The 60948-nt window shown below is 39.1% G+C and overlaps 5 protein-coding genes across 9 annotated transcripts in view; 3 read left to right on the forward strand and 2 right to left on the reverse strand.

Annotated features, from left to right (window-relative positions):
* hmbsa (hydroxymethylbilane synthase a) overlaps positions 1-2380 on the forward strand; it is a 10967-nt gene extending 8587 nt beyond the window's left edge. For all 3 annotated transcript variants that reach the window (XM_060862521.1, XM_060862522.1, XM_060862523.1), the window contains exons 12-14: positions 282-335; positions 536-622; positions 883-2380. In XM_060862521.1, coding sequence (XP_060718504.1) covers positions 282-335; positions 536-622; positions 883-1053 — 312 coding nt within the window. In that variant the 3' untranslated portion in view covers positions 1054-2380. The remainder of the gene's footprint in view (positions 1-281; positions 336-535; positions 623-882) is intronic.
* A 220-nt stretch (positions 2381-2600) lies between these two features.
* LOC132840781 (histone H2AX) lies at positions 2601-3290 on the reverse strand. Its single transcript, XM_060862759.1, has one exon. It carries the CDS (start codon positions 3180-3182, stop codon positions 2754-2756), a length of 429 nt encoding a protein of 142 aa, XP_060718742.1. The 5' UTR covers positions 3183-3290; the 3' UTR covers positions 2601-2753.
* A 2021-nt stretch (positions 3291-5311) lies between these two features.
* c2cd2l (c2cd2 like) lies at positions 5312-40616 on the reverse strand. Its single transcript, XM_060863100.1, has 15 exons — positions 40434-40616; positions 37120-37522; positions 18880-18975; positions 16807-16926; positions 14112-14225; positions 13007-13114; positions 12728-12830; positions 12344-12476; positions 11845-11909; positions 11555-11676; positions 9676-9847; positions 9039-9146; positions 8767-8897; positions 7463-7700; positions 5312-7194 (listed from the first exon to the last, which is right to left on the reverse strand). Exons 2-15 carry the CDS (start codon positions 37465-37467, stop codon positions 6941-6943), a joined length of 2112 nt encoding a protein of 703 aa, XP_060719083.1. The 5' UTR covers positions 37468-37522; positions 40434-40616; the 3' UTR covers positions 5312-6940.
* A 1387-nt stretch (positions 40617-42003) lies between these two features.
* On the forward strand, positions 42004-47102 carry dpagt1 (dolichyl-phosphate (UDP-N-acetylglucosamine) N-acetylglucosaminephosphotransferase 1 (GlcNAc-1-P transferase)). Its single transcript, XM_060863335.1, has 10 exons — positions 42004-42335; positions 42427-42613; positions 43071-43191; positions 43361-43574; positions 43723-43869; positions 44927-45011; positions 45176-45364; positions 45670-45757; positions 45875-46030; positions 46807-47102. The coding sequence occupies exons 2-10, from the start codon at positions 42459-42461 to the stop codon at positions 46870-46872; spliced, it is 1221 nt and encodes a 406-aa protein (XP_060719318.1). The 5' UTR covers positions 42004-42335; positions 42427-42458; the 3' UTR covers positions 46873-47102.
* A 1590-nt stretch (positions 47103-48692) lies between these two features.
* Positions 48693-57149, forward strand: hinfp (histone H4 transcription factor). Of its 3 annotated transcripts, none has more exons than XM_060863517.1 (10): positions 48693-48834; positions 49476-49680; positions 50490-50719; positions 51948-52047; positions 52622-52774; positions 52966-53043; positions 53542-53662; positions 55336-55474; positions 55732-55856; positions 55938-57149. In XM_060863517.1, exons 2-10 carry the CDS (start codon positions 49512-49514, stop codon positions 56308-56310), a joined length of 1488 nt encoding a protein of 495 aa, XP_060719500.1. In that variant the 5' UTR covers positions 48693-48834; positions 49476-49511; the 3' UTR covers positions 56311-57149. The 3 variants fall into 3 exon arrangements, with proteins under 3 accessions (XP_060719500.1, XP_060719499.1, XP_060719501.1); XM_060863516.1 differs by having other exon boundaries at positions 48707-48834; positions 49473-49680; XM_060863518.1 differs by lacking the exon at positions 48693-48834 and adding an exon at positions 49116-49268 and having other exon boundaries at positions 49473-49680.
* Positions 57150-60948: the final 3799 nt, after the last annotated feature.

Raw genomic sequence — 60948 nt, forward strand, 5'->3', positions numbered from 1 at the left:
GGGGCATGAATTCACAGACATGTCGTGTTTTAGCATTGAGAATTATAATAGTAAAAAACAGTTTAAAACACAATACAACTGCCTTGATTCACATGCTGTACTATTTTAGCTGTGCGATATCTGGTTGAGGTAGTGGCTGTTTGCACAGACAAGTCAAGTAAAATTTAATTGGAAGACTCAGTCCTCAGTTCTCGGTACACTACAAATTCAGTGTACAGGGATAAAGCTTAAAAAGTATAGGACTATCTTTTTAAATGTCTTTCACTCTGCCTTGCATTTAGGAGGGAGGCTGCAGTGTTCCTGTTGCTGTCTACACAGAAGTAAAGAATTCTGTGGTAAATATTTCACACACAAACACACACACACTAATTAACTATTTCTTTATGAGAATAAACAAACCGAGTTAGAACTAGTACTTACACTTACAGAGAATAGGCCCCTTCAGTTCAGTGTTTCAGTTCAGTGACCTGGTTGTGTTTCTCAGCGTGTGTATGTGCACACAACTGGGGTAAAGCGACCTGTTTTCTGCTTGTAGCTCTATTTGACAGGTGCAGTTTACAGTCTGGATGGTGCTGACTGTTTGAAGGACACCATGCAAACCAATATCGAATTAGATAACATGGTAAGTGCACAAGGTCTTTTATTTTATTTTCATCCTATTGGCCGGCAGTTCAAAGATCCAAGCTGTAGTAAGTTGGGAAAAAAAAGCACTTAATATCAATTGTAAAAACACTTCCAATTAAGAAAAAAAAACAAACCCTGGTGATAATTTAAAATATTTACTGAATACAGAGACACACAACCTGCTTAGAAGCTGAAAAGATAAAACGGGGAGAAAAAAAAAGATTATCCATGATTTTTATCTTGTGTTTTCTTTTTCAGGTGCATCACAGCGCAGAGGAGCGCGCTCATGTCGGAGTCACGGCCAACAGCATATCGCTGACTGCTCTGGACGCTGCAGAGAAACTGGGTGTTGATCTCGCCAACCTGCTGCTCAGTAAAGGAGCCAAGGACATCCTTACCATGGCCAGACAGCTTAACGATGTCCGATAACAGCTTTGTTCAGCTGCAAGCCAACTGCTCTACATGATACACTTAACACTGCCAACATCATAAATGCATACACACATGTTTGAAGTGAAGGGCATAACAGTATGATTATATACCTCTGTTGTCATCACAACACGTTTTCCAGCACTGAATGCACTGAAGTGATGATATTTCTTTTCAGTGCTTTAGAATGAAAACAAACCATATACATGCTCATGATTTCTTGAGTTCCATGTCAAATAACTTTCTCAGGTGACCTCAAAAAAAAGCTTCATTTGCTAGTCAAGGCTTCTGAAACAGGGTTTTACATACAACATTGAGTGTAGCTGGTGTTCAGTAGGTCTGAGTTCTCTGTATCATTATTCTATACTTAAACTGCAGAATATATAAAGAAATTTTATAGTTTTAGTAGGTTATACATTTTTATTATTTAGTCATTAAGCAGTTTGGAGCGTTGTATGTTTTCTTATATTCCATTTATTTCTATGAACCTATACTTTCTACACTCATTGCAGTAATACTTCTTTCATAGTAGCTGACTTGGGCTTCTTTGTATTCGTTGTTGCCTCTTAAAAACCTTGGTACAGATCAAAGGTGCCCAAATTTTCAGCAGCGATCATTAATAAGGTTGAAAGAACAAATCCTTTAAATGTGAACAGATGAACACAACAGTTGTGGTTGCAGTTGTAACTATTTTGAATGGAACAAGCTGCTAAATACAGTAAGCTGTTTAAGCATGTAGAAATGCTAGCAGAAAGAAAACCTATAAATGACCATTACTGGTCCTACAAATTGTATTTACTAAAATAACAGTAAGAATATGAACATCTTATATGTATTGATTCATTTTGTGACACACAAGTCAGCTGGAAACAACTTTCTGACTTTGAAAGATATCCCAACAGATTGGTCTGTGTTTTGGCAACTAGTAGCTCAGTATATGATGTTTATTGATTATTAGTACTACAGTATGTATATTAACCCCCAAACAGACTCAATCATTTGTGCCTTAGTTATCCATAAAAATGGATGAACAATGCAGCAATTTTGATTTATATCGTTGCCTACAGTTGTAAAATGTGGACAGCAAGCATTTCATGTTTATTTTAAACCAAGTAAGATGACTTTCCCCGATCTGGTCCTTTAATACAGGGCTGAAATGGGTTCAGGAAGTAAACATGACTGTAGAAAAGCTGCAGGATGAGACTCAGTTTAATACTGAATCATTTATGGGTTTGGTCTGATGCCACTAATCCCTTTATAGTGCCTTAATGTGATCATACAATCTGTAAAATGCATACGAAACTGAAATTAAAGATGTTTTTGTCCACTTCACGTTATTATTTTTTTCCCCCACACTGAAGGATTTCTAACGACACCGAAGCTAATGATTGCTAAGCAACTGTTTGGATGCTAAACGCTAGCTAACATTTTAACTTTAGCAGTGTAATAAAACTCATTTAGTGAAGGGTAAAATCCTGAATATGTTACAACAGACTTAAAAACCTTGTGGCTATAATTTACCATTTAACAGACGATACAAAATAAAGTCAAGTTTAAAGCATTTATTCAGAATCGTATAAAAGCACAGACACATCAGGACAACACGAACAATGGAAATTGCTCTTTTCAGTTAAATTGGGCGGCCCTTAAAAGGGCCTTTGGGTTTTTTGATGTTAATCAACACGAGTCCGAGTCATGGTTTAATATTCTTGGGACTGAGAAGCGCTTTTCTTTCCCGCCTTGCCGGAGCTTGGCGCGGCCTGGCCGGTCTTTTTGGGCAGCAGCACCGCCTGGATGTTGGGCAACACGCCGCCCTGAGCGATAGTCACTCCGCCAAGCAGTTTGTTCAACTCTTCGTCGTTACGGACAGCAAGCTGCAGATGCCGAGGGATGATTCGGGTCTTCTTATTGTCCCTGGCTGCGTTACCAGCCAACTCCAGAATTTCAGCGGTCAAATACTCGAGGACGGCGGCCAGATACACAGGAGCACCAGCACCAACTCTCTCAGCGTAGTTTCCTTTACGAAGGAGACGGTGCACACGACCGACGGGGAACTGAAGACCAGCGCGGGAGCTGCGAGTCTTGGCCTTAGCGCGGGCTTTTCCTCCGGTTTTGCCTCTTCCAGACATGTTCGTTAACGCGATCCACTTCTTCTTCCAGAAAAAGAAAAATCAATGTGAAGATTTAGCGTTTGTTGCTGCAGTATTTAAGGACAGGCCGACAGTGGTCGCTTCGACCCGCCTCCCAGTTTTCATTGGTCACGCCGCTTGAACAAAGGATTCCATTTGCTATCGCAGCGAATGCGGCATAGGGTGCCAATTCTGATTGGTGTTAATCGTGCCGTGCATAAACAGCGTAAGATGAGAGACCAATCATAGCCCTGCTGATTCACGCTAACGCTCATTGGGTGGTCGGGTCTGTCTCCGCTACCATTTGTTCTTATTCCTGTCCATCACTTTTAGGCGGAAAATTCAAACCAATTAAACCCACTCCCTCTGAATTTTAAGTGACTGAATTTAGGTGGAATGTGAATACAGGCGTCGATAGAATGTTTTAAGGAGAATTTTTTAGATTAGTCTTAAATATGTTCGATCTGTAATTTATAAGGGATTTAAAAGATCTCATTGTACACGTACACGAAAAAATAAACCCAGAGGGAAGCCAACAAATCTATCTTTATTAATTTTTGTTTATTAAGTTTTTTTTTTGCAAAACTCTTAACAGTCTTGTCAAATATCCCAATCTAACCATAAAACTTATAAAACTTATCACACTTATTCTCATGGTGATGTTCATATCTTTATATCTGAAATAAAATTATTATCTGAGGAAATACAAACTTTTTCTGTTGAATTACATTTTTTTGCACCCTGACATTCATTTAGATCATTTAGCAGACTCACTTATTCAGAGTGACTTACATTTTTATTTCAATTTATACAACTGAGCAATTGAGGGTTACAGGGTTCCTACAGGTTTCTTCAAGTTAAATTCAAGTCTTTTTAAGACCTTTTTAAGACCATTTATATAAAAAAATAATACCTATTTCACGTCCCTACCAGCAAAGGAAAACAAAATCCTTGAACTTGTGTTCATTTATTTTTCAAATGTGGAATGGGTAAAAGATAAGCCAAGCAGTGTGAAAAATAAAAACATTTCAGTAAGCCACAAGAAAGTTTGCCGAACAATGTTAAGTTGTTTTTTAACATGAGCTAGCTACTTATTCCATGCTGGGAATATGGGGAACTGAGAGACCCCTGAACAATAAACATCGAAAATCAGAACTCAACAATAAATTAAATTAAATTAAGAAACACAGTTGGTGTGGACCCAAAAGCTGTGCACAGATCCATTCTAGTTGCGGCCATAGCTGGAGGGTCTGCAGCGCTAGCAGCAAGCTGGCTAACATTAGTTGGTTGAAACACGCAGGCGATGGAAGGAGTTTGTTTTTGTCCATTGAGAGCGGTTATGTGCTTGGACGACTTGGCATGAGACTCTAATGCATTCATTCCCTTTGTACCTAGCTGAATCCTTTTTTTTTTGCATATGGTGCAAAAGGCCTCAAAAACGTTGTTGTCCACTGGTTTTAACCAATGACGAAAAGAGTTTTTATCCAGCCACGCTTCATTAAATTTACATTTCCCCATAACCTCAGAATGAAATTGGTAGCTAGCTAACGTAAAAACAAACTTTAAAAATATAACTGCGTGCGTCAGTCAACTGTTCCTGTGGAATGCTGAGATTTTCATTGATTTCTCGCGCTTCTCCTTTGCTTGTTGTGTTGTGTTGTAGTCTATGGCTGTGGTGTTGTAGCACGTGATCTTCCTTTACTAAAGGCATCGTGTGTTCGCAGTATTTTGTACGGTGACCCGGGGCTGCGTTGCGTTCTCAATTATTGGTTCCGCCACTCTTTTATACTACGTCATTTAATCAAAAATAATCGTGGTTGACAAATTAAACTTTTGAGGAAAATTACAATATGGAGAAGTTACATACAGCACAATTTTTAAGACCCAGACATCAAAATTCAAGACTTTTTAAAGACTTGTTAAGGTATTATTTCCAAATTAATAAATTCAATGCTTTTAAGACTTTTTAAGACCCCGCGGGAACCCTGGGTTAAGGGTCTCGCTCAGGGGCCGAGGGATTCGAATCCATGTCCTTCAATCATCCCCGCATACAGGTGAGTAAAATGCAGTGTTGCATTTAAAGATAAGCCCAGTCAGGGTTACGGGAAAATAACTCAAAAAGGAATGCATTTTCAAAAAAATAATTTATTCAGAATAAATTAAACATTGGTAATATAAAGCTCCAACTATCAGAGGGGACTTTCATCTCTTTTATTTAAGAAAAAACAACAGCCTCCTACGGTAGTGTAAGTTTGTGATTTTTAAACATTTTTGAATTCACACCTTCAGCAGAGACGATACTGGAAAAGAAAACCGCACAGCCTGGCGTTATACAAACAAATTCAAAACATTTCTGACATTTAAACGATTTTATGAGAACTCTTTCATGAACGAGGCCATGCAACGGAACGTGTGGGTGTGAAGTCAAAGAGCATAAAGAAAGAACAAGATCTAATTCACTTTACTAAGTCTGACAAATTATACCTATAGCTAAATTTTCCTTCTTTTTTTTTTTGTCTGGTGCAAGTAAGAATTAAACCGTCCCTGTAAAAGGGTGTCGACTGAGTTGCAAAGCTAATTTAAATGACAATTTTGAAACCGGCTTCTCGCCACAACTGAAAACCTATTTACACTTTAAAGCAATCTCATTTAATCAGCACTATTTACACATATTTAGGCCAGGTTCTCTCAGTTATCCAAGCAAGGAAGGGGGTTGGGGGTTATTGCAGGGAAGGAAGAAAAGAAAAGAAAAGAAAAGAAAAAGAAAAAGAAAAATTAAAAAAAAAAATTTAAATTAGGAGCGTGTTCTAGGGGTGGTATGAAAAAGAGAAATTATTTGCACAAACCATTAACAATGTCCCCTGAGGTTTTTTCATATGCACGAACCCTGAAATATTTTTCAACTTAATGTAAATATAAGTAATTGTAATTTAAGAATAAACATAGATCACTTCACTTAGTTTATCTCCATCACCTGTCCTAACTTAACAAGCAAAAATTTCCCATAAACATTTTTTTTGTTCACAAATAAATATTAAAAATCAAGACTGTGCTACAATAAAAGGCAAATAAGTAGCACTATATGAAAAAACAGCTTAATATCTGATCTAAATTGCCATTAACTACAGCAAAACAACTAAGCACACAGTACAAGCTCCATCATATGTAATATATGATGAAATATATGAGAATCTCCCAGTTTGAAAAGAAGTAATAATTTAGTGTTATGAACTTACAAAACACAAAGTGATAAAACATCATGAGATGCTCCCCGGCACTGTAAACAATCTGAGAAAGTCCCAAAGTGCAGCCGATGGAAATTAAAATAAATAATAAAAATACATAGCAACATAAAGTTGGAGGCTTTGATGAGGATTGAGTCACATCGCCCCCTTGTGCTGAACATATGAAACAGCATTTCACTCTTCTACTGGTGTTCTTCCTTATTATTGAGAAAAGCAGCCATTTAAAGTATTTTATTAAATAACCCATTTAGACAATCAAAAGTCTTTCAGAAATTCACAAACCCTTTGTTTGCCCCATATATGAGATTTCAGCCTGAGCCATCGGTCCTCATCGGTTGGGTCAAGCACAAAGGGTCAAAATGCAGCCTTTTGTGTCTCATAAAAAGGCTTTGAGATAAACAAACACCACTAATCCTAATCAAGGACTTATTTTCTTAATTAACTTATTTTTTATTAAATCTTCTAAACGTCTTCTGACTGGCGCCTGCACCATGTCTTTCCGCTTTCTGTGTTTCAGTTGTCGAGCCCACTGGCTCCTCCGTTTGTAGAACTGTTTTTGCCTTTGCTTTTAGATGAGCGGAAGGAGAAGCGTTTGATGAGGCGGCGGGAGAAGCTTCCGGATTTCTTGCGCCCGCTGGAGGAACAGGAAGCCGTGGACGGGTCATTGTCCAGGTTAGTGACGTCCTCGTGAGACTGGCTGAAACTCGAGTTCTTCTGTCTGTGTCTCTTGCGGAACAAGAGCTTTGTGCCGCTCCGGAGGAAGCCCACTGCACATTGTCACACAATCAAAGTTAGAAAAAACGTATAGTGCTATTTACACTGTATGTGTCTGCAGATAGGTATATTACACTAAGATCCTTAAGACAGAGGTTCTCAAAGTGGAGATGGGGGATGCTCAGAGGTCCATGAAGCTTAACCATCTGGGCTGCGATTTTGTACATATAGATAGGATATTGGCTTTTTGTACTGGGTGAGTCCTAACAAGCATTAGATTTGCTGTTCTCCATTGTTTTATGTGTTCCTGTCAAAGCTTACCTTTATGATCTTTGAGGCTGCGCGTCTCGAGTGCTCCAGTCGAGCCCGTCTCTGACTCTACGTCATCCACAGACGGCCGTTCGGATGCATCTGACGGTGTGGTTTCATCTGCGTCCTGGTGTGCTGTAGCTCCGTGGTGGTTGGGGGCCCCTGAGGGAGAATTCTCCCTCTGCAAAGCAGCGTCCATGGATGCAGCATAGCCCACTGACAGCGCAGAGTCATCTTCTGTAATCGGAACCTGAAGAACGAAAGGAAAATCAATGTGACAAATCTTTTCGTTTACTCCAGTTGTAGTGTTTGAGCCGTGGCATGTTTGGTGCCTGATGTCTCTGTCCTTAGTATCTAACAAGCAGTGAAAGTCTACTTCACTCCAAATCTTATACATACATATTTATATAAGATTTACATTACTTGTTAGCTTTCTCTTATTGCCCTAGTACTCTAGAGAAGCAAACATCAATGCTAACCAGGAAATCTTTTGTTTTGTGCAGATTTGAAAAAAAAGAAATCACTATACTGGACACAAGATTTTTTTTTTTTGTGTGTTTGTAATTTCCCAACTCGGGTACAGATACAGGTAAGGGGAAAAATTCTGCAATGTGCTGAGATGTTTGACATAAATGTAGATGTAAATATCAAGAAAGTAAAGCTGAAATACTGATCTATCCTGCTCGTCGTTTTATCACAAACCAAAATGTCTTCTGTGTATAGCAAAAACAAAAAAAATCTACATTGCAGTTTAGGACTGTAGTTATCAAAGGTTTCATTTGTTATTTGATTTGATTAGTTTCCCCTCACAGACTCAACAGATGTTGCTCATATCTGTTACTACTTTTTTACATGACTCACAGGATCGTCATTTTTAAACACAATGCACAATGTCAGGGAGCAGAAATGTATAGACTCGATCCAAAAACAAAAGAGATCCCCAGCTGGGATCTCTCATGGTCATGTACTGACTAAACATTTACCTCACCATGATTTAGCCTAAATGCATTACTGTGTATTACAGCGGCTATGATGCAGTACAGTAGCTCGCCGGTATTACAAAATGCCATTGATTTTCCATGTTTAAATGGAAAGTAACTGGATAAATACTTTAGTAATGAGCTATGACTGGATAAAAAGAATGGATCTGCCATATGCTTGTGTCTGATATTTTCTTAAGTTTGGTTAAATAAGGAAATATGTCACAATCGCCCTTGCAATGTCCTATATGAGAAAAATTGCTAAAAGTAATCAAATTAATGAGTCGAGGAAAAAGTAAGACGATCTTTTTATTTCTTCCTATAATGTCATCTGACCTTTGACACTCCAGAGATGATGAGGGTGCTGCGTTTAGTGGGCGTCTTCTTCATGGTCTTACTGGCCGACTCGGTCAGCTGACGGATTGCTGTCTCTGCTACAGGATCCAGCCCATTTGAAATGGGGCTTGCTAGGGGGTAGTAACAGAATGCGTGCGCACACACACACAGACGCACACACTTATCAGATCATCATGGCTTATTTTAAAAATTGCTATTTAGACTGCAGAGCTTTATAAGCCTTAATAAGCAAAAGTTAATGCAGAACTGACTGCTGGCTGTGGGGCTGACGCTGGTTCGGCCCTGGATGCTCTCCGTCAACACTGTCGGTCTTTTCTCTGTAACCTCAACCTTAGATGGAGACTTGGAAGGAGAATCTCCTATTCGCATCCCCCAGACAGACAAAAGACAAAGGTAAAGAAGTTATAAAAACAATAGAAGTAAGAAGTACAGGATGTGACATTAAAGGAAAATAATCAAATGACATGTAGTGTGAGGCAGAGTGTAGTGTATTAGTCCTCTAGAACAACACTTTGGCAGGAACTACAGTTTTTGTAATTACCAGACATTTGTGAATCAGTTTAGATGTTGTGGAACATCCATGAAACAAGTTCCTGTCATCGCTTTTTACAGTTACAGCAGTGCTGCTGTGTATGGAATAACACACTCCAGTGCCATGCTGTTATATGAAATTAATACACACAGGGGGTGTTATGTTGCAACCAAGTGCAACTACAAACCGCTCCATCTCCCTCTCCACCTCTCCCTCCCCCCTTCCCCCTCTCCCCAGAGGTCTTTTCAACACTATGAAAAGTAACCCTACAAATTTTTCAGCTACTCTGTGTGCTGCTCAATTACTATATCTATTACCATAATGTGTAATCTCCTTACAGACTCTGATGAACATACCTAGTTTGCGGTCCAGCTTCGGCCGTGACTGGATGGTGGTGACGGTAGTGACGATAGTGCCGTCAGGCATGATCGTACGGTCCACATCCACTTTTTTGGACGGCGTGAGTGAGGAGCGGAGCGGTGTGGCATTATGACATCCACGCACGTCATTCAGCTCCACGTACAGGATCTATGAGGAAAGAAAACACAGATGAACAAAAATGAACAAAATATTTGTGTATATGAATTAGTTATTACAGTGATGCCTCGAGATACGAGTGCTTTGACATACGAATTTTTTGAGATACGAGCTGTGATTCGACCATATTTTTGGCTTGAGATAAGAGTACATTTTTGATACACGAGCATCCGAGCCGCCGCCACGGAAACAAAGATCCTCAACAACCACGTGTGCTGTTTCCCCCGCCTCAGCTTCCCATGTCTCACTCGGTTAAAACCGCCTTTCCACTGCACAGGACAAACGACGGCTGATAATCCGGAAGTCATTCATTTCATATGGAGAGTCGCAAAGGCGCTGCGTGAGGTGCCGACCATCTGCGGATCTGTAATTTTCGGATCCGTTTTGAGCGTTGGATCCGCTAAAAAATTTGAACTTGTGCGACTACACCGCATCTGATATGCCGACCAGACAGGTTTTTATTAAAATGACCGGCAGATGTTAGTGAGGAAAGAGTGACCAAAAAGGCAAAAACAAGTGAAGAGAAAAGCGATGAAGAAAATTAAGCAAAAGTAATGTAAAGAAAACAGAAATTGTAGCAATTATGTTCAGTTAAGTTAAGAGAATTTCAGTTCTGTCAGGACCACTTTGTCAAATGAGAATTTATTAGATGATCGCATACAGTTAGTGTTGGCGGTATGGTTCTATTCTGGACAAAAATCCACGTGCCCGTCTGTGCACATGCGTGGTCAGAGCTGGGAGAGCAGCGACTAGAAAATAGAATAAACCCCCTGTATAACAGAACCACTAATCATGCATAGTATTAGATACGCTCGCTTACGCGTTTTGGAAAGTAATAAATGAATGAATGGATAAATAAATAATGAAATAATTACAGAGAGAGGGAGAGAGAGAGAAAAATATGTGGAGATTTATGACGTAAACTGGTACAACGAACACAGGTTCCGGCATGGTGGAGTCGGGGTTGGAGGAGGGAGTTTAGATCACGGTAGCAGCGAAGATCTAGAGCGGCTCTATGAATTGGAATATAAGTGGTCGGGTAATATGGATGTCGTAACCGGATTGGTGCGCGTCGTGGACAGCTGATTAACAGCCGATGCACGCTTGACGACGTGGCCTGCCAGAACTAACGCGATGCTTGATTTAAGTTCGTTAATTTTAGTGAAGTTTAGTTAAGTTACATTTAAGTGTAAAGTAGCATTAAGAGTGTACAGTAGCGAGTAAGTGAACGAAAGCGAAAGTGTACGTAGGAGACAAAATTCCTCATGTTTACTCCTCCGTCGACCTCCGTGCGCATCTTCCGTAAAGTAAAACCAGTTTATTTTTTTAACATTCTCTTTTACTACTGTATGTTTTTATACAATATTTGTCATTTATATATACACAGGTACTGTATATTTTTCATATTCAAAACACAAACAAAACAACTGGAGTGGAATTTTGCGAGCTGGAACGGATTAATAAGAATTCAATTCATTTAAATGGGGAAAATTGTTTTGAGATACAAGCAATTTGAGATACGAGCAAGGTCACGGAACGAATTAAACTCGTATCTCGAGGCATTACTGTAGTTAATTGCTTGTGGATATACAGTATATAATATAAGACACACTCCTGTTAAAGTATTCTGAAGCAATGGTTTATTATAATAGTGTGAAACTATGAAGGATGTATAGTGCATTTCAACACACTTCTTACCTCCAAGGTGACTGTTGCCGTCGGTGTCAGACCGTGACCTGGTGTAATGGAAAGCTTTTGTTGTCCACTAGGACTCCTCTTAGGGATATCCAGGGATAAGCATGCGTGGCCTGGCAAGAATTCTATCAAGCGGGACATAAAAAAGTATTGTTTGCAAGTGTAAGGGGTAGCTGTCATGACTCTTAATAATACAGTTTTGTTTAGTCAAAAATGTCCACATTTGGCTATTTGAGGACTGATTGGATGTGTCTGAGGAATGATGTGATGTGTAAAATTGAGGACTGACTTACGCTCTCCTTTGCTATTGCGCTCCACTAGTCTAACTTTGAGTTCTTTGGTTTCTGGCTGCAAATCCCTACAGAAGAAAAAAAAATGTGCTGGAATAAGATCCTATAACATACAACAGTTAATGGATGATTTTTCTACCTTTTAAAACATGGCTTAAAACACTATCTATATTAGGATACTTAATGAAAAAGACTCAATGGCAAACGCACTGTAACACAGAAGGTGCAATTAAATGTTGTCTGTACTGTATTTCACATTGTCATTAGATCTGCAAAGTGATTTTGGGGTAAAAGCTGCGGGTTTGTTCGTTGTGCATTCTCAAATATCTTCTGGAACTAAAAAACATAAAGATAGATCTTGCTTCTATATTGTATAAAATTAACTAATTGTGCACTGTTAAATCTGGTACTTGTGTTCTGGTTGATGTGACATTCTTAAATTTGTCCGTGGAGATTAATAAAGTACTTGCTGTCTCTACTTTACAAAAGCAAATGCACTCACAGTGTAACATCCTCTCCCCAGTCCAGCGTGGTTCTGGGGTTGGAGGAAGGTGTGAGGAAGCGGGTTCTCTTCTCCAGCCCTGGGATGTCCAGGTTCAGTACGCAGCACAGCTCCCCAACATGATCCTGCGGACCTGAGCACACACGTTATCATTACCCCATACCCGCTATCAAGCGCAAACCTAGCTGTGTTCATAAAAATAATATGGATTTGTTTGCAGTAAATGCGTGTGTCGATTTCTTTTCCCAAACAAACAGACAATTCTTAATTTTTTATTTACTTGTGAATCTTTCGAGAAAAATTATATTCTATAATACTGCAACACTGAACTATGGAAAATGAGCCAATGTGCTCATATGAATATAGGCAGGAAGAAAGTGGTACCTTTTTTGATCCTGGAGGCTTTGAGCTGGCGTACAAGAAGGCGTTTGATAACGTTACTTTGCTGTGGAGAGTTTTGACACCCTTCTTGTTTTTCTCGTGGAAACTGTGAACAAGGGCAAAGGTTACCGTTAACGACAAACGAATGTAAATTGTTTTTATTTTCTTGTCTTTTCAATGAAACAGACAGACACCCTTCTTTAAATGTGAGACAAACAAAGAAATGAACCACAAACGGGATGTGCGTGGTGTGTGTGTGTATGTGTGTGTGAGAGCTCTTACAGCAGGACTGGAGACACATGCTCTCAGGTTGAGGATCATTGCAGGCTGTGTGGCGTATAGTGTATCCTCCACCAGCTTTGATATCATATCCAAGTCGACCTCTGAGTCCTTTACACAGTTCCAGACCAGTATTAATACACAACTCACATATATCAGCCCTAGAGCAACTACAAGATGGTGAAATACTTGAAAGGAAAAAGACATTTTGATGCAAAAATATATTTTCTCCCACAGACATGATACTTTCAGATTATAGGTTGTGGTTTGTGCAAAGTTCCAAGCATCACTATTATATTACTTGCATCAATGTATGTAGGAGAGCCAATAGTCTCAGTTTAATAGGGAAAAAACCCTTCATACTACCAACATCTGTCTCTTATCCTTTGTACACAGTAAAATAAACCAACACTACAGTAGTGTTACAAATGTTAATGTATCAGGTATTTGTGCAGTTTGGGTGCAGTTTGTGCAGTTAATGTATCAGGTATTTGTGCAGATAGGGTTGCCAGATGTGTTAAAATATTAGCCTAGAAACAGACTGCAGTATTTAAAATATACCATGTCCACAAACTGCTTAACTATACAACCACTAATAAAGGAAAATAAATATAATAGTCTATAATCATACTATAGATTTTAGCAAAATTGTAAAAATAGCTATGAAAATAAGTAGGACCCTTCACAGATTGATGACATTACACATTTATAATCATAATGCAGGTTATCGTGACGTTCAACCAAAAACAGTGTGACTTGTCAACCTTTAAAGCATTAAATTGATTATTTTATTATAACAGCATGCTTCACCGTGTTATTAAGTTGACTATGCTTAGCATTCTGCACCCCCTAGTGGCTGACAGTGTGTATTTCTTTCATGAACTCTTCTCAAGTGCGCCTTCACCTCCAATCATGTTGTTTATGCTAGTGCTAAAGGGCTGTGGAAAGTGAGCTGCCATCATCTAGCTAGGATTTGTACACTAAGGGGAATGAAAGTCATTAGAGTATAAATTGTAATGCTAATACCTTAAGGATTCTGAACGCAGACTACAGACTGTGTGTAAATAAATCACAAGCTGCTGGATGGTTCAGGTGAACCGTGCCTCACCTCTCTCTGAACTCTGTTTCGAGGTGTTAGGGTTAACAATAGCAGGGGCTGCTGGGAAAACATCCAGGACACCAGGAGACCTTCTTTCTCCACCTCCTCCAAGCAGACCTGCAACTGCAACAGTCACAAAATGCACTAGTTTTTATAGTAGTTGTTAGCATAAACCAGACCCATGTTAGGCTTAAACAGAAGATTAAATAACTAGGCAAAAATAAACTCAATGCAATTTCAAAAAACATGAAGAGCTATTGATTATATGATGTGCATTAATACAGACTATGAAAATAAAGAAAGTACTTGAATCCCCCAGAGCACATTTTTTTATGTAGCCAAAATCTTTGTCCTTTTCTGAACATGTCTCTGCTGATAAAGCATACCGTGTTTACACCCTCAGGCATGTAGTTCTTGGCTAATTTTTCATCTCTGAGCTGTGGTGCACTCTTTCATCTCATGTAGAGATGTTATTTTAGTTTGTCTATGTACTTGATTTTCATTTCGTAACATGAGGTGGCTGCATGTTGTGCTAGAAAGAGAGACACACACAACAGTTCTGTATTTCACTCAATCATATCACTGTTTCCATATCTCTACATATTGCTGATTCAGGAAAGATTGTAAAGTTGGTGACGTTTTAGGGGAAAGCCAGTAATGCATACTCAAAAAGTGACTAGAAATGGTCAGATCATGTCACAGACTAATTGAGGTATTCATGAATTGTTATGCTCATTTGCTCAGGAAATATACACAAAGGGACAGTTTTATTACTTGTACAAATGTGTGGGTGAAACACAGGGGATCAGTGATTGGTCCTTGTGATAAGTGACTTGGATGGTTGTTGGAAATAACGGTAATCAGTGACTGGACATTGGGAATAATGGTCATTAGTGATTAGTCTTTAGAAACTTAGGTGCAAGCAGAGCTTGCTGGCTCACAACAAGCATTTTATATGGTACCAAACATGTTCTCTCAACCTGTATAGGCAGCAGATGCAAGGATGGAGAACCACATTATGTTGTTACATATTTGAACCAAATGGAGAGTGTTTTGTTTAAACACCAAATACAAGATATAAACATGGTCAGCAATGGTGACTGTTATATACACTTTACTGAACCTGCTTGTCCGCTGGGCAACAGTGAATAAAAAAAACAGTAAGTTGGAAACCTAATCTGCTTGTCCAAGGCAGCCAATTTATTGATTTGTCCAACCCTGATCTGCCATACGCAATACTTTTACTGCAAAGGAGACAGGGCATAAACAAATAAAAGAAGTGACTGATGCAGCAACTTCATATCATATCATATATCTCCTGCTCAAAGTAGAGCACCACAAAACTAATTCCCATATAAGTAAAAGGTGTGACTGAAGTTAGTAATTCTGGACACTGGATATAGTCCTGAGAGGACACTGTATCTTCATTACTGAAATAAATTACATGTATAGAGACTACTTTAGGAAACATATTGTATATCAATTACAATTAAAGTCATGGAGGTAATATAGAGGTCATTATTTCTCTCATAATGGTCTCGTCCCGTTGTTGTAAAGGATACGTCACAGAGAAACAATATCATCCATGAACCACTATCCCAACAGTCACATTAAGGCTTCATTAAATTATTGAGATAGCAAAAGGAGAGGAGTGTAAGCTGACACTATAGACACACCTGCAACAAAGCAACACCACAGCACTCCTAAGGCTTCACTTGAACCGACAGAGAGGTCAGATATTTATAGAATATCTGAAACCCACACAGAGTCAAAATACCATGGCAAGTTCCAGCACTAGAGCTACATGTGTCAAAAAGAACATGGCCTTATAAGCTAATGACGGTATTAATGTTCATGATGCTAATCATATAAGCATCTTACATCTTGGGTGGATGATTTTCGATAGGATATGATGATTTAAAAAAAAAAGGTCACAAGTTTTTCTTGGCTAATGCTGATACAGGCAGTAGTTTTTCAGCTGCATTAGCTAAGCAGCTGCTGATGAGGATTTTCTTCTAAACGACAGTGCATGAGCTGTGGATTAAGGTCTCACAGCTTTTGGGTTCTCAGTTCAGCCCTGCACTGGGATTAGAGTCTGTGTGAATTCTCATGTGCTCTCTCCATGTCTTGTATGTTCCCTATTGCTTTCAAGTTTCCTTTCACCTCCCAAAAATGCACAAAATTGGACTGGCTATAATAAATTGCCCCTGGAGTGAATGTGTGTGCAAGGAGCCCTGAAATAGACTGGTTGCTGTATTCCCACATTGTACCCAACGTTCCCAGCATAGGTTCCGGATCTACTGTGACCCTGACCAGGATAAAGGGGTTACTGAAGTTAAATAATACATATATGCATGTTCAAATTGTGTATCATGGTATTATGTCTTTTTGGCAATATGTTGCCAACCCCATGTTAATATAGATAACCATAAGATGGGATTCTTGACATACATAGACTCTTCTGGATATGTTGCACAGTTTAAAGTTTCCCTTATTCCCAACAAAACTGCTCCTACTGATCAGCTAATTATCAGATGTCCTGAATCAGGTGTTTTAAAAGCGAGAAAATGTTTAGGCTGAGCAGAGCAGTGGGTGGCCAGGACTGAAATGAAAAATCCTGAACTAGACAAACCTGATGATGGGCACACAGCAATATGTGTAGGCAGAGTCCTGAAAGCAATTTCACTTCATTTGTAGTTTTTACCTGGGCTTGCATGGGCTCCATAGAAACCTGGAACGTGTCCATGGAGACGGCTGCTGGTGACTGCTGGGTGACCGTTACGGGAAACATCACCATGCCAAACGAACATTTGCACTGCAGAACCTTGAAGGGGTAAAAGAAAAGATTCAAGTGAAGTACATGTTGCGTAATGACATTGTAGTCATTACATAATATATGCAGTAGCTTACATAATTAATTCCCTCCTTATTAGGTTTTATAATGGCTGGACATGTAATGGACATCATTTGTCTTATGAATCTACACAAACCAGATCAGAATACTGATGCTAAAATGAACCCTTTTTTTATTTTTATTTAGACATATAACTCTCTTGTCACCAGAGTATTCAATTATTTCTGGTGGAACCAGTCTGCACGAGAAATCACATAATAAACTGAATGAACTCCATACCTAGAGCATGCAGAGAACATAAAGAGAACAGATCTAAACAACCAACCTCATGATATCCCCAGGACAAAATTCTGGAGCACCAACCACTAACAAAATGGCCTGTTAAGTAGAAACTTAGTCAGAAACGTTACCATAAATCCAAGAGTAATGCTCAACCTGATGCTAATACCAGCATGCTTCATTGTAAGGATGGTGTTCCTGGGGTGATGAGCAACAATGGGTTTCCTTTAAACATAATGTTTTATGTTTTTTTAATTTCAGTTTTGGGTTCAGAAGACAAGAGAACATATATGAACATGTTTGCTGAACCTTTAACATACCTTAGGCAAACTCTAAACAGGATTTCCTAAAGCTCTGAAAAGGGCTGGGGCCACCTTCTAAGTCTGACTTATGGATCGTTCCCAGTCACTTTTTTTTAGTGAAAGGCTTTCTTTTGGAGTCACAGTTCTGCTATATTATTTCCATTAATGGTGCACTACAGGATGGCATTATTTTTTAAAGCAAACCATGATCAATATGTTTCAAGAACTTTATCCAGGACTTGTTTTCTCATTAGTCTCTCATTAGTCTTAACGCTGCCGTTTGTTTAGCTTTGTTTACTCTGGGCCTTCAAGGAACAAACATATTGACAGTGAGATCATGTGACACTTGATTCACTATGTACCTTCTGATGCCAAATGGGTGTGAAAGAACTAATTCAAGGGTTTCATTCTCTTAGATTGTACATATACCCTCCAACATGTTGTGATGCAACTCTAGACTCAGCTGCTGCAACTACATATTGACAAGTGCCATGCCAAGTAATAACACACACTTTGAACTGAATAGATTTTCCAAAAATATAGTGTCAAATACTGATCTTACCAACCGCATTGGTGCGAAACACAAAATGATTACACACAAGACAACTAATAAAAGATCATTTCATAAAATTATTACTCTGCTGAGTTCATATGTCAGCAGTAAGATGAAGAAGGGATATATGGTGAGTGCCTTAAAAAGACCTTTCATGTTTTATTGAACATTTATGGAAGGAGCTTCGTAATGGTCAGTAAGTTTTCTGCCATTATAGAAGTCGCTTTTCAGGTTTCTTGGTAACATGATAAGCTGCATTTAATGTCTTAATAACTTTAAGAGAAAGAAGAAGCAGCTACTGCTTATTCCTGCTGTACTGTAAATGAGGAAGGAAGTGTTGTGATGTGCTGTGCAGACAAACAGTATTAAAGTAACTTTTAATATAGACTGTAAGCTGTTAAAAGTAAGACAATGTTCATTAATATATTAAACGTTGTAACTTTTGACAATATTAGAGGAATATAATACTTCAATTTGTGCTGTTATTGGAAAATAACCTCAAAACTTCCAAGTTCATCACTCCACCCAAGCATGGATTATTTTCTTTACAACAGCATGTGCTGCTGTGTTTTATTCTTTACCCGACCTGAGCAGGAAGCCACATCTCCTTTCCATGACGTTATAAAAGCGTGTACTCAGTATAAAGCTCTAACATGCTCCGTCAGCATAACAACCCTTGATGTTTAGTTGGGTTCTGCTGCAGTCATCACTTGTTTTGCATCACTGTTGACGTGTGAATGCAGCATTATGTGACATAACCACTGCCATAAGAAGAGATTGCTGCCTTACCATGCTGTGTGCTGACTGGTCTGAGCAGGTCACATGCTCGATGGATGCGGAAACGGGGAGCTGAACACTATCGTCGAAGGTGATCTGAATTGAGCTCTAGGATGATGAGAGACAGAAACAGACAGAAAGCATGTGTTCAGCAAGAAAGCAAATATTACCAAATAACTTTTGTTTTGGATCATAAAAAGGTTACTACAGTGATTGTACAATGATGTACAACATAATTTAGTATTTCCAATCTTCCACTTATCAATAACCCTCTCCAGCAGCACACTCTACATCTTAATGAGCCATTACGTGATAAAAAACAGACATTACACGCTACATAACCATCTCTATCTGCAGACACACCTGCTAGTGCTTTGAGCCAAAAATATTGGTCAGCAAATCCAAAACCCAGGGCTTCACTCCATCCAAGCAATAACTGAAACTGTCTATGGCTGCAAGTTGCCATTGAAGTGACACGAGCCAAAGAGCTGTTTTATGCAGCATTCAACTGAAACCTGTAACTGACCTCAGACTAAAGAAACCAAAGAAAATGGCACCTCAAGATGAAATCCCTCTTTGGAAATTTGAATGACCTGTAAATGGGTTATTTGCTTCGGTGCAATCAACATACAGACATAAGCTTGTTTAACCCTGACTATACTCCTTGGAGGTTACATCATACACTCATCACAGAGGCCTTGCTCAGGGGCGGACCTGGAATTCAAACTCACAACCTTACGATCAGTACTCCAACACCTGGTGCGTGGATGTGTGTAGAGATGAGGTGTGGTGTGGTGTGTGGAGGTTCTGGTGAGTGGGGTGGTGTGTGGATGTGTGTAGAGGTGTGATTAGGTGTGTAAAGGGTGAGGTGAGGTGTGTAGAGGTGTGATTAGGTGTGTAAAGCGTGAGGTGAGGTTGTGGAGGTTGCTTCTGGTGAGTGGGGTGGTGTTTGGAGGTTTGGTGTGATGTGGTGCGCTGTGATGAGGTGTGTCATGAGGTGTTGTGAGGTGTGTAAGGCTATGTTGAGGACAGAAAATTACTCTTTTTTCATGTACTGCACCCAGGCCTTGATATAGTTTTATTTAGCGCATTAAAATGTATGAAACTAATGATGACATTCCTAACAATTCTGGTCTATATATAAATAATGAATGTAAAATTATTCATCAGTAACTTTTCCCCTCAGCTGATAACGGAGTTGCGGTCAGTTATAACAGTGTGAGGTGAGAGAAAGGTGACATTAATAGAGTCGGTGAAATGGGGAGATGCAAATACAGTAGAAAAACACAAGAAGAAAAAAGTGTATGTCAACAAAGCTTCTAAGAGAGAGAGAGAGAGAGAGAGAGAGAGAGCTGCTGCAGAGCACATTTTACAAAGCTGAGTACTACTGCAGCACAGTATATCGGCCACTTTACAAATTATTATTTGCTGGCTAGAAATCTGACTCCTATGGTAATTAACATTTAATCTTTAATAGGACAGAAGAATGTTTTATGAGCGCCGTCTGTTCTTTTCTCTCATTAGCTGCTGCCCCTCCTCTCTCCCTCTCTCCCTCCCCTGACCTCAAGCTGTCACAGTGGGCACAGATTTCTCAAAACAGATTCATGAATGAAATGTTTTGTTATTGGAATGAAATGCACTTGGGTGCTGAAGCACATGCAAAGTGTGGACTATGTGTGGAAAATGCTGCTGTAATAAAGCGTTACGTCAAGTATGGAAAGAGTTGCTTCAGTACATGATTCCTCTAGCCAAGCCTTGACCCTTGATCAGAAGAAACGACTGATCTTGGATCAGCTGATAAGCGCTAAAACGGTGTGCAATATATTTTGAATAAGTGGCGTGGCCAAGAGCTCATGGCTCCGCGATCGGTCATTGGAATATCATGTGCTTCAAATCAGAGCTTGAAATTGCTTTCAGAAATGTTAGAAAACAATATTATGATACTGGCAATAACTCCAAAAACTGTATTATGACATCATTTATCACAATATGGATATTATATCAGCATATTGTCCAGCCCTACTGAACTGTGATATTTACCTAGAGACATTAATTTATTCATTCTATTCTTTACACGTCACGCTTTTTAACTTTTTTTCCTGGAGGCTAAAATGGAATTTCCGTCTGTTTTGTTGTGTCATATTCCACAGTCGTTCTGAATGAATTTTTAGTTTTTCTTAAGTATTAATATTTTTTAACTAACCTACTATGGCCAAGATCTTCAATAGAAAAAGTCCAAAACCATTTTTTGTTTATTTTCTTTACACAAATGTATTCAAAGTAAACGGTGACATCAAACTAATTTCTCCTCTCTGAGATGCCCCAAGTACTAAGATAAGGATCTTTAATTTCTCATACTAAACGCTAACAATGTCCTGTCTAATTTTATATCAGACTTGCGGTGACACTAAAAAAAAAATAGTCCAATCTCCAGTATGATAAGACAAATTCTACAAATTTAGAAACATCCACGTAAACATTCATTGACTCGATTCCAAAAACTGGCTTTACGCTTCCTTTCAAATTGAATTGTAGTCGTGTTTGAGCAGGGAAACGTGTTTACATTAGCAACAAAGCCATAGTGCTGATGTTGCAACCCGAGCTAAGAGCACCTGAAGCTAATCCCTTTGACATCATCAGCAACACAAACAGAAAAAATAAATGCCAATCTGAATGTCTGAAGAGTATAACGATAAATCGATCAATATGATTAACAGGTTCAGGAGATTTATAATTAAGTCCGAGTTTTATGAGCAGCTTATATTAGTTTATATATTAAATTTGTCTTTTGTTTTAGGTTGTAAAGCCGTGATTCTTTATATGCTGTGTGCATCATGGATATCATAGGAGTGTACACTTACACAGAATCTAACTGTTAATACATTTAGTCAGCTGATTGATGAAGCTGGTGTATTTTGACCTTCTGGCCACACATTTATCACCAGCATGTGGCACATATTCAGGGTTATGTAATAAGCGAAGTCTGCACACACACACACCCTTTGTCGGATAAATTCCCCCACACAGCAGCCTAGGCACGCTCTGGATACTTATAACACACTATACTACACCATCATTATTATTAGTTCATTGAGCCAGTCTCACTGTTTCATATCACCCTCAGAGAAATGTCTCTGGTGACCGTGTGTGTTTGTGTGTATGTGTGTGTGTTTGTGTGTGTGTGTGTGAGAGAGATCCTGTCTCTGTGTATTTTTGTGAGTCATGCAAGCGCCCAGAGGACATGTTCAGTGCAGTAAACAGATGACATTAAAAAGCAGGACATTTCTCAAACACAGCTACTACATACCACCTTCCATGTTTCCACACTCACTCTTAACACTCTAACGCTCTGCATCTTTCAACAACAATCTTTACACATCACGCTTATCACAATCATTTTTTTGAAAGCTCAGCCAGTTACCGTGTTTATGCCACAACCCTGTGGTCGAATTCTCAAGTCAGAAATTTTTCTTTATTTTTCTGTAACAGCAGCTCTGTCAAATCTAGCTGTAACATAAATGCACTATTTGTATTAGGTTCTTGTTTCTATAGTAACAGCTCATCCTCATTCCCAGGCACAAGTACTTTGGATGATCCATATAATCTAATAACAATCTAAACTAATAACAAGCACGAGTTAAAATGTTATTTAAAAAAAATAAAAGAATACCTAAAAAAATGGATAATTGTTGATAAGGTGTTGAAAAAGTTTTCTGATACTTCGAGTGTCAGTGTTTTAAAACCAAAATGTTTTCAAAACAGATTTTTGAGTTATTGTGCTTTCTGATTTCTCAATAAACACGACCAGCTGATGTTTTTCTTCTCTTATTAACTGTGAGACCGTTTCTAACTGCTAGAACTTGTGTCACAAACATTCCATAACAGTAAATATAATGATAAACAGTTCATTAATACATTTAAAAAACTGTATCACACACCACAGACCATGCTGCGTTCACTGGTAACAAAGGTAACGCATCACTGTAAAGTGGATTTTAGACCCACAGCTGCTGCATTTTTATTGCTCTGTTGCTAAACAGGCCACTGATTAATGTTAGCGATAAGCAGGGAGACAAGCAAAATGGTGTAATAACGGTTGGTGTGGCTGGAGGTGTTGTAACGTTTTTCTCACTGAGACATTCACATGGCACTCAACGCAGAGTAATGACAAGTAAACATTTCTTGCTGTGCTTCCTGTTTAGTTCTGTGCAACTGCAGTAGAAAAGTTTTCGGGTAAAATGCTTTTCAAGCTTGCCTGTGTTTATAAAACTTTAGCATGATTTGACTAACACTGTTACTATGGGAGAAATAGTGACATAATTCAGATGCAGATGAAAAAGGAGATTTGACACAGTGAATCATCCCTTTACTTCTAACTCTATCTTTGGCATCCTCTACTCTCACACCAATTACCTCCAAGTCCTCTTTCAACATATCCATATATCTCCTCTTTGGCCTTCCTCTTGACCTCTCACCTGGCAGCTCCATGTCCAACATCTTTCTACCAATATAACCATCTCCCTCCTCTGTATGTCTAAACCATCTCAATCTGTCCTCTCTGACCTTGTTCCGAAAACTGCCAACCTGAGCTGTCCCTCTGATGTGCTCGTTCCTAATCCTGTCCATCCTCGTCACTCCTAAAGAGAACCCTTAACATCCTCATGTCTGCCTCATGTCTTTTCCTCACTGCTTCAGTCTCTAACCCATACAGCATAGCTTGTCTCACTACTGTAAAATACCACGTAATATTAGTTTCTTGTTTATAGAACTGCTGTGGAAAAACTATATCACATTCTCAATCATAGTTATACTGAATGTCAGCATGGCTGTGATAAACGATGGCAAAACCTTAAACAAACACTGACTGGCCACTTTATAAGGAACACCATACTGATACTGAGCATTGCCCAGAGCATTATGCTCTGAACAGCTGCAATTCATTGCACCATGGATTCCACAAATCTTTTGACATTATGGTCCTTGTTGTCATGGTTGTAACACAAACCTGCAGAGTGCATAAATCGCAGATCACAATGCATGTTCATGCTTTGAATCTCATCCCAAACATTGTAATTTGGATTCGAAGCTTGTGACTGGCGGGGCCACTGAAGCACACTGTTTGAGTTGACTTTGTGACGTGCTTTATGAGGTAGCCATTATAAGATGGGTAAGTTATAGCCAGAATAGTAGGCATATGGTTAGCAACAATACCCAAATAGACTGTAGCATTTAAATGACGCAGGACTGGTATTCAGTGGTCCAAGAACACATTCCCTATTCCATTACACCTCCATCACCACCACCAGTCAGGGTCAATTGATTCATTCTGTTGATGCCAAATTCTGATCGTTCCATCTGCATGTAGGTACAGAAAAAGAGACGCATCAGGCTTCTTGATGCTACTGCAACCTTTATCTGTCCAGTTTGGTTTAGCCTGTGCTCATTGTAGCTTCAGATTCCTGTTCTAGTCTTAAAGAATTGGATCCTAACTGAACTTTCTGTCAGTCGAAACAGTCTGGCCGTTGTAGGAAGAATTGTTGTAGGAACAACAGTGAAACTGTTTTTTTTTTTTTTTTACAAACTCTACACACTTTTGTGTGTGAAAATCCAAGCAGATCAGCAGCTTCTGAAATCATCAACCTTGAAAACAAAACATGGCCAAAGGTACTAAAATAACATTTCCTCCATTCTGATTATTTTAGGTCAACATCCACTGAAGCTCTTGACCTGTATCTGTAAGATTTTATGCCCTGCGATTCTGCATCATGATTATCTGTCTGTATGACTGCATGAATAAACGGGTGTACAGGTTTTCCTAATAAAGCATTGAGTGTATTTTTATGATCTGCCTTTTTTTAATTGGAACTTATGCAGCTCAAGTCACACACCACAGACACTATTTGCTTGTGTATGATCATGGCAAACACCAGTGTTCCCTGCTTTCGATGATTAAATCTATCCGGTGTTTCTCTCGTGCCTAAGCTATCCTGGATCAGCGTCCAACTGTTCGGTGCTTGTATTCCTCGGTCCTCAAGCCTAGGGCTGTTTTCAGAAGTGTCGCCTTTGCATGCGAGTGTGTGTATAAGATGAAAAGAGAGAACGGCACATTGTCATGCCTCTGGTGTACTGAATGTCTCTTGGTGTTGGCAACCTAGATACTCGCCTGGAAAAGGACGGAGCTCAAGGTCACAGCTTTTTCTCATTTCTGCCTTTCTATCACACTTTGTCTTGTTGCTGCGTTAGTATTTTACATATAGGTTCTTTGCTCTCCAAGTAGGTTTTTTCTGCCTAATTGGCAAAATTAGACCATATTTTGATACAAGTCACAATTCTCTTTAAAAAAAATGTCTGCGGTATATCACAGTAAGGCCTATGGCAAAGCTACCGGACTGTGAAGATTTAGACTGTGCGTCTGCTTGAATTGTCTCCTGTGCTTATTTTGAGTTAACGTTGTGCCATTTTTTCGGCGGTTAATACGTTAAAATGTGTTAAAAATACCCCAAGATATGTTTGGAAATCTTTTATTGAAGGTTGTCATATCTGGTTGGATACAAGGGTGGGTGGGAGACGTGGCAACTAAATATCAACCGTCACTTTCAGAGATGCGAGGAACGCTGTCATGTCAGACATGCATAAATATCCCGTGTCCTCTCTCTCTCTCTCTCTCTCTCTCTCTCCCTCTCTCACACACACACACACACACACACATACACCACTTCGAGCTTCTAAACCTTATTCAGTTCTACAAAACTGCTTTGGTCAAACATTTTTGTGCTCTCTCATCTCAATTTTCAGCATTAATTGTTTATTTCAGATATCTCTGATAAGAAAATGTGAGGAAGGGTTTGGCAGCTGCTATGCAAACCTCTAATGGAAATGCGGAAGGGTTTGACTGTATGCAAAAGAGGAGTATGATGATGACAATCACTGCTAAAGTGGTGCTGTGATGTAAGGACCATGCTGTTATGTCACAAAGTAGTGAAAATATACAAAGCAAGGCTCAAAAATCTTGAATAAAATCTTTTTATTCAAACCCCTTAGCTTTCAAAATGTCTGACAGACCGAACCTCTAAGATGTACCAGGAATGGCTTTCAATAAACTGTAGTGCTTCAAGTTTCACAGACTGGAGCTGTAACCACCTTCTTGTACTTCGATCCTGGTGAATGGAGATGCTACACCCATGCTTAGTCACATTCACACCCGAGTCCCAGCTATTACCTACTGTACATTCCAGTCTTTTTACCAGCTCCTGACAGGTTTTGCAGCATTTTCACTTTTCAGAAATGATATCTGGGTGTGGATGTTAAGCTAGAGGTGGCTGTATGACCTTTAATCCACCGGTGCTTGGAAAATGAGATGACGTTATAGGTGATGCATACAAATGAAATTTGTGTTGAAATGATCTCCTCATGGAGGTCATGATACACTGGTGTCACTGAGTTTGGGCGTTCGATTCACTGTGCTGGTGCATCTTCTACACGTGCTTCAAGGGTTTCCTCTGGATAGTCCAGTTTCCTTCCAACTGTCCAAGGACATGCGTGGTAAGCTGTCTTAGTTCGTTAACAGGTGTGTGAAATTATGTGATGGTTCCCTGCAAAGTTCTGCCACCCTGCCCAGTGTGTCCCCAGCCTTGTGCCTCATGTCTTCTGTGATGGGCTCCAGGTTCCCTGTGACCCTGTATAGGATAAGCAGTGCAGAAAATGGTTGGACGGATAGAAGGATGTACGGATGATGGATGAATGTTATCCCCATATCTGTAGCTTTGGCCAGTGGCCATCAAACAGCACGGAATCTTCACCAATTTGTGTCAAGTGCTCGTGTAGCTCAAACTGATGCTGGTGCTCACTAGTCTTTATGGGCGTGAGAGTGAATGCTTTGTTTTAGCTGGCTGACCCTTGTGGTTGGACCATGGAAGATAGATGAATCTGGATCAAATGATGGTGGGGAAAAAAAAGTACAGCGACTCATATGAAGAAAGGTATACAGTATGTGGTTGTTTATGGCAAATGGAGTGAACAGTATGCTGTATCGCATTGGACAGCCTGTTATCTGGATATCTTGTGTCAGAAATATGAAGGTAACAATAACGCTAAATCATAATCAGATATTTTCAAGAAAACGGCCACTCAGCATAATACACCACCTAGGTCTTTATCGCATTAGTGTGTATCCGTGCTTCGTCATGATGATCCTTGTCATCTACAGAGCTCAGAGTCCGAGCCATAAAGATAATCCTTTTGGCTCAGGTACAGAGTAATAGCACAACCATGGATGATGTGAAGGAAGAAGCCTAGAGGCAGTTGTGAATTCTGCCAAATTTGACACATCAAAGCCTTTCCCCGTGTTCTGGTTTTCATTCGATGAGAGTGCTCCCCCTTCTTCTGTGTCCCAACAACGTTCCCCTGCCACTCCTGGTACATGTGTGCTGTGGAAACTAATAAACCTCATGAAAAACACATAAGAATTCCACTTTACTTCATGAACAAGTGCAGACCAAAGTACAAGCTACATTCAAATACATTCTTGGCAATCACAGCACAGTCGCAGTTCAACAAATCTCACGTCCTACAGGTAGTCTCGGGTTCCGTACCGTGCTCCGCCAGCGGCTCACCTGACTGATCTGTCCACCATTACATCAGAAGTAATCGCTCATATTATATATTTTCTATATAAATGTGTTTAAGCATAAAAAAAATCTGCAGAAATTGAAATTCATTGGTCTGTTTACATGCACTATAAATCTACCTAAACAGTGATGGGCCTTTAAAGAGCTTTGAGAACAGCACTGTGTGGAACACTAGTATAAGTGTGTATTACATTTTACCCAGTAATCCTGGTTGTTCATTAGCAATGATGTTCCATATTCGTGATTATTCTCTCTTAGTCTCTTCTAGCCTTATCTACTTCCACCGACTGAGTTTCTCTAATTATTTAGCAAGATTATCTGTTTTATTCATTTAATACGTTTGTTATAGCTCTAACTCAAACTCTGATAAGTACAGCACAATGAAGATGATCTGTATCTGATCTAGAGCTTACTGATGTAGCTCTGTAATATATAAAGCACAGACCATACGTTTTATAATTAAAAATTAATCCAAACAACATAAACAGGGAAGATGTCTTAGAAGGTGTTTTGGGCAAGAAAAGATATGGTGTGAGGCAGATTATTTGATTAGATGGGTGCATGTGTGTACAGTATGTGTATTGTGATTGTGTAGGCATGCTTATCATCATAAGGATGTCCTTCTGCTGACATAGTAACACATAACCAGCTGCGTCTATCCCTTCTGCCAAATCCCTAGATTACTGGGAGAGACCGTGTGTGCGTGTGTGTGTGTTTGTGTGAATAAGAGGAGAGCGAAAGCCTCTTAATGACCATGTGCTTCATAGCAAAAGAACCACTATTTCACCTCTGTTGTATTGCCTACATTGCACCTCGGTCACCTCTTAAAGTAGCTGAACTTTACCATTTCAATATGACCGGAAGAGAACGCATCAGAGTCTAGTAAATCGTTTGTTTTGAACAAAATGGATTGTTTAACTGGATATTAAGAACATCTCTGCAAAGCTAGTGTAATCATTTGTCATACATCATGTTTTTATCATTCACACTTTGCAAAATCAGTGGATGTGTGATAGTTCAGTCCGTAGCCTTCTGTAGCAGCGTACTTTAGTGTAATCTGTATTGATTATCTAACGATCATCTTAAATAAAATGTTCATCTAAAAATTTATTTACAGAAAAACTACATTTTGAAAGAAGTAGGCCTTCTATTTCTACTTACTGCGATTACAGGAACTGTTGTGGGTTTAAAATGGAAGGAAGGAAGTGCTGCCTGGGCTGTGTAGCCAAATCCAGCGACTACCCACCATAGGCAAATTCCCTTTAAACACACACATACATACACACACGCTCTTATGTGACCTCTTCACCTCTTCCTGGCCGTCATGCCTCCACTCGCATCGTGTGTACAAATCGTTTCTTAGCTCTATGAGCATCATGAGAGTAGACAGATTATGAAAGGCGTGACTACGTTCTCTTTTTCTCTACGTCCGTTCTAGAATTTACAATTTATATATAATTTATTTATAAATTAACAATTATCGACTGTCAGGAATCGGCCAGATCCCTTTAAGCTATAACTGTGTGTTGTAAAAGGCAGTGCTTCAGTGCTAATGACTACACTGTTTGTCCAGCTAATAACACTAACCGGATGAACAGGTCCGTATTAAGCCCTTGCTAGAATGAATGAATCAAGTCTGAAGGTCAGGAAAGGAAAAATAGCTAGTTGTTCACTTTTGAAAAGGTGGTCACCATGGCCCGAGGACACAAGCTGGGTGTCGGTTTTCTCCAGCTTTGCTGACAGGTGGCTAAGCTGTAACTTTCCCTTATTACGAGCTCGGATACACACAAACACACACAAAGGGCAGTCCGTGTAGCAGGATTTTTCCGGTCAGGTGGATTTAATTACAAATGTATTAGGGTTTCCACTGAGACAGAAAGCACTGTGTGGCTTAGCCTTGGGTAGCTATTTATCTTGGCTGCATAGTAAGTGCTTGGAGACCGGTGTCTTGGCACCAGATAAAGGGGGAAACAATATGTGAACTCGCAAATGCCTGTAGTGCGGTCTTAGCAATAAAACCTCAACAAAATATTTGTTACGGCTGAAGAAGTCTTGAGAACACTTAATGCTGATTTACACATCACAACCTGGTGCTGTAAAACAACACAGCGGCCCTGACACGTACGAATCGACCCGGCAAGATTTTACAGTCTGCAAACTTTAAAGTCTGTTTTCTTGTTGATCAAACGAGTGCGTCATTTTAACAACCTGCAAGACGATCGATGTGTGTTTCTATAATCAAAATCGATACTGACAATGTTGTTCTAGCAAGTGTAGTAAGTACTAGCGTTCTTTTCCCCCTCAATGAAATCTCCATTTACAGCTAACGTAATGCAGGAAGTTCAAGACATTTCTCTTTAGACGACTTTGAGCAGTCAATAGACATTCTCTCCGATCATATTTTTATAGATCTCCTTCATGAACTCTTCAGTCAAATGTATTCGCAAATGAAGCTCTAAATCTGTATATTTCATCCTATCACTTTTCCTTAGGGAGAGAATTTGTGGTTATGTGTAATCATCATAGCACCGCCATACACAGCGCAAGGACACAACAAACCCTTAGGGAGCATTTGAGTAATCACTTACACTGTGTTATCCAGTTTTGGAAACATAGAATAAGTACAGTTTTGAGGAAGAAGAGCTGCTTTCATCAGTCTCATACTTAGACTATTACTGCGAGAGTAAAGAATAAGTAGTTCATTTCACTTATATAATATAGCTGCATATTTCAACCAGTTATCAACATTTACATTGAAAAACCTGCTCATTTCAGAGAAACAGGATTAATACGAGTAAACAATATATTCTTTCCACTTTTATTATTAAGCCTATGGTGACATACACAGCATTTGTAAAAATACTGTACTATTCTTGAAAAGAAAGAAATTCCTGGACTTATACAATGGACCGAAACACCGCTTCTAGAAACAAACCTCAATCTGGTGGCTTTTATGTAAGATCAGGATACAGATTGTAGGTCAAAGCTCCCAAAATGGGAACCTCATACTTTAAACCTCATTTTATAAGCGACAGAAAAGGAAGAATCTCTAAGGACCTGTCCAATTTATAGGCTGAGCAACATTTAGCTTTATGGAAACTGAGATAATCATCCATACATTCAAAAATTCAGGAAATCTTAAAAAACATTAAAAGTAAGAATGTTAATATTTTGACATGCCATTTTTTAACCAGCAACATGTACAGTTAAAACCTGATGAATTTAGCTAATCATTTTTAAAATACACTTTTAACCTTGAAGGTATTATCTCAAAATACCTGAGGAGATTCCTTTGCAAGATTGCAAGAAGAAGCAGAAGAAGTCTTTATTTTTGTCACATAAATATTACAACACAGTGAACTTTCTTTGCATATCCCAACTATTTGGAGGTTTGGGTCAGAGCGCAGGGTCAGCCATGATACAGGGCCTTGCTCAAGGACCCAACAGTGGCAGGTTTAACTGCTTGAGCCCCCACTGCACCAGATTTTTCTTGAGACAGCGGTGAAAGGCAGAATTTCATTCTTGGGTCTTGGGATGAACATGGACAGCATGAGGGAAAGGTATTTGGACACCTGGCCATCACACCCATACATGGGCCTTCACCAAACTGCTGCCACAAAAGCTGGAAGAACAGAATTGTCTGGAACTGGCTAATGCTCCTGCACACAATTAGAGGTCCATGAAGACATGGTTACTGAGGATAGTCATGCTGATCGTAATCATAATACCAGACAAGAGAAAGCCTTTGCTTGACTCATCCAATACCAGTTAAAGTGTGTAAAATATTAAACAGGTTTGGGTACTACATCCTGCTCTCCTGTGGAGGGTAGTTTGGAGAGACAAGCAGTCGGGCACGGTTTTATCCCTTTTAAAATCAGCACTGTTTTAACCAACTATTCACCAAGACCTACTAAATTCAAGCAAGACTCAAACGCATAAGTAACTTAGTCTCTAAAAGAAACCACCATTCTGAAACACATTAAAAGTTAAAACCAAGAAATAAAAGTTAGTATTTTAGCATTTCTGGTTTCCACTATCCTGAAGTCAATGGATGGGTTTTTAGTTACATTCCTGAGGTTAACACAAGCTCAAGAGATTTTCAAGTTTTGTTCTATGCCGTACAATACGTCAGTAACACCCCATTTCATATGTGTTTAAACCAACATATGAACAGTGGATCCTCAAGGAACATGTTTTTAAGTGGAGATCAACAGTGTCATGGGAGGCTTAGTGCTGGTGACGTTGAAGTCATGTGACTGGTGTAGTTTGATCATAGCCTTTAAAACAAATCATGGGTGATGCTAACTTCTGGGTTGGCCTACAAACATACATCACTCCTGCAGCACTGTAGTGAAACATTTGATGTACTTAGCGATCCTGGTGCTAATATCTGGGTTGGTGCTTTTTCTTCTTCTTTTTATATACCACTTTCATCCTATTATTCAGAAATGCAATGTAGAAGTAGTGACAGCAAACTGGACACCAAGAACCAAAATGCATTGCAACTTTATGACAGAATTTCTCCAACCATCATCATTACATGGTAATCAAGGAAGCAACATTGCGCTGTTACAACATCAAGTCATTTTATTGGCACAGACAGAACTTACGAAGAACTGTACAAAGGTCTTTTGGCATAATTCTTGCTATATTTAGCACAGTCAGTTTTGCTTTTCCTGGAGTTTTGGGTTCATCACCAAATACAAATCAGCTGTTACGGCTAATTGGCATTCAGAAACACACACGAAGCTACAAAGTAAATTAGTGTTTCTGATCAAATTTACACACGACTTTAATAGAAGAATAAATACTGATTAAATAACTACAGCATGATGTCAAGAAATCTTATAGTATATAGTATAGTTTATAGTATATAGGAGGAGTATATATAATCTTTACCAAATATTACCAAAGCTGGAGTGGAAAACCTTGAGTGACCTCAACCCCAATGGATAACTTTATAATGAACTGGAATGCCAGCATCAATACCTTACTAATGGTCTTGGGGTAAACTCCCCACAGCCACAACTCAAACTTAGAGTTCAAATCCTTACCAATAAAGAGAAGGACAAACTCTGCAATGGATGTGAGACACGTTTGGTCATACAGTGTATTTAAAATAAAAGGTTTTGCAGTGCACAGCAAGGTTGCCGTTAGAGCTGAAACACATCTTGCGTATCTACATGAACTCAAATGACAAGGTTTGTCCAGAACTTAGCTGATGCATGTTCCTGCTGTACAAATTCATCGTGTGTTTGTTCTGTAACGCTTATAAAGATCAGTAGTAAAGAGAGTGATAGAGATTTTCTATAAAACCTTTCTGCTTATATTACCAGACAGCCTTTGCAGCATATGTAGCCTTACAGGATCCCTGGAACTTTTTCCTTTCCTTGGATTGGAGAAATCAATCCTGAAGTGGTTTCCATGTATTTGTGATGAGAAAATTCAGTGTATTTAATTTGTATGCGTTAATGTGCGACATAGCTATACTTTCCTAGATCATCTATATCGGCAACGTCACACAAGCTACTTTTCAGCAGCTGATTTATGGCGCTACGGTCAGGGCAAGGAGCTACTAACTGTGTGCTGTCAGAAAAAAACAAACATGGATGAGTGTGACAGATTAAAACTTCCCCCAACACGCGACACAGAACAGTATCATTCCGGATAAAAGATGTGGAGCTCGCACCTAATAAAGGAGGTAATTCTGTAAGGATAACAACATAAAATAAAAACATAATATATATTTTGACATACATTATGTCAAGATATGAAATTATCCATATCGTGATAGAAGCTTTTGGACATATTGCTCGAACATAACAGAGCAATACCAACCTCCCTCCTGAATACTGAACCAATCACAGAACACAAGAGTTTTCACGTGAGATACTCCTACACAGGCGATGTGAAGACTCTTCTCTTTGAAAAAGGATAGTAATTAAGAAAAACCCTGACTCCACAACAGCTCGATGCATTACGTTCTGCACAATCTATCACAGCTCTTGACGCAACATAAAAACTCGATGTGCTGTTTTGGCACTTGGCTACAATCCACCCATTAAATTAAACACAATCGTGTAAGTGGGATATTTTTTTTTTTTTGGCTGAACCCTGTCCTGTCACTCTGTCACTGAAAATTGAACAGACTGTGGACAAACAAGCTAAGAGGACACGAGGATTGCATAACCACCCCCTCTCTCCACATACTACCAGTTTGACAGCCAGGTAAAAGAACTAGTTGCTGAAGTGGCACATTTGTGAACGGCCCGCTGCAGGAATGTAACGCAGGCTGACATTTCAAGTAATGATCTCTTCACCTCATATTTTATGACAGCATTGCTGCAGAGGTCAGCCGGCTGCATTCAAAACGAGTCGTTTCTGACAGACGGACAGCCCGACATGTCAACATTCCAGCCATTTTATGTTTATCGGCCGACAAGATCACACGAGGATAGTCATGCTGATCGTAATCATAATACCAGACACGAGAAAGCCTTTGCTTGACTCATCCAATACCAGTTAAAGTGTGTAAAATATTAAACAGGTTTGGGTACTACATCCTGCTCTCCTGTGGAGGGGAGTTTGGAGGGACAAGCAGTCGGGCACGGTTTTATCCCTTTTAAAATCAGCACTAGTTTTAACCAACTATTCACCAAGACCTACTAAATTCAAGCAAGACTCCAACGCATAAGTAACGAATAAAGTCTCTAAAAGAAACCACCATTCTGAAACACATTAAAAGTTAAAACCAAGAAATAAAAGTTAGTATTTTAGCATTTCTGGTTTCCACTATCCTGAAGTCAATGGATGGGTTTTTAGTTACATTCCTGAGGTTAACACAAGCTCAAGAGATTTTCAAGTTTTGTTCTATGCCGTACAATTCATCAGTAACACCCCATTTCATATGTGTTTAAACCAACATATGAACAGTGGATCCTCAAGGAACATGTTTTTAAGTGGAGATCAACAGTGTCATGGGAGGCTTAGTGCTGGTGACGTTGAAGTCATGTGACTGGTGTAGTTTGATCATAGCCATTAAAACAAATCATGGGTGATGCTAACTTCTGGGTTGGCCTACAAACATACATCACTCCTGCAGCACTGTAGTGAAACATTTGATGTACTTAGCGATCCTGGTGCTAATATCTGGGTTGGTGCTTTTTCTTCTTCTTGTTATATACCACTTTCATCCTATTATTCAGAAATGCAATGTAGAAGTAGTGACAGCAAACTGGACACCAAGAACCAAAATGCATTGCAACTTTATGACAGAATTTCTCCAACCTTTACAACTTGATTTTTGAAATAAAACAAAAGAAAAGTAAAGCAGTAATAGCTAAAAATCATCCATCCATCCACAGATCCATGCATCTCTGCGTCTCCAGAATTTTGCCTTTTTCAGGCACTGTTACAACGTTGAGTCATTTTATTGGCACAGACAGAACTTGAATTTCTTCCTGTACGAAGGTCTTTTGGCATAATTCTTGCTATATTTAGCAGTCAGTTTTGCTTTTCCTGGAGTTTTGGGTTCATCACCAAATACAAATCAGCTGTTACGGCTAATTGGCATTCAGAAACACACACGAAGCTACAAAGTAAATTAGTGTTTCTGATCAAATTTACACACGACTTTAATAGAAGAATAAATACTGATTAAATAACTACAGCACGATGTCAAGAAATCTTTTATAGTATATAGGAGGAGTATATATATAATCATATATCATGACACTGGATAGCAGCCGCACAGAAAAGTTCATCGAAGCAGTGGTGGGGGATTGATATCTAAAAGAGATGAAACACAACGAGACGACGACAAGACAGAGAAGGTGGAGGAGTGAGGGAAGAGAACATCACTCACTCTGTCCTTCTTTGCCCACAGAGCAGTCTATAGGGCTGAGCTTTGGTACCCGCGCAGATCAAAGTGACAGAGTTAAATATAGCAAAGGAGACCTTTGTACACGGCAAATACCTCATACACTATTGACCAGGCTATGGGCTGAGCTCAGTGGTCCTTTTACACTGAACTGGGATCAGTGACACATGCCTTCAGGTTATGAATCCCAAAAGTTGAACTTGTGTCCGATCAGATCTCGAATGTCCTCTGGATGATCTGGTGTTACCTACAGAAACAGAATCTTCCTGATTTGCATGAAGGAGTCATACTTCACAGTCTGCTTACTGTGGCTGTGATCTTAAAATGAAACACACATGGTGTGAACATCTGTGAGGTGGTAGCAGTGTGATTACTATGACTGCACTGTGAAGCAAATTACACCAAATGAGTGAAAACAGGGGCAGGACCAGGAAATCTGCTAAATAAGATCATGTGCGCACTACAGTATGTGAGTATGTAAGTATCTATGATACTCACAATGCAATGCATACACACACACACACTTCTACATGCTTTAGTTAATGTTCTCATCCATCATCAATACAAAAAAAGAATGTGATTACTTCGACCCTGGCAAGGTTTGTGGTGCCAAACCGCTGGTGAGTATTTCAGAAAGTTCTGATCTCCTGGGAATTTCACACACAGCAGTTTAGAGTTGACACAGAAAGGAAAAAAAAAAACCATCCGGTGAGCTTCAATTCTGGGTGCAGAAATGTACCATGCCACTTTACAACTGTGTTGAGCAGAAAAGCATGTCAGACTGCACAACGCTGAGCTCAAAGCTTGACGTGGATGAGCTACAACCGCAGAAGACCACGTCAGGCTCCATTTCTGCCACCAAGGAACAGGAATCTGAAGCTTTCATGGACACAAACTGGCTGAAGATGAAAAAAAGTGAAGTAAAAACATTGTAGTGTAGATTTCAAATATGGGGACATTTCAAAATGATGTAGAATCAAATATCGGGACATGGGTCTGTTAAGAAACGTTGCCAGACGTGCCAAGAATACGCATGTCCGTACCACTGACAGTTTCAGTATTATTCCCTGCGATGTCGAATGAAACGAGGCCTGGGGATGTATTTTGCTTGTGTGTCTTAGAGGAAAGTGACAAAGCAATAAAACATTCTGAATTCCTAATTGACTCCGCCACATCCACTATGAATGAGGTCACCTTTGACCTGAGACCTGTACATGTGCATCAAAGAGGGCTTTGGCTGAAAGTGTGTTATGATGAAGTCACATGACTTGTCTTGCACAAATCTACTATAATTCCGAAAAATTGCAAGCTGCTCCAAATATCGCATTTTGTTTCGTTTTGTGACATTTTCAATTCTTCCTTTAGTTTATTCCCCCATCTTTGTGTATTGCACTTGGTAAATAAGATCAGCCTCAAGAGACATGATGTAATTCTGACAGAGTATGTAACATAGAGAAAGGGGAGACTGGAAGGAATGATTACACATGAACCTGCTGTTCACTCCTGACAGTCGTACTCCCACATGCTGGATCGAGTAACTCCACCTCACACACTGTGCACCTACACACTTGCTGCAATAGGGGTCTATAAATACCTGCTCCCATCTACAAATACCTGCGCAAGGAGACATCAAAAACACACAATGGCATTTAACCACTCAAAGAAAACAGTGATTATCACACATCGCTGCCCTTAATGGAACACGGTCCCAGGTCATGAGGATCGGTACAACACCAACACACTCACCCCTTGCCGGCAGGCTTGCTCGTTGAGCGCTCTCACCCATGCTCGCTGACAGTGCTCTCTGAATGACCTGAACGTGAAAAGTGAGGACAGGAGCCCCTTGACTCCGGCCTCAGAGTCGCCTCGGCCAAGCCGGTACCTGAGCAGCAAACCCCACACTCCTCCCGTCAGCGTGTGGTGAGTAAGGTGCAGCGGCAGCTGCCATGGCGTCTCTCTGCTCTGCGCTGCTCTGCCTCCTCTTCTGGACCATGGCAAAGCCTGCGAGAACTGAACAAGCCATGTGAGCACAACCAGTACTGAGACGCAGAAAAGCGCCACCAGGATCGGCCAGCTTACGTCCTCAAAGTCCATTGTCTCCTCTGATCACTTGGGTCCCATTTTCAACATGAGTCCTTAATGGGAGAGTCTGTGAAGAAGGCACAAAGAATGAATGAGTGCACAATATTTATATTTTTAAAAAAGTGCTGTTATAGTCAAGCAATCAGTAACAGGGTGGTGCGATGCAGCCTGACATAAAGCAGAGACACTTTGACCATCCTGAAGTTGTTTATTTTCCAAGAGCAGCACACCCCATAGAGTTTTATTCCTCTTAAACACAGCAAATATTTGCAATTACATTTTAAATGTATTAATTAATGCCACACTATCATTTTTACCCATTCACAGTTACTTAATTTAAAGAATTTGATTAGAACTGAAGACTTTCCCATGGTGGAAAACCTACAAACCATCACAAAGCACTGACAACATGGACTGACATATTAACACCTTACAAAAAAGCTTTGTTTTATATTTTTGTAATATATTTGACAATAAGGATTTTGACAAAATATGGCAAATTGTATGCTCACATTAAATTCAATCTGTTCTAATCATGATTAATGTTTCTCCGCTAATGAGAAGTAATAAAACCCTTTTCAAGACCAGCAATAAGTCTTTATCAATCATTCAGTCAAAAAGAAACAAGAGCAGAATTTTGGGTCAGAAGTGCTTTTGACAGATAAACAGCAAAAACAAAACAAAACAAAAAAAAAGTAAAAAAAAAAAAACAACAACCTTGGCACAAACAGGAAAAGGTCACGTCTTTATTTTTTTCCCTGTAAACTTACTCCTTGAGGACTTTCAAAGGCTGGGTGACATTACATCAAGCAGCACAAAGAACGACCTAGTAAATGATCCAGAAATATCCGACAAAACATCTTGATAAATATGTTGGGCTTATGCCAGGAATTCCAGACTACATCTGACTAGTTGCATGTTTCAGATTTAATAACCCATTACACCTTACAGATATTATTTTACCTCAGATCACTGAAGCAGTTTTGGTTGATTTGCTGACAAAAATCCACTTTTATTTTCACTTTAAAGATCAATGTTAATGAATGTCTATGTGATTTAGTACAATTACAAAGATATAGTATCAAAAGTAACAGGGAACAATCATTAGATTAGCACTAAGAGGAGTAAATCAGTTTTGTTTTACGCTATATTGGAAAGATATTTGTTACAGCTGTGCACATTTAAGCAGGTTTTGCATCATGAAAGTGACTTAACAATCCAACCTGGCAACCCTGGTTTAAGCAGATTTAATTCTTAAGACATTTCATAACTGGATGTTTTTAAAATAACCATTGAGCTAGATATCAAACACAGTATGGAAATGTGATGTTCTGATAATGTGGTAGAATGTAGTCTACTATGTGAACAAACAAAGCCTGCAACGTAAACGACGTCAATCTTCAAATATTTGATTTAATCGCACAGCTACACTTCTAGAACGTTAACTTCTTCCTATTGAGAGGTACCCGATGCTGATCTTATATGCTGAACTCTGACATAGTCTAGCTATTACATACATGTGCGAGAATGTGCAGGAACATATATATGACCAAAGGTTAGTCTACCCCTGATTATAACACCATTACCTGGTACAACCTACACAACTGTATAGGATCTTCATTCATTCATTCATCTTCTACCGCTTATCCGAACTACTTCGGGTCACGGGGAGCCTGTGCCTATCTCAGGCGTCATCAGGCATCAAGGCAGGATTCACCCTGGACGGAGTGCCAACCCATCGCAGGGCACACACACATTCACTCACGCAATCACACACTACGGACAATTTTCCAGAGATGCCAATCAACCTACCATGCATGTCTTTGGACCGGGGGAGGAAACCGGAGTACACGTACAGGGTTGGGGGATTGATTCCCGTCTCCACCCTGTGTGTGTGTGTGTGTGTGTGTGTGTGTGTGTGTGGTTTGCATGTTCTCCACTCACTTCAATTTACGCCGGTTTCCTCCACCAGTCCCAAGACATGCATTATAGGCGGACCGAGATTGACCGAGAGTGTGAATTTATGGGTTTTAAGAGTGTGTGAGTTTGTGCCCTGTGATGCGTTGGCAAACTGTCCAGGTTCCCCACACCTTTTACATATGCTCCAGGTTCCCCACAATCCTGTGCATAATAAGTGCTATTGAAAATAGATGAATGAATAAATAGATGGATGGATGGATTTCATTACACTTATGATATCTGGTAGACACCTTTATCCAGAGCGACTCGTTAAAAAATAACTGAGCAATTGTTGGTTAAGGTTCTTGCTCAAGGGCCCAGCGGTGCCAGTGCCAGCTTGGTTTTCTTGAGATTCAACCTTTCGTCCTATTTCACTGGATGGTTGAAACACCATCTGCATCCCAGGTCTCCTTAACCAACATCAATACCTGACCTCAATAATACTCAATTGTGGCTCAATGAACACCAAGAGCTAGCAATAATTATTTCAAAACACGAAAAAGGCTTTAAATCTGGAACTGGCTGTGTAACGAGCACAATGAACAGCTTTGTAAACTTTTGCTATACAGTGTATGTTTGCTACAGATGAGTTTCTGGGCACTGATGCATTAGACATTTAGCATTTTAAGTAAAGTGACATTTCTGCAACAAGACCTCACTCTTCTCCCATTCGGAGTGTTTTAGAGACATTTGACAGCACTGTGTGTGTGTGTGTGTGTGTGTGTGTGTGTGTGTGTGTGTGTGTGTCGTTAGCTTTCATTAACATTAACGTTCACACTGACATTACAACAACACTGTTGCTAATTGCGCTGTGTTTCCTGCACCATGGCAACGCAGCCTGGCATCGTAACACCTCTGAAATTTAAACACATTCACCATTCTTTTTTTTTTTCTCTCTATCATCAGCTCTATCACACTTCTTGTACCGGTCTACTGTGTAAGAGTTAGCCTCGGATAGCTTCTTCGGCTAGAGCAAAAACGTAAACAACATGACTGGCAAAAGAAAGGACCACAATTACCGTGCTTTGGTTTGCTATTTGTCCAAGGATTAAAATGAACAGTATGAAAACAAATCTCAGACGGGAGACAGCGACGAGTTGATGAGGAACGTCACTGACAGCTAGCCTCTGCAGTTAGCCTCCGATAGTATGATGAGAATGTGCGCAGAAGGCAGAAAGCAGCCGAGAACGCCAACTGAGAGAGGCTTGATGTGCTCAGCTTAGGGTCAGGCTGAACGGATAGGCACCGCCCCTAAAGAGCTCAGCCAATCACAGCGAGCCTGTCAACTGCAGCTTGGCTTCGAGTGCTGGCTGAAAGAGACTGCAATGAGTTCGCCATATTGGTCAGGGCACACCTGCTGTAAAGAGCCCAGCCAAAAGATTAGCCGCAGCTAAAGATTAGCCGCAGGCTCTAGCTACAATAGAGAGAGAGAGATAGATAAAGAGAGAGAGAAAGAGAGAGAGAGAGAGAGAGAGAGAGAGAGAGAGAAAGACACACACACACACACGGCAATGCGTCTGCCATATTGGATAGGGCAGGTTTGATCGTAATGCAGGTCTAGAAAGAGTTACATATGTAAGGAATATAACACAGCAGGGGGGGGCTGTTATAGAAAATAATCAGTGCTGCGATCTTGAGATGTCGCCAGAAGTGTAATGTTTTCTCTGCTTATACCAGTGTGTTTTGTGAAAGGACAAAACAAAAAAAAATTGTATGTGTAAAAAAAAAACGACTGTGGACTACCAGTAACCACATATGTTCATCATATTAATTATGAATATTATATATTATATTATATTATATTATATTATATTATATTATATTATATTATAGTATAAATATTATATATTAATGGAATATTCATATATATGTATATATATATATATACACGTATGTATGTGTGTATATATATATATATATATATATATATATATATATATATATATATATATATATATATATATATATATATATATATATGTATATATTAATATATAATATTCATACTATAATATAATATATAATATGATATTGTGAATTCATATTTAATTCATATTAGGAATTACTATTATGAATATTAATGTTATGTAATTAATGTTATGAATGTAATATTCATATATATTGATATATAATATTCATACTATAATGTAATATATAATATTTACAATATTAATTATGAATGTAGTAATGTACAAGAACTGTAGTCAACGTTATGTTATTTAAAAGCATACATTTTCACAATTTAACATCTATCACATCGATTTCCGGTTGTGAGTTCACGCTTAAAAGGTCCGACAGCAATTAAATAACAAACATTTAAAAAAAAAAAGTATAAATTAATAATAAGATCCTTGTACTAAATGTATTTAATACATCTCGGATTATTTTATGTAGGATTTTTTTTTTTGGCAAACAAGAGGGTTAAAATTAAACCACTCTGACTGGATAAATATTAAATTGCGCTCTATGGTCTATACAAGTGCACTACGTTTGATATAAAATGTATTAGTGTATTGCCTAAGTAGTGCGCATGTCTAGAGTAGAGTGCTGATTTGTAACACAACCATGTCTTTTGGGCCGCGTTCATGTTGACGGAAGTAGACGTGGAGTTTTCGGATTGTGCAGCGGCTCGGCTGGAAACGTTGACATTTCTGTTTTGACATTGTTTGTCTGTTGTTATGTTTTATCGCCGTGGTTTAAAAACGGTTTGCCGTTATTAATAAAACGGACGTTTATTTGTTTTTTAAAAGGAGAACGTTATGGCTGTAACAATGGGGTTGATGAGTTAGCTTGCTGGCTAAATTAGCTCGAGCTGTCATTCATTGTCATGCACTTAGAAGTTGCGAAACAACATGAAAGAAGCGTCGTGTGAAAAAATACGAGCTGCAGTAGTAGGATAACGGAGACCAGCATGAATGTTTGTGAGTCTGGGTTTGTGCAGTGATAGAAAGAGTTCATTATATCGTAGTAAAAGTTGACAGGGACGCTTTGACTCTTGTCCATCTGTCACAGATTCATTACTGTAGGTAGGAGTCTCCAAAAAAATGTCTCCAGTCCCTTTGATTCCCCTCATCATCAACTGTTGCATGTCTATACTGGGATGTTTTGCAACACTCAAGCTTATTCCAGCCTTCAAGGACCATTTCATATCTGCCAGACTATATGGCAAGGACATGAACAAAACAACAAAGAATGAAGTGTGAGTCAGTATTCGTTTTGATTCATTTAGCTTGATCAGAGTGATGGTGAATCCACGGTCGGTCTTGGGGACGCTTGGCACGAGATGGTTCTACCTCCTGGAAGGGGAGGCAGGAAATCTCAGGGAATCACACACACTTGAATATGCACAAACCTATTCACACCTCACACTCACCAGTCCAGCTGCTGCCAGCCCAAGTACCAAAAGGAAACTCTCAGACACAAGAAGACGAAAAGCTTCATATGTGATTGAGTTTAGTATCAAGTATCAATAGTTTAGTCACTTTTGGTTGTAATTCTTATCTACGTTAGTTTTACTTTGTGCTCAAGAACCACTGAAATTTCTTGTGTGTGAAAGTGCATCCCCAAAAAAAACTGGTGTATCAGTGATTCTTCCTGATAAAAATAGAACATCCATGTAATCTTATTTTAAGACTTTGTTTTTTTTATGCTTTCAGCCCCGAATCTCAAGGTGTGATCAGCGGCACAGTTTTTCTCATCATCCTATTCCTCTTCATCCCTGTGCCTTTCCTCAGCTGCTTTGTAGGAGAGCAGTGTCAGCGTTTCCCTCATAATGAGGTTAGAACAGAAAAAACAATTCACAGCATTTTTCAGTGTTGTTTGGGGATATCAAATGAGTATGTAACGAACAGCACTGCGCTTTGTATTTCTCCTTTTGCCTAAAGTTCTTATCGTATCTAAAGCATTTCTGGTGCTAACTCCAGTTCCATTGTTCTATTCTGTAAAGTTTGTGGAGCTGATCGGTGCACTGTTAGCCATCTGCTGCATGATCTTCCTCGGCTTTGCTGACGACGTGCTCAACCTGCGATGGAGACACAAGCTACTGCTGCCCACTATGGCCTCACTGCCTCTCCTCATGGTCTACTTCACCAACTTCGGCAACACCGTCATAGTAGTTCCCAAACCGTTCCGAGCCCTGCTGGGGATGCACCTCGATCTGGGTTAGCCGACACTTTTATGTTTATTTTATGTCTAACTCGCATGATAATACACAGACTTGTCTTGTGTGTCTACACTGTTTAATATTCTGAAAGTGCAGCGATGTTTTGTTGCCCTGTGTAAGGATTTGCATTTATTCTCTTCTACCAGGTATCCTGTATTATCTCTATATGGGAATGCTGGCTGTGTTCTGCACGAACGCTATCAACATCCTGGCTGGGATCAATGGCATCGAGTCCGGCCAGGCTCTCTTCATCTCCGCTTCCATCATCATCTTCAACATACTGGAGCTGAATGGTGAGATTTTGTATTGCAACAAAAAAAAACTATCCAATTACAAAATAATTAGGATTTATGTACCAAAGTAACTGTTACATGTCTGTTATAGTTTCATTGTTAGTATAACTTATATTAACTAATAACATGAGCATAGTTACTATAATATACTATAAAAAACTGTCATTTCTGTAAGAGAGTAGAGCCAGACATTTGATTATTGGGCACATTGACATACATAGAGGCCTAGACATCGTGCCAAGCCTAAACAAAATGCATCCTTTAGTCTTAAATTGCCTAGGATATGTAAGCGTTTAAAAAAGTGCCAGTTGTCAGGTTCAGGTTATAGCATTTAAATTGTATCTTTAATATAGAAAGTGTTTGTTGCTGTTTTTATTGTGTTTATTGTTTATTGTTATTGAAAGTGTTTATTGACCTGTATCATTACCGTATCCATTAAAAATAAGCACAAGTTGTTGTGAGACACTGTTGTGTTTGAGAGCACTTGAGTTCTGCGAGCACCGAGTGATTCCTCTCTCCTCACTCACCAGGGTCTACACTTTGCACATTAGTCAGATTAATTAAATGAAAACACTCACTGCCTTTTAAGGGTAAAAAAAAAGTATAAACAGTTGTTAGTATTAGTATTCTCACAAGGAGCACAGTATATTAGTGGGTAACATGTCTGCCTCACACCACCAGGGTTGGGGGTTGTGAGTTTATATTTTCTCCCTTTCTTGATACTCCAGTTTCCTCCAAATAAAAGCGGTAGGCTGATTAATAGGCTCGGGAGCACAGTAGGCTGATTTAGCTATAAATGGTCCGTAGTTTGTGAAAGTGAGTGCGATTGTTAATTTACTAGAACGAGAATAAACGAGTATTACTGCTAAGAAATAGAAGATTTGTACTGGAATGTGCAAAAATGGTGATGTACATAATATGCACTTATGTGTAGTAACAGTATAGTAGTTAAGAGGATTTATGTTACAGATATTTGAGTGCATTTATGTTATTATTATCATCATATATAACATCTTATATTTTATGCATATAAACTCACATCTGCTTTATAATCCAGGAGACTACAGAGATGACCATGTTTTCTCTTTGTACTTCATGATCCCGTTCTTTTTCACCACACTTGCTCTCTTCTACCACAACTGGTGAGTTTGAAGTTTTTTTCCCTTTTCTTTCACGTTTTTCGATTGAGAATGTATCATTGCATACAACTGCTTACATTTGATTTTGTTCTAGAGCAGTTAAAGGAAGTAGAGATTTTACTGTTTACTCCCACATTCTCCATTGTTGTGTTGTTGATTTCCATTAGGTACCCTTCATCTGTGTTTGTAGGCGACACCTTCTGTTATTTCGCTGGCATGACTTTCGCCGTGGTCGGGATCCTCGGCCATTTCAGCAAAACCATGCTGCTCTTCTTCATCCCTCAAGTCATAAACTTTATCTATTCTTTGCCGCAGCTCTTCCATATAGTTCCGTGTCCTAGACATCGCCTGCCCAGGTAATGTAGTTGATTTTAGATGGATGGATGGATGGATGGATGGATGGATGGAGACAGACAGACAGACAGACAGACAGACAGACAGACAGATAGATAGATAGATAGATAGAGTGCCTAAGTTAATACAAGATAGATAGATAGATAGATAGATAGATAGATAGATAGATAGATAGATGGCATGTAGTTAGAGAAAACACTTGGGTGAGATACACTTGCATCACTTGGATAGAAATTGGATTGTTTGTTTGTTTGTTTCTTTAATTTAATTTATTAATTTATTTTGTATGCATTTGAATTTGTTACAGATTACAGTCTGACACCGGAAAGCTTGGGATGAGCTACTCAAAGTTTAAAAAGAAGAACCTTGGACAATTAGGACAGCTCATACTGAAGGTAAAGAACTTCACACAAATATCTGTAATTGACCTCAGCATCAATCTTGTGCTGTCACTCAGTTTGTTGACGAGTCAAAAAAAAAAAAAAAAGTATAATTTTTTTTCTGTCCTGCAGGTGGCAGAAACATTAATGCTGCTGGATGTGCGAAGAGGTCAGGACGGAGATGATGAGTTCATCGAGTGCAATAACATGACTCTAATAAATCTAGTGCTCAAAATACTCGGGCCCACACACGAGAGAAACCTCACAGCCATTATGCTGTTAATACAGGTGATGGTGTAACTGCTCTGTATCACCTCAGTTAATATCTGTATTGCTGGTTAGACTGTTGGTTATACTGAATTTTTGAATCTGAAGATTTAAACGAATGCTTTCATTAATAATTATAAGTAATGTATAGGTTTTGCACTTAATGACTGTATGAGGTCTGAAATCTATTGACATCACCATACTCTGGCTTAGGAGATGTTTATTTAACGTCTATAGAATGAGTCAGACTGTCAGTAGGTATATTTCTGTCTTCTCCCTGGGCCACTGATTGCTCAATCAGATTGAAGAGCCTCCACGTGCAAACCTCAATCGATCCAAATGAACTTGATCCGAATGAAATTTCAATCAGGTTGAAAGGGAGGATGTAGGTTCAAGGTTCTGGTAAAAAGGAAAACAAATATTTGAATTGGATTGCAAAGTCTAAGGTAAATTCAATATGAAGTGTACCTTCTAGAATTTGCAGTCAGATTGTATTCGTTCAGATTGATAAAAATGCACATTTTGTAACAGTCCATAAGCTTTTCCACCATAGGAGAGTCTTTATGGCAGAGGAATTTGTACTTTCTTGTTCTTTTGTAATTTGACAAGCTGTTTTTTGACAAGCTGTGGAATAAAACACATGAGGAAGTGCTGTTATTAGAAAATAATCAACTTTATGGTGACTGCTATTTTTCTAAATGGTTTTCTGATTGTTCCATTGTGTACAGTACATTGTGTTTTGAGAAGGATTCATGGTTGTGTTCTTGTCTCACAAGAATTCTTATTCTTTCACACAGGTCATTGGGAGCGTGATTGCTTTTGGAATTCGGTATCATTTGGTTCGACTCTTCTATGATGTCTAGCAGCAAGCCAAGAGAATGCATAGGAGCAAGAAGAAAATTCCAGTTCCTTACTTAAAAAAAAAAAAAAAACATTAATAGTTATGATGGTTTAAAAGCCTGTTTCTGTTTACTACCTACACATGGATTTGGTTTACTACAGTCCTAAGTTCTGTGTGTCAGGAAACGGACACTGAAAGAATGTATTCTATAGAAACTTGCCTAATTAAAGAAAGGACAAGGAGTACAAGGCACTGCAGCAAAAGTCCTCGTTCTTTACATTTCTATTTCTGCAATCATTTTATTAGCTTAACAGGAAGATCTTGATTTTATTACTTTTTTGCATTCTGATTGTCCAACCAAATTCTTCGTACTTCTGTAAAAAATTCCCTGGAATGGAAGTAGAAGTGAGACTAAATATCAGTTACCACCCACGACTGAGACATTATAATATGGTGTAGTCTGGAATATGAATACTTTGGGTTTTATTCTGTGTCCTCCTTTGTAGCTAATGAAATGCAGAGCTGCAGAAAGCTAAGTATAGTTTGGTGGTTAAGAGGTTATTCTTTTTTCTGGTGTAAAATTTGGTGAAAACTGGCATTATTTTATATGCATAATTCTATGCATATCTCTAGTTTACATTATTTGACTGACACTGAATCTTTGGAAACTCACTTAATAGAGAGTTTGAATGAAAATGAAAGATTTTCAAAAGACGTTTACTGTCATCTATTATATTTCTGCAAATTACACACTTTTACAGTTACAGTATCCACTTCATTTATTTTAATAGGCATGACAGAAGTGCTTTAGAGTCTCTAATCAACAACATATCCACATGCTAGTTCATTAACCAGGGACTAAGAGGACTATGAGGTAAAACATTGTTGGAGGAGATTAAGTACAATATGACAGAAAACATAAAATACATTTTTAATAGATAAACCAATAGCTGAAATGAGATACAATTAGATAATAGAGTCCATTGTTTAGTGAGGAGGTATGTCTTAAGCCTCCATTTAATGGCAGTCATTGACTAGCTCTTTAGCAGTTAGAGGAACAGATAACAGCACTGATAACAGCATGACTTCCTCTCACCCTAAGAAATGGTAGGTCCAATCAAGCCATGTTAGATTCCTGGAGGGAGTGTGCTGCAGAGCAGGATGTGAAAAGTGTCTTATGGTAGGTGAGTGCTTGTCCATGTTTGGCTTTCTAAGCAAGCATCAATGTTTTAAATCTGATATACACAATGGGGTGGTATAGAAAAACTCTGGAACAGTCACAGGGCACTCAGGAGAGGGTTCAGTGTGTGATCTCTGTATAAAAATGTCCAAAACCCCTTGGATGACCAGTGTGAGGCGAGAAAAATAACGTGTCCAGGACGTCCCTGAGGTTGCAAGCAGTGGTCAGAACTGAGAGCTGACACCCATGCTGAGATCCACACAGAAACATAAACGTCTCAGGGAATCTGAATAGCATAGCAATGATATTTAACACTTTATGAGCCGTTTCTGAGCTCACCAGGAGACCCAGTATAAAAGCAGAACTGAAAAGGACCCAGCTCTGACCCTTGTGTGACACCACTGGAGAATCTACATGGAGCAGATGTGAATTCCCTGTTATTTTCTAAAATAATAGTTCTGATACTAATAAATCACAGATTAATATTAATTTACTAGTTTTATAGCAACAAATCATTCACATGGCGTATGTTCATCCTGAGTTAAAATAAAAATGGATCAAGAAACTTTTTATTAAGTTATTTAACACGTGATCGTTTATATGTTTTCAACAACAAAAATCAAAATAAATCATCTGGTTTTAATCGACTTGCCTGTCAAGAGAAACGGAACGCTTTTAGACGACATGTTTGTGCAGCGGAAGAATATTTGAAATGGACTGAGCAGGCCGATCTGATTGGCTGGGATGTGGTTGAGTCGTTTGTTGTGGGAAGGAGTAAGGGAATGTTGAAACTTGGGGAATCAGGTGAGCTGTTTTTGTAAAGTTGGCCGATATTAAAACGACTAACCACAGAAAAACAACAACTGGAAGTGTTCTGCTCCATTTATAATCGTGACGCAAACACAAAAAATCCCCTACATACCGGTAGAGCCGCTTTATAATGTCTGTGCTAATTAGCCTGCTAGCTAACGGTGCATTTCTTTATGGCTGGAAAATGAGTAACTTTATTTGTATTTACAAACTATTCGGTTACATTTAAGCCTGACTTATAAGACGTTCTTGGTGCAGGTAAGATAATTGGGGCAGTATGCAAGGGGCCCAAATAGTGGCAGCTTGGTGGACATGGGCTTCGAGCCCATGACCTTCTGATCAGTAGTCCAACGTCTTAACCACTAAGCTGCGACATCCCTGCAGATCCCTGCATTGATGGAGGTTCTACAGTATAGCAGAAATCTCAGGTCATGACAATACATGCTTTTGTATTTTGTATCAGTTTGAATGTTACTTTAATTTAGTTCATATATATCAAACGATTTCGTTCGGCTCCTTGGTACCGGGTTAGGGTTAGCTGTATTTCTACCTAAATAATGTTGGATTGTAAATTGCATTGTTATTATTATCATGTGGTGATGGATCACAAACGTTTTTCTTTTGTGTTCCAGAAGCTTGGGAAAGGTTAACGTCCAGCTAGTCACTGAGTGATGGCTCCACCAGGCAAACGTGCCCCTCGTAGAGAGGATTTTGTGCTGGAGCTAGCTTGTGAGTGGGGTTCGTGCCAGGAGACCTTTGGTGGGATGGAGGAGTTCTGCCAGCATGTGGAAACTCATTATCAAGACCTTGCTGCAGAGAGCGAGGACCCGGATATACCAGGTGTGGGTGTGTGTACACGCCATGAGTAATTAGTAATATCACACTGCAAGCCTAAGAGCTGCATTCGTATTTAAAGATCTATGATCTTTTTAACATAGTAAATATTCGTTATCAGACTTACCAAGGCTCACTTTTACATTTGTCAAAGTAACTAACAGTTATAGTTAGAAGTGAAGCAAGAACCAGTTAGTTTCAACTCATTTTGTAATTCATGTTATTTCTGTGAACACTGCAGAGCCACAGAATAGATTTAGAGTTAAAAACGTTACAATAGACAAACCGGTTGTTTACATAAGCTTAGTGATTGTGCCCACATCTATCACATCATCTGAGACAAACAGTCAGGATCTTTGATAGGTTTCAACATCAGCACAATGGAATACCACTCAAATGTGAAGACATACTTCGGAATTGATCCCCAAGGTATTTTACTTAATGTCGCTGTTTTAAGTAGGTTGACAATTTGACCACCATGAGCTCCAACTACTTGGGAGCATGATTAAGGCAGCAGCACAGAGCTACCAGATTTTTTCTTATATTTATGTTGCTTAATGAAGAATTGGAGCACAGCACATCATCATAGTCGCCACCATGCTCACTCATTCCAGTCAAAAAGCATTGAATTCACACTACTGCTCTTCATACTGAAAGTTTCTTCTTTCAATACTGCTGTCTTATTTAATAAAGAAACCTCTCATGTTACATCGAATTATAGTAGAAAGCCATTTAGGATTAACTTACAGAGTATTAAGATATATTTATGTTCAGATTACCAGATGCAGTGTGATTTTTTTTTTTTTTTCCCCCAGAGGAGGTACATAGCTGCCTGTGGCAGGACTGTGGCTTCTGCTCAGTGGAGTGTGATGGAGAGTTGTTGAGGCACATGCTCTTTCACTGCTACCACACCAAGCTGAAGCAGTGGGGATCAGCTATGCTCAAGGCTCATTCGGACACGGGCAACTGTTCAGTGGGTCTCCAAAATCGCAACATTGTGCCTGAGGTCCAGGAGAGCTTCCTCTGTCTGTGGGAGCACTGTGAGGTGAGAGAGCTCTCTTGGATTAAAAAAAAAGTACTCTTATTATATCTGTAGCATATAACAGAAGGCCAGTTTGAGTTTTTCAGAAACTTCTGATCTCCTGGGAATTTCACAAACAACAGTCAAACACAGTTACACAGAACAGTGTAAAAAACAACCTTCAGTCCAAAACAAGACTCTGATGCAATCATAGGCACAGACTCACTGAAAAATGAATAACCGAAGACTGGAATAAGAGCATTTTTGGTTGGTCTGTGACCAAGATAACCTCAGAATTTTGTTCTTTGTTGACAGGAGAACCCGATGTGGTCTTCTTCTGTTGTAGCTCATTCACCCCAAGGTTTTTCATTTTTTTCTGCTCAACATAATTGTAAAGAGTGATTGTCTGAGTTTCTATATCCTTCCTGGCAGTTTGCTATTTTCATCTGACCATCTCTGATTAACAAGGCATTTCCACCTAAAGAAACGTTGTTTTGTTTTTTTATTTATATATATATATATATATATATATATATATATATATATATTTTTTTTTTTTTGGCTTTTGCACCTTTCTTTAAAATTCTAGAGGCTAAACTTTCTGGGACATCAGCAGTTACCAACACTAATGCTATGGCTAAAGTAACTAAAATCATTTTGATGTTTGATGTGAACATAAACTAAAGCTTTTGTCATGAATCTGCAGGTTTTTATGCATAGCACTCATGATACAGGATTGGCTGATCAGATAACTGCATGGATGAACAGTTATGTATTAAAAAAAGTGTAGAGTAATTGAATGTGTGATGATGTAGTACACGCTTCCAAAAGAATGAGAAAGCTCCTTACTTCCTGAAGGTTTCAAATATGTAACGATATAAACAAACCAAAATGGTAATATTTAGAAAAGAAGAAGTAAAGAAAAAATAATCACCCTTTTGACTTAAAAAAAAACAAAACAGAACAATATCACGAATTAAAAAAATAAGCTTTAAAAAGTTACTGATTGCTTTAACAGCTGGCCTTAGACTTTATAATATCAAAATGTGTCAAGATGATGGTCTGTGATGATCAAATATACATTACATTTGCAAACTGAGATTCATCTCAGTTATTCTTTATACTCAGTGTTAAAAAATGAAAGCCTGAGCAGCCGTTCATTTTAACACCGTGTGTGGTGTACTGTACGTGGCGCTGTTTAAATTATAGGTAGAGGACAATATTCTACTGGATACTGTCTCTGTTTTCACAGACGAATATGGATAATCCTGAGTGGTTCTACAGGCATGTAGAGATGCATGCACACTGCCTAGAAGTCAATAAGGAGAACGTACTGTTCTGTGGCTGGAAAGGTAAATATTTCTAATCAATAGCGTTTGGATGTTATTCTGTCATATGTTGAGTCTATTATTAAATGCCCAGCAAAGCTTTATGAAAAAACCAAACAAAAATCATTTCTGTGTAATAAAGGGATGTGGTAACCCAGTGGTTACGGTGTTGGACTGCACACTTTAGTACTAAATGAACTAATAATAATATTCCACTGAGCGTACACTGACACCGCTCTGTCCGAGACTAGGCCTGCTCCGTCTGTGACTTTGACCGTAGCAAGGTTGTGCATGGTGGCACATGGTGCCAAATGTGCTGGTTTGAGTATTTTTAGAAACTGTAGATCTCCTGGGATTTTCTCAGACAGCAGTCTCTAGAGTTCTGAGTACTGCAGGCAGAAACTCTTCGGAGTGTACACTAGAACAGACTCCGTGAAGCTGGAGAGGTGAAGATCGGCTGAAGACTAGGTGATGTTTATTCTGTCTCCTCTGAGCTTAGTGTCCTTGACTGACAGCAGTGTTTCCTGTCGTGGATGTTGTAGCCTTAACATGCAAATAAAAAATGCTCACTTTCATTATTTTATTTATTTGTTATTAGACTGCGAGGCCTCGTTTAAGGGCCGGTTTAAATTGCGTGAGCACATGCGGAGTCACACTCAGGAGAAGCTGGTTGCGTGTCCAACCTGCGGTGGGATGTTTGCCAACAACACCAAATTCTTCGACCACATCAGACGACAGACCTCGATAGAGGGTAAGTCATGTGTTGGACCGTTATACGTAACAGCACCAAAATACGGAGCTTTTTTTAAGCTGCCACTCTTATTCACCTTTATGCTCAGTGTTAAAAAATGTTTTTTTTTCAGATATGAAATAATCAATGAAGGAAATATTAATGTCTGACTTTTATCTCTTTATTTCTTATCTGTATTCTTGTATGTGTAGGACAAAGGTTTCAGTGCTCTCACTGCTCAAAGCGCTTTGCCACTGAGAGGCTGCTGAGAGACCACATGAGGAATCATGGTAAGTTTTATGCCTTTTCTGTGCATAGAATTAGTGACCCAAATAATGCCAAACGTGTTAACTTTAGAAATATTGGCACCCCTGGTCAAGATAAATAAAAAAATTGTTCTTGAGGTTAATTAGCTTAATCTCACTCTGACAATGTTTCAACTTAACCAGAGGAAAGTTATTCCAAAGGAAAAAAAAAACTGTGTCAGAAATAATGGCACCCATGCATTTGATGCAATTATTTATGGTGTCAGTAATTTTGCAACATGTATTTTTTGGGGGAAAATGTAAATCTAAAATAGTTTCTCCAATTGTATGAGTGTAAAATGTAATTATTATGTGAAATTATTAACTTTAGAGCACAGTGTACTTTCATTTGTGTCTGCCTTCACTTTATTAAACATTATTTTTACTCAATATTACAAAGATTTTAGGGGATTCAGCATCCATACCTTTCATGGTTTATACATCCGGACAAATTTGTGCTCATGGGGTTCTCTCTCTGAACAGTAAACCATTATAAGTGTCCACTGTGTGACATGACCTGTCCCTCGCCATCCTCCCTGAGGAACCACATCAAATTTCGCCACAGCAACGAGAAACCCTACAGCTGCGACTACTGTGAATACAGGTAACAAAATGACTTGTGGCCTTTCTGTTAACAAGGGACAGCATTTTGTCCAGTAACACAGTGAGTTAGAGCTCTGTCGGTCAAAAAAAATGTTTGTATCCTTTGTAAAAGCTTTGCATCCAACACTGTGATTAGATTTGACAGTCAGAGCACAGAGGCAGGCAGAGGAGCCTTTATGAAATAAGTTCTACACCGATCAGGCATTACATTATGACCACTGACAGGTGAAGTAAATAACACTGATTATCTCTTCATCATGGCACCTGTTGGTCAGTGGGATATATATTAGTCAGAATGTGAACATTTTGTCCTCAAAGTTGAAATGTTAGAAGCAGGAAAAATGGGTAAGCGTAAGGATTTGAGTGAGTTTGACAATGACCAGAAGGAGGAGGAATCGTTTGAGGAGCACAACAAGAACTGAGGTGAGGTGTTGACTTGGCCTTTTGTTTTGGCAGAAATATGGGGACCAACACAATACTAGGAAGGTGGCCATAATGTTATGCCTGATCGATATATAGCAGCTCACAGTTCTTGTGTGTTCTGAGTCTAACAAAACTAAGCATGGCACTGATCGGCGATGCTTTGAGCATACTATTGCATTGTACCGTCTGTCTGGCATTGCCTTCTGTCTTGACGTTTGCACATACACTTTATGTACAACTATGTTAATGTACTTAGTCCTTATTTCAGTGTCATCTTATGTAGCCCAGCGAACTGTGTAGCACCCTGGTCCTGAAGGAACGTCGTTTCATTTCACTGTGTGACCTGAAAATGACAGATAATCGTGTCACATTATAGTCCAATATATTGTCCATGTATGATACACTATACGGCAAGGTATATGGGAGAAGGAGACCTAGCTCTAAATGGACATTTCAGTTAATCCTGAAGATGTTTAATGAAGTTTCCACACAAAAATATCAATCCATGTCCATCCATTGATCTCACATGTACAGGGAACAGTCATGCTGAAACAGGAAAAAAAACAAAATGTTGCCACAATGATGGAAGCAATAATTAGTTTGAAATGTCTTTGCTTGCTGTGGCATTAACATTCCTCCTACAATAGCAATAAGAGGCCACACCCAGACCCGGAACAACAGCGCCACATCATTATCCTTCCTCCGTCAAACTTTTTGTTTCCATTAGAGTACTTCTGGCATCTGCCAAAGCAACATCCGTCTGTCAGACTGCCAGAGAATGAAGCATGATTCAGACTCCAGAGAACACTTTTCTTCTGCATTCCCCAGTCCAGTGGTGGTATGCTTTACAGCACTCCAACTGAGTGTACATCTGCTTAGCCATGGAAACCCATTTCTTGAGGCTCCTGATGCACAGTTCTAGTGCTTCTATGGGCAGTTTGGAATTCTGTAGTGAGCGCTGCAACAGAGTATATGCAATTTTTACCCACTCTGATAATAGCACAGCTGATCAGAGCAGACCTACTGTAGAAGAGTCATGTCATGAATATTTCAGAAACTGATTTGTGGCAATGGTGGCATCGTTTAATGACATTCAGATTCACTGAGCTTTTCAGCAACAGTCATTCTGCTGCCAGTGTTTGTCGGCATGCGCTTGATTTTGCGGATCTGGTTGCAATGAAACCTGATCTGACACCTGACTGTATAATGCAGTTCTGTATGCTTCTGTGTACTTTGTGTGTGTTTCATTAGCTGCAAGAACTTGATAGATTTGCGAAAGCATCTGGAAACGCACAGCAGTGAACCGGCTTATCACTGTGACTTTGCCGATTGCGATTACTCCACCCGCTCGCTGCACTCTATCAAAAACCACTACAAACGTGTACATGAGGTGAGCTAATCAGATCAGTACTGTAGCATACACGAATTGAGCTAGTTAAAAGAAACAATCTACCAAGCAAATTGCTTAATTTAACAGCCAAGAAGCTACTTGGTGGACCAACAGGTAGGTCTGTATGCTAAAGTGAGGATAAACATAATAGTAGGTAGTATTATGGCATTTTATTTTAATCAAATGATAAGAGGATGATTGGTTTGTTTGTTTGCACATAAACACGCTCAGTAAATCTGTTGTGTTGAATTGTGTAGGGAGATTACACTCCACGTTATAAGTGCCATGTGTGTGAGCAGTGTTTTACCAGAGGGAATAACCTCACGGCACACCTGCGCAAAAAACACCAGTTCAAATGGCCTTCGGGGCATCCCAGGTTCAGGTATATATACTGCTTTCTCTTAAAACTATTTCTAATCTTACATTTTTAAATTTCAGATTTGAATCACTGTTTGTCCTTTAGATACAAGGAGCACGAGGACGGTTTCATGCGGCTGCAGCTGATCCGCTACGAGAGCGTGGAATTGACCGAGCAGCTGATGCGCGAGCGTCAGGGAGAAGGAGACAGCAGTGAATCTGTCCCTCAAACGCAGTGTCTTCAATCTGTTGAAGAGTCAGGAGAAACTGAGCTCCCTGTAAGCGCAGATGAGGAGAACACCAAGGTGAACACAAGAAGGGATCGAGAAAGAGACTACAGAACGCAAGAAGATCAAGGGAATGTGTTGATGGACCACACAAGTGGTGCTTCATTCTCAGAAATGGATTCAAATAGGGAAGAGTCTGTGATGCGACAATTACAGGATACAGCTAAGAAGCTGGGTATGGAGGTGGTCTAACTCTAAGTCTTTTACGACTTATGCACTAGAACAAACTTGTTTTCTCCTCAGAACTGTGTGTGTGCGTGCGTGCGTGTGCCTGCGTGCGTGCGTGCGTGAGTGCGTGTGCGTGCGTGTGTGTGCGTGTGTGTGCCTGCGTGCGTGCGTGTGCGTGCGTGTGCGTGCGTGTGCGTGCGTGTGCGTGCGTGCGCGTGAGTGCGCGTGAGTGCGCGTGAGAGTGCGTGAGAGTGCGAGAGTGTGTGTGATTGACTGAGTAAGTGTGTTAACAAGCTTATATTTTTTATTTGATTTTAGCTCAGACATGAGGCAGACGGACGATTCGTTTCTACCACGTTCAGCACACTGTACAGTTTTCCACAACAGTTGTTTTTGGTTTGATATTAAAGGTTCAGTTTGTAAAGTGTTTCTAGACCTACTTTAAACATATTTTAAAAGGATCTTAGTGATTCCCATATTCATCTTATTGTCTTGTAATGATGCTTTTGTTTGCATTCAGGTCAGTTGCCTGAAGAACCTGGCAGGCAGTGTTGGACTCTAAAGGTTACAAACTGCTCCTTTAATTGCAAGTATACTACTGTTTAACTCCAATAGCTCGTTTACAGCAAGGAGTGGTTACTAATTTGATTCTAGTGCTATCTCTAACCAGTGATGTGCGGAGAGAGAAAAAGATTTCTTCTCTGGAGAACGCAGGGTGCTGACGTCATTCTCCACACAAGGGTAGCGTTACACAAACATCTGAGTCTTTATTTAAACAGACAGAAATCAGCCAACCAAATCAGATTGTCTATTAAAATATAGGATCGGAATGAGGATACTATTAAATTTGCCCTAAATAATGACAGCGTGTATTTGTGTTGCTTTCATAAAATGGAAATTTAAATGAGAAAAAAATATATAATAAAAAAAAAAATATATATATATATATATATATATATATATATATAATAATGTAAGTGGATTGTAAATGGATTTTAGGCTTTAACATAGTAGATGTTCTTAGAAAGCACTCCTATTACTCCTTTGCTTGTTATACATCATTTGTTTTAAGGGTTGAACTCCTGACCCAATTGTACATCAGTAAATACTAGGTTGCTAAAATCATGAAGAGGGTAAATTACTGCTGTTACTGCTGATGCCATGCTAATATGGATCACTAACGAGAGTAATATCACATGTTAAAAAAAGGAAGCTAAAATGATTAGGATTTTTCAGGTGATGCAGTTAAAGGATACGACAATCTCTCAAAATGTCTTTTCTATGGAATTCTCTGTATTACTAGGATTCTAGAGCATGTAGAATAGTCGACTTTTTCCTCCAGGTTGACTCTGTGTATGCTGAAATGTACTGCACTGGGATTTTTTCCATGTATGGCTTCATAAATATTTCATTAGACTCGGTATGGTGAGGCAAGTAGAAACATTTGAAACACAAAGTCAGGAGTCGTGAAAGCAAACGATTTAAAAGAGTCGTGAAAGCAAAGGATTTAAAAAAAAAAAAAAAACAAATTTCAAAACAAATATGGAAGACGTATTCAGTATTCAAATCTTTATTTATTTTAAAGTTCTCACATTTTTAGTCTATACTAGAGTAAGTTTCAAATATCCATCTTTTTGGATAACTGGCTTTTAATTATTGTGTCTAACGAAGTGATGTTTTGTATTGACATGCTGCTGTATCGTAAAACGTCTAAACATCTGACGTCTGAATTAGTATAAAGGAAAGATTTCTTCCTTTGGTTTGTTTCCATCAACATGGCCTTGACCCACTTTAACTCACAATTCTCCTTTGAACCCATGACATTCTCATGGGTCAATACGGTAGTATTTTATACAGCAGCTTACGGTAACACAGTCTACAAGATTAACTACCAGCTTCACTATACAGCAAATTCTGAGATACCAATTACATAGCTTTAAATTTCCAACACGGTTTAATGTGGTTCGTAATAAATCACAACGATAAGTGAATCAGGTGTGTTTTCTGGCTGCATTACGAACACTATACAGTGTGTATATATATATATATATTTTAATCTCGTAAATGCTTTTATCCAGAACAACAGAAGTGTTTTTTTAACATTATTATGCTAATGCAAAGTCTATAGATTCATAAGGCACTTCCTAAAACACTAGTCAGTGCAAATAGACAGCCCATGTAAAAAAAAAGCTGCTTAATGAAATGTACAGTATATAACAATGTTAGCAGTAAAAAAAGAATTTAAATCAAATCAATATTTGGTGTGGTGCGTATTGAGGAACCTGGTGCATTTCTTTTAAGGGGTTTTGTCTCTGATCTGACGATGTTATTATGTAAAGAGTCGTCTATTACTTAATTGCGTCCTTTCTTTAACGGCATACACCAGTCAGCCTTAACATTACAACCACTGACAAGTGAAGTGAATTACATTGATTACCTCATTATGGTACAGTGGGATACATTGGACAGCAAGTCAACAGTCAGTTCTCGAAGCTGATGGAAGCAAGAAGCGACAAACTGTGATGACTGGATGGCTGGGTCAGAGATGGGTTGTCTACAAAACTGCAGGTCTTGTGGAATGTTCTTGGTATGCCATGGTTAGTACCTACCAAAAGTGGGCCAACAAAGATTATAAGGAATGTGTGGGGAATGAATGATAACCAGTCTGGTCTGAAGCCACAGAGCAGCTATTAAAGCACAAGAAGATGAAAAGAAAAATGCTGTCTATGATGGAAAGGAACAGGGTTTTGTTGGTTTTAATGCTATGGCTGTTCTGTGTAATTTACGTGAATGGTAGGATCAGTGATTTTTAAGACTGTTTTGTCTAAAGTCTAAAAAATATCAGAAAAAAAGCCTTCACTATAAAGTGAATTTTGAAATACCAATTACATTTCTAGCTTCAAATTTCCAGTGTTTTGTTGACAATCTAGAAAAAGGTAATGAGTAAGAAATAAAATGCTGGTGTCTGGCTCAGATTCTGTAAGCGGAAGAACCAATTCATAAACAAATCAATGTGGACGGCCAACATCCAACCAGTCAGGCCAAGACAATGTCTCTATTTCCTGTCTATCTCTAAATTACGCTGACTGTCAGTTCAGAACATATACTCCAGTGTTCAGGCCTTTGAGTCTTGTTTGGGGACTTTATTGTGAACACTATACTGTATTCTGAATCTGTTTGGAATTAGAAGTTGCATATTAAAACACAGCTGACTGTTCAAATTATTGTCTTCTGCTAGGGGAAGGACTTGACCTTTTCCAAATATCACTGTTTTAAATGTTGACAGGAAGCCAATGCAGATCCCTTTTTTGACTCATTTCCAAGATCAGAAAGTAAAAAAAAGAAATACACAAAGGGTTTAGAGAACACGTGGATGTCTTTATTAGCCCATGTGATAGATAATCCTTTCTATCCTTTAGTTCTTCTTGTCATGAAAGACACACACTAACTGTTGACTAGTATTTAGTGTAGTAATTTTTTACAAAAGCATTTTTGTGTAGTAAGCTTAAATGTGGCTGTTTTTATATTTAGCTGATTATATACATTACAGTTGTTTTGTCTCATTATCTATTCCCCAACTTAAGTAGAAAAAGATTAGTAGGTTCACAGAGTTTAGTGTATCCTAGTTGGCTCTTAGTCATGCTCTATTTCTTACTGTGCAGGTTCCAGAAAGTGGCTAGGAACCATTAGCTCACAGCACCTTACTTGATCTTTCTGATCGATATATTACCACATTTGGGTACAGACAGACAGGAAGGAAGGATTAGCTATTCGGATGGCAGAGAGCTGAGTAAATTTGGATAGAGAAGGACAAATAATTTCTTTTGTCACATGTTCACGCTCTCCTGATCAGTTTTACTTTTGCTGTTTGTGGGCTCATCGTTTGGGATGTCCACTTTAATGTCCATTTTAATTCCAGTTGTAAAGGTGAACGAAACGACATCAGCGGGAATGACAACAGAAATGATAACAATGGACAAAGACCAAGGGAGTGAAAAGACATTTAATGTTAAGGCATCTAATTAATCAATTAATATTTCAAATTATGTCAGTGCAGAAGTCTTAGTTTCTAATGTACTGTATATTAGTGTGGACCAGGATTGCTGGAAGGTAAGCGGACAGAAATATACTGGTCTGGGACAGCACTTATTTGTTTAGGAGGATGTAGAGGACGACACCGAGAGCTCAAGAAATACATGAGTTGTTGCTGCTGGGCTGCAAGTCTCTCTGCAGTGGTATATATTACTGTATTATATTAAAGCACTGTTGAAATCTGCAAACTTATTGAAATTTATTGTTTCTATAATACAGATTTGCACTGGCACATGCCTGGTAGATGCTCCACATACAAGAAGTCCATCCCAAGCTGTAACAAAGCTGCTGCCAAGTTTATTTTTCAAAAGCAGTTCACAGGCTGAACACTTTTATAACAGGTTGCAGGTTCAGTTTGCCTCACATTCAGCAGAGGCCTTAAAAATGATAAAATGACTAATTTAATTAGCACAGTCAGATGTGGTATATAAGTGCTGACAGCGTGGTAGTTTTCAAGATGCAGGGTTGAGCAACCATGTGTAATTTGGAATCCTGAAACACATTGAGTTATCTCCATTCCATGGATATGTGGGTAAACTCACTCAGATAGGAAAAGCTGGATCGGGTCAA

Source organism: Tachysurus vachellii, chromosome 26 (assembly GCF_030014155.1).
Source record: "Tachysurus vachellii isolate PV-2020 chromosome 26, HZAU_Pvac_v1, whole genome shotgun sequence".
NCBI lineage: Eukaryota > Metazoa > Chordata > Actinopteri > Siluriformes > Bagridae > Tachysurus > Tachysurus vachellii.

Bases quoted from the DNA above. Each gene is read 5' to 3' on its own strand.
- LOC132840781 (XM_060862759.1), bottom strand. From the start codon at position 3,182: ATGTCTGGAAGAGGCAAAACCGGAGGAAAAGCCCGCGCTAAGGCCAAG.
- c2cd2l (XM_060863100.1), bottom strand. From the start codon at position 37,467: ATGGACTTTGAGGACGTAAGCTGGCCGATCCTGGTGGCGCTTTTCTGC. The intron at 11,910-12,343 runs GTGAGTGCATTT...TTTCTTCTGTAG, and splicing joins TGGGGAGAGGATGTTACACT to GGATTTGCAGCCAGAAACCA. The intron at 8,898-9,038 runs GTCAGTTCTGCA...ACTACCCCCTAG, and splicing joins CGTCAGCCCCACAGCCAGCA to CAAGCCCCATTTCAAATGGG.
- dpagt1 (XM_060863335.1), top strand. From the start codon at position 42,459: ATGTCTCCAGTCCCTTTGATTCCCCTCATCATCAACTGTTGCATGTCT. The intron at 43,192-43,360 runs GTTAGAACAGAA...TATTCTGTAAAG, and splicing joins AGCGTTTCCCTCATAATGAG to TTTGTGGAGCTGATCGGTGC. The intron at 45,758-45,874 runs GTAAAGAACTTC...TCTGTCCTGCAG, and splicing joins TAGGACAGCTCATACTGAAG to GTGGCAGAAACATTAATGCT.
- hinfp (XM_060863517.1), top strand. From the start codon at position 49,512: ATGGCTCCACCAGGCAAACGTGCCCCTCGTAGAGAGGATTTTGTGCTG. The intron at 49,681-50,489 runs GTGTGGGTGTGT...TTTTTCCCCCAG, and splicing joins CGAGGACCCGGATATACCAG to AGGAGGTACATAGCTGCCTG. The intron at 52,775-52,965 runs GTAAGTCATGTG...TTGTATGTGTAG, and splicing joins ACGACAGACCTCGATAGAGG to GACAAAGGTTTCAGTGCTCT.